Source organism: Quercus suber, unplaced genomic scaffold (assembly GCF_002906115.3).
Source record: "Quercus suber isolate HL8 unplaced genomic scaffold, Cork oak 2.0 scaffold_62, whole genome shotgun sequence".
NCBI lineage: Eukaryota > Viridiplantae > Streptophyta > Magnoliopsida > Fagales > Fagaceae > Quercus > Quercus suber.
In genome coordinates, this window is record NW_027069527.1 from 916489 (window position 1) to 981323 (window position 64835).

At 33.2% G+C, this 64835-nt stretch overlaps 8 protein-coding genes across 8 annotated transcripts in view; 6 read left to right on the forward strand and 2 right to left on the reverse strand.

Annotated features, from left to right (window-relative positions):
• LOC112022338 (zinc finger BED domain-containing protein RICESLEEPER 1) overlaps window positions 1-7003 on the forward strand; it is a 20169-nt gene extending 13166 nt beyond the window's left edge. The window contains exon 2 of the mRNA XM_065772724.1: window positions 4983-7003. Within this exon, the coding sequence (XP_065628796.1) occupies window positions 4985-6676 (1692 nt within the window). The 5' untranslated portion in view covers window positions 4983-4984 and the 3' untranslated portion in view covers window positions 6677-7003. The remainder of the gene's footprint in view (window positions 1-4982) is intronic.
• Window positions 7004-10878: 3875 nt separating this feature from the next.
• Window positions 10879-19689, forward strand: LOC112022347 (hydroxyproline O-galactosyltransferase GALT3). The gene is given in 10 exon segments (XM_024054912.2): window positions 10879-11158; window positions 12253-13180; window positions 13528-13763; window positions 13884-14162; window positions 14916-15044; window positions 15386-15562; window positions 15642-15749; window positions 19293-19313; window positions 19315-19443; window positions 19612-19689. Coding segments are annotated over 9 exon segments (1929 nt in total). The 5' UTR covers window positions 10879-11158; window positions 12253-12408.
• Window positions 19690-30760: 11071 nt separating this feature from the next.
• On the forward strand, window positions 30761-33790 carry LOC112022346 (probable protein phosphatase 2C 13). Its single transcript, XM_024054911.2, has 2 exons — window positions 30761-31199; window positions 32408-33790. The coding sequence occupies exons 1-2, from the start codon at window positions 30984-30986 to the stop codon at window positions 33422-33424; spliced, it is 1233 nt and encodes a 410-aa protein (XP_023910679.2). The 5' UTR covers window positions 30761-30983; the 3' UTR covers window positions 33425-33790.
• Window positions 33791-34525: 735 nt separating this feature from the next.
• On the forward strand, window positions 34526-37689 carry LOC112022356 (dihydrolipoyl dehydrogenase 1, mitochondrial). The gene is made up of 2 exons (XM_024054928.2): window positions 34526-34991; window positions 36174-37689. Exons 1-2 carry the CDS (start codon window positions 34713-34715, stop codon window positions 37422-37424), a joined length of 1530 nt encoding a protein of 509 aa, XP_023910696.2. The 5' UTR covers window positions 34526-34712; the 3' UTR covers window positions 37425-37689.
• A 1247-nt stretch (window positions 37690-38936) lies between these two features.
• Window positions 38937-42325, reverse strand: LOC112022348 (uncharacterized). Its single transcript, XM_024054913.2, has 5 exons — window positions 42201-42325; window positions 40594-40683; window positions 40340-40464; window positions 40059-40244; window positions 38937-39703 (listed from the first exon to the last, which is right to left on the reverse strand). Exons 1-5 carry the CDS (start codon window positions 42229-42231, stop codon window positions 39341-39343), a joined length of 795 nt encoding a protein of 264 aa, XP_023910681.2. The 5' UTR covers window positions 42232-42325; the 3' UTR covers window positions 38937-39340.
• A 3785-nt stretch (window positions 42326-46110) lies between these two features.
• LOC112022337 (pectinesterase inhibitor) lies at window positions 46111-46665 on the forward strand. Its single transcript, XM_024054900.1, has one exon. It carries the CDS (start codon window positions 46111-46113, stop codon window positions 46663-46665), a length of 555 nt encoding a protein of 184 aa, XP_023910668.1.
• Window positions 46666-48509: 1844 nt separating this feature from the next.
• Window positions 48510-49064, forward strand: LOC112022336 (pectinesterase inhibitor). The gene has a single exon (XM_024054899.1). It carries the CDS (start codon window positions 48510-48512, stop codon window positions 49062-49064), a length of 555 nt encoding a protein of 184 aa, XP_023910667.1.
• Window positions 49065-51636: 2572 nt separating this feature from the next.
• On the reverse strand, window positions 51637-54288 carry LOC112022350 (stress-response A/B barrel domain-containing protein HS1). The gene is made up of 2 exons (XM_024054915.2): window positions 54033-54288; window positions 51637-52035 (listed from the first exon to the last, which is right to left on the reverse strand). The coding sequence occupies exons 1-2, from the start codon at window positions 54170-54172 to the stop codon at window positions 51846-51848; spliced, it is 330 nt and encodes a 109-aa protein (XP_023910683.1). The 5' UTR covers window positions 54173-54288; the 3' UTR covers window positions 51637-51845.
• Between the last annotated feature and the right edge of the window lie 10547 nt (window positions 54289-64835).

A 64835-nucleotide genomic window follows, 5' to 3' on the forward strand; every position in this document is an offset into this window, starting at 1 on the left:
GTCCTGATATTCGTGTATCTCTCTCTCCATGCTACTAGACGAAGACATAACTAAAATAAAGATCAAAACGAAAACCTAAAGGAAGAGGAAGTACCTGAAAACTAAGACGAATGCTAGACGAGAGTCTCGGACGAGATAGCAGAAGGAAGTTTTTGAGATAGGTGAGGGGGCAAGAAAGAGAATATACCTATTTATAGGGCCCAGGAGTAGGGTCAGCGAAGCGACACTATCCACTAAGAAAACGACACGTGGCAATCGCGTGGAAAAGTGTAATCGATTTAATTCCTCTACGAGTTAAACCATGACACGTGGCTGTATAAAAGGGATAAAATCCCAATAATATCCCTGGACGACACCCTGGACAAGGGGGCAACTGATGGGATAGCAAAAAATGGCGCCTGTGGTTCGTCCAGAAAGGTCGTCCATGACATGCAGTTTGCCAAGCAACTAGGCCATCTCCTATTCGTCCAGACCTCTCTTCCCTGAGAGGTCGACCAATTGGGTAGACCCCGTAATCAAGTCAAAAGGGTCGTCCACGGATGAATCGCATGGACGACCAAAGAACAGCATTACAAAGGGTCGTCCATAAGCATTGCACATGGACGACCACACGATACTTAGCAAATTCTGAAGCGGTTAATCAACCCGTGTTCATCGCCGTCAATTTCTCCCAAGTATGTAACTTCCAGCAGCGGTTATGATTTCTATAGCCGTTGAAGAAGTTACGTCCGGATTCCACAAATCTGGGGGAAGTTATTGAACTAATAACCGCCCTAAAGTACCCTATATAAGGACCGGTCCGAACTATGTAAAGGGATGATATTCTGAGATTTTTACACATAATACAGTTAGAACTCCATATCAGGGAAGACACTAACTTCACCATCGGAGGATATTTGGCCGGTCCACCCCGGTCATCCTTTGATTTTTTTTCTTCTTTTACAGGCCTCTGCAAACACCGTAGCCCACCGAAGCCGAAGTGTTCAACCAAACTGATTTTATGCACCATCAAAAGATATGTTACTGTGCATTTGTGGGGAAAAAAAATTCTCTTAATTTTTTAATTTATTTATTTATGTACAAATTTTCAAATAAAGAAGTGCTACATCCACAACATTTTTCAAGATACTTTCACAACAAATCATATGAGGTAAGTTATTATTGATTCTAATTTGAATCCACAACTTAAATAACTTTTTTGTTCACTCATAACAACTAATAATAACCTGTCATTTAGGATTTTTTTTTCCTTAAAAAAATAAAAATAAAAATAAAAAAAACTCAACTTTTCCGATACAACTATGAAAAGTGAAAACTACACTCATTGCGTCTGCCAACAGCTTATTACGGCCTTATCATTATACTGATCTGGATCAGTGAGCCCATAGGGACTTAATGGTTTGCCAATGAACTATTTAATTGTTCAACGGCCCATGCAATAAAATCCAAATGTGAGCTCCATGAAATCAATTTGCAAGTTGCAACCTTGAATGACACATTTTTTTTTAAAAGTTGCAACCATGAGACATGCATCAACCAACCAAGCTAGCAACAGGTAAAATTTTCATATGTTCGTTGTTAAAATCATTTTTTTTTTTTAAGGTGGATTTTGGGGCTCATACTTAGAAGGCTTTCCACACTTTTTAAATTTTTTTCGATATCCAATTGAAATTAATGAAACTTTAAAGGAACAAAATAGAAGTTTACCAAAACCAAAAGGTTTGGACATTATTGACCAGGATGAGTCCTATTGTCTCAGACAGTGGCTCTTCATATTTAGTTGCAGAAGTTGAAGCTGTTGTAGTGGTGAAAGCTTTGGAATTTTCTTTGGAAATAGGTACTATAGAGATTCTGAGGGAGACTCAAAGCCTTTTTTTTTTTTTTTTTTTAATGTAATGTTTCATTGTTCACAATCTTGTTTTGACTCTCAACTCCAAGCACTTAAAACATTTTAAAAGTAAATTAAAATGATGTGCTCTCTCATGACTTAACCAAAATGTCAAATAAATTCACATTTTTACACTATCCTTAGGATTTTTTTTTTTCTTTTCCCGGGGGGGGGGGGGAATGGGGGGCGGCTTTTCTTAGGAGATTAAGCCATGATAGCTCATTTTTCCTTTTACACTTTGCTTTTAATTTTGGTAGGTAAAAAATGTAATATTTTTTTACTATTAGCACATTTGTTAAGCTTGATATAGGGGTTTATACATCTATCAATTTATAAAATACTTCATTGCATGTTGAACATGTTAATAATTTTTTTACAAAATTATATAACATAACATAATATATAGCATGTAAAATAAATTTGAGATTCAGACCTCTCCTTCTCATTTGTAGTCCCAGCTCAACATTAAATTTCAAACTTCTAACCACACCCCCTAGACCCAATGACCCGGTAAAGTTATATAAGGGCCCCCACAACAATTTCAACTTAAATGCGTAAATGTCGGGCTGAAAGCTACTCTCTGGGCCTGGGACCTAAAGTCAAGATTTTGATGTTTGCTTGGTATGACTTTTATCCACCTTGTTGGAAAAATTATATTATGTTTCGGGTGTATATGTCATTTCTCTCATAGCAGCTGGGTCTCACACAATTGTGGAACTCATTAATTTATAAAATACTTCTTTGCATGTTGAACATGTTAATAATTTTTTTACAAAATTATATAACATAACATAATATATAGCATGTAAAATAAATTTGAGATTCAGACCTCTCCTTCTCATTTGTAGTCCCAGCTCAACGTTAAATTTCAAACTTCTAACCACACCCCCTAGACCCAATGACCCGGTAAAGTTATACAAGGGCCCCCACAACAATTTCAACTTAAATGCGTAAATGTCGGGCTGAAAGCTACTCTCTGGGCTTGGGACCTAAAGTCAAGAATTGATGTTTGCTTGGTATGACTTTTATTCACCTTGTTGGAAAAATTATATTATGTTTCGGGTGTATATGTCATTTTTCTCATAGCAGCTGGGTCTCATATAATTGTGAAACTTAGCTGCTGTGAAAGAGTGACATATACACCCGAAACATGATATACTATCTCTGTTGGACTCAGACTTGGCATTCTAGAACAAAAAATAAATAAATACAAAAGAAGAAAGCAAAACATTGTCCTATACTCTTCAAAAAGTATCACGCTAAACCCCCAGCATTTGGGATTTATCCTCAACATTGTGATGTGGGAATCTTTGAATTTATGCCCAGGAATCTCCTGCCTTGGAACTTGGAAGTCGTATTTAAAATTGGCCGATATACATAGTCCTCCGCCAAGAAATACTAACACAAATAGATAGTTCTGCCAAAATAAATAAATAAATAAAATAACACAAATAGAAAATTATTTTTTAAGAATTATATTTGTAGGGACCCAATTTGAATTGAGTGTTGGGTTTCAGCCCAATAAGCCCAAACAATAAATTTATAGAGAGTGGGTTGACAGGCTTAGGTGCTGGCCGTCGATCACCATGCACAAACTTTTTCTTATAAAAAAAGCTAAGTGTTTCCTTACAAATAGGGGAATGCTCCTCGGCCTGTGGCCGAGGAGGCCTCAAGGTTCTCCCTCCTTTTTCCCCCTTTTCTTGGCTTTACTAGCTCTTCTTTTATAGTTTTCATCTTCCTATTGTATTTTGGTCATTTTTTGGGTTCTAGGGGTATTTTGGTCATTTTTTAGGTTCTCGGGGGTATTTTGGTCATTTTTTGGGTTTTGGGGTATTTTGGTCATTTTTTTGGGTTTCATGGGTATTTTGGTCATTTTTTAGGTTTTGAAGGATATTTTGGTAATTTTAAGGTTTTTGGGATATTTTGGTAATTTTTTAGGTTCTAGGGGGTATTTTGGTAATTTTTGGCTTTCAAGGGTATTTTGGTCATTTTTTGGGTTTTTGGGGTATTTTAGAGGTATTTTGGTCATTTTTTTTGGGTTTTGGGGGTATTTTGGTAATTTTCAGGTTTTGGGGGTATTTTGGTCATTTTTGAAGATTTTAGAGTACTTTGGTCATTTTCACTTTAGTGGCATTTTGGTAATTTTGATAATTGGGTAATTGGGTGGGTTGGGGTTTACCCATAATAATTGGGTTGGGTTGGATTTGAGTTATAAGGAATTAGTTAAATGGGTTTTAAATGGGTAAATGAGTTTTATATACCCAACCCAATTATGCCCATCCCAAACCCACCCAAACCCGCCCATTTGCCACCCCTACTAGAGACCGACCAATCACCAATGTTACATTCCCGATCAAAATATGAGTCAATATCTCTAACACAGAGAACAACTGAAATAGTCTCAGTTTGGTGATAGATAATGACAGAAAAAACATCAAAGCCTCATTTTCTATCCCTTAGTTCATAAGAAATGTCACATTCTTCTTTTAGAAAAGGGAAAAGCCCACTAATTGGGAAATGTTATTTATTTATTTTTTTCTCTCTCATGAGCAAAGACAACAGGATTTTTTTAAAGAACATTTGTGTTTACTTTTCAGGACATGTTAAGTGTATGTTTGGTATAACTTATTTGAGTCTGGTTAAGCCATCCATTTTCGAAAACATTTTTTTGAAAATTGAAAAAATTGTTTTTCCAAAAATGAAAATTATTGTGTGTCTTTAGGACACACATTAACAAAATCCAACTTATTTTGACGAGCTGAAAATAAATTGAGATTTGAATGAAGGTTAGATTTTAAAAAGCTGTACTTCAGATAATAAACGGGCTTAATTTCATTTTTAAGCCATATTAATAGACAATAAGAAGTGTATGTTACTAGAGTATCATAATTACAGCCTTGGCTAAAAATACATATTTTGTCCCTAAAATTTGTTCGAGTTCAGTTTATGTCACTCAAATTTAAATGGTTGTAATTTAGTTTCTGAAAATTTGAAAGGGATTGATCTTATTTTTCTTTCCATCTGCCATTATTTTAATTTATTTGAGCTCTTTATCTACATGATAAAATTCAATTGGTAGCGATATATTTTTCAGAAATGTCTGGGGAGCATGCAAAAAAGAACGCTTTGGATGCTGAAGTGAGAGCCCATTCTTTGGACAATGAAAGTTTTGGTGGTACGAATGAAAATGTGGGTGAGAATCTGGTTTTTGATGAGACAAAAAGAGCCCGAGCTTTTGCGTTATGGGTCTGTGCTGAAGATGTGCCACTTCGGGCCATTGAAGTTCCCAGCTTTCTTGATCTTGTTCATACACTGAACCCACTTGCCAATCCTCTCAATGTCAAAATGGTTAAAGCTGAGTGCTTGAAAATCTTCAAGGAAGAGAAAGTGAAAATTAAACAAGTTTTAGCTGATTTCAATGGTCAAATCAGCCTCTCAGTTGATGTGTTGAATACTCCAGTGTGTGATGAGTATATGTGCTTAACAGCACATTTTGTTGAGGATGGTTGGGAAGTGAAAAAGTGGGTTCTTAGTTTTTTCCGTGTTTGGGGGGAGGAAGATTATGCTTCCAAGGTGCTTTTGAAGTGTCTTTCGGACTGGAAAATTGAGAATAAGATATTCACGATCACTATGAAAAATGGTAATGATTATGATGCTACAGTCAAGATACTCAAAGATCGTGTTCAAAAAAAGAAAAAGCTCCGGCTCAATGGTCGGCTATTTCATGTGTATTGTTGTGCTGGCATGTTACGTGTGATTGTTCGGGATGCATTGGCTGAGATAGCAGACATCATTGATGAAGTGCTTCATTTTGCGGTTTGTGCAAAACCAAGCCCATTTTGGCATCTAACATATGTGGGGCTAAAAGAGGCTTCAGAGTTATATTCCATGGGAGAGTTTTTTGGAGATGAGTATCATGGGATACAACTACCACTTGCTGATGTATGGCATAAAGCTGAGGCTTTTGTTAAACTTCTAGGAAGCATTTATAATGTGGCAAAAAAATTGTTTGAAGCAAAATATCCTACGGCTAACAATTATCTTCATAATCTTCAAGAGCTTCGAGCAAGTTTAATTCATGAATCGATGAGCACAGATAGGTTCATCAAACCTATAGCTGAGAAAATGTTTCAGAAGTTTGATAAGTACTGGAATAATATGTTTTTGCTATTGGCACTTACTACGCTGTTGGATCCTCGTTTTAAGAAGAAATATTTTGAATTTTCTTCTTTAAAATATGAGGACAGTGATGGCAAATTTCAGGTCGCTGCTGTTTTGGATGCCTTGCAGACCCTTTACGATGAATATGCAAACACTATTGATGAAAATGAGAAGCCTATGAGTAAATCTTCAGCTTCTTTTGAGTGTGAAGGTAGTGATGGTCCTTGTCCTAAAATCAGACGTGTTGAGGAAGGCTGTGGGAGTTCTAAAGATGGTTTTGATTGGGCGCAGGAATACAAACAATTCATTCAACCTAAAGGTCAGCACCCAAAGTCAGAACTGGATTTTTATTTGGAAGAACCTGTCCTACCATGGATTGAGGATTTTGACATTATTAGTTGGTGGAGAGCCTCGAGCTCAAAATATCCAATCCTCTCTAGGGTGGCTCGTGACCTATTGGCAATCCCCATTTCAATTGTCACTTCGTATGATGCGTATCATACAACAGCAAGGCAGATTGATTGGACTCTTATGTCCTCAGGACGTGATATTATGGGAGCTTTGATGTGTACTCGGAGTTGGAATCAAAGCAACTCATATGAAGATGAAGATGAAGATGAAGATTAAAAAGGTATGAAAAGCATAAATCTTTCAGTTCTTTTTGTTCTATTTAACCTGAGAAGGCAATGCCACAGAACTATTGGAAAAGGCAGCAACTGTCTAGATTTTGCATTTTAGCATTACCAGAGATCTTGAACAGATGCTTTATTTTCTTCACTTGTTGGCTAGGTTGCATGAATCAAATCAGCTATGATGTCTGTGACTTTTGATTGCTTTGCCATTATACCATATTGCTTTTGAATGTCTTCTGGATAGTTATTTTGAAACATGGTTTATGATTGTGGTCTATTATAATGGTTGTGTAATGACCCTAGTCAAATCCCTTTATGTATATTTGGTAAAGCTAAAATTACATTATGTCAAGCATCATTTTGTATTCCAAGGTCATGCATATATTTTGAGATTCTGAGCATGTTATTATGATTTGCACCCACATGCACGATTTAGTGCAAGTCAAGTCATGCTTGACGCGTAGTGCTTTTGTGGAGTTGAGCATGTCAAAGAAATGTACAGTGCCATCTCTGCACACAAGTGAGGGCCTCCCATTTAATAAACGCCCAATGAGTAATCTCTCTTGTGAATCTTATTAGATTAGAATCCCCTTAGTCTCTTTATAGTATTCAGATACACTTATACATGAGTACAGCACAGGTGAAGGTTATGACTAGTCTCATTAGATGTGGATCAGACTACTAGATCTCTCCAGCATCAAGGGAAATCGATTCAAGTTTTTCTTTCAGACTAGATGGTTATGATTTGCTGCTATTGCACTTTATTTACATTTAGCATCGTGAATCATGATCCATTATCCCATTTCTATGGTCTACACAGGGACGGCACCATTGAGGTGGCCTGGCTGATTTTGCCCTTTGTATTATAAACTCCCAATAATATTATGTAAAAACAATCTTGTTATACTAGAGTTCATAGCTCCTCCACTTAATATACTGAAATCTTCAATTTATATGGTTCTTTACTGATAAGTTATGCCTATACTTGTAAGTAATTCCAGTCTATTTAATTTTAGGCAATCATTAAGTACCACCAAGGCTATGATCATGCTTACCTAGTAAACAAAGTGCTGGTCATGGGCACTGTGTTTATTGCCATTACCTTAAGTACAAGAGGGCTCAAATGTGAATATAATATCTTCTCTCACATAGAAGCGAGTCCCATGCTTGTAGGATTCATGTGAATATGAGATAGATATTGTATGTCATTGAAAACTAAATAATAAAATTTTGAAAACAATTTGATACATGGGACTAATTCGATGAGGTAACAGATTTTAACATACCTCAGATTTTAGTAATTGTTGAAGTAACATGTATTGAGAATACAATAAAAGTAGTGTTTGTAATGGTTCTATGTGAAAGTAATGTTGCATCAATCATAACTTGTCATAGTAATAAGTTGCACAAAAAAATAGTTGATTAGCACACGTGTCCTAAATGAACACGTGATGTCTAGTATTAACCATTCATTTTTCATAAATAATAAGCTTTGGAACAAAACATTTTTCCTAAATTTTTTCACAATTGTTTATTTATTTATTTTTTTTTGAGAATCCAGACCTAGAGGCCCAACTATATTAAGACAAAAAAGAGAAATTACAATGAATCCCTCGTTACAAGAGAAGCTGTATCCTCAAGAATGGCCTCAAGCCAGACCTGCAGCTCATTGCCTGACTTACAACATCTAGCAAGAAAATGGGCAAATGAGTTACCTACACGTTTGACATGAACAAAATTACAAACTCTAAAATCATTTGCTAAAACAAGAGAGTCTTGCAACATGTGACCATACTCTGGATGAATTGCCTCCTTAGATAGCAAAGCTCTAATGATAACTTCTGCATCACCTTCACAAACTACCTCAAAATTTCAAAAATACTTAATTCTTTAGCAAAATTTAGAGCTCTGCGACATGCTAGAGCTTCGACAGTTGCAGCAGACTTGGGGATTGGGATGCGTTCTACCAAGGCTCCCACAACATGCCCACTCGAATCACGCATCATCACTCCTAAGCTAGCAGCACCGAGGTCACTAAATAGAGCCCCGTCAAAGTTCATTTTGTAAAGAGGAGAAATGGGGGGCATTCACCTAACACGTTGCTCATGTACCTGAACACGTTGACATGGTCTATTGTGATTGGCATGTGGACCCAAATGAAAGTGATATGCTCCATTTCAATCAAAATAGCTCAAGTGAACCGTTGAGATAAAAACTGTGTTCTAATCGTTACTCCTTCACAAAAATTAAAATCCACCATTTACTGGCAGGCCTCTTCCATTTGATATTAATAGGTTCCAAGCTGCAGCTTCAGCTTTCATTGGTTCATAAAACTTTCCATAACACAAACGTCGTGTCACAGAATTTTCCACAGTAGAGTGAACCTACGGGTTGGAGTGTGGTTGATCCAAGTCAATTGCGTTACAAATGGGCCGTGGCCTGTTTCGAGGGCCCAAATGGACAACGTACGCCGATGCCGAGTTCCGGGACAAGGAATGATATGATCTTCTGCTTCTTTTTTTATTTTTTAGTTTTTTAGTTGCTTAAGCCTTAAAGGAATGACCTGTCTTCGTAATAATTATTAAGAGTGACGAAGATTGGGAAGAAAATCAAGCACGGTGAACCACACCATACTCCAAAAATTGAGTACACGTTTTATTAAGGGTGCAATCATATTCTAATGCTCTGTTTGGCTGAGTGGATTTTAGGGGATGGAAAAAATAGGAGAGAAAATAAGAGGGAAAAGAAATTTATTGGATTGTTTGGTTGAGTGGATTGGTGGAAAGAAAACTAATGAAGTCTGAGAGTTGGGGCCCATCTAAACATTTTTTTCCCAAATTGGAGAGAAAATTAAAGGGAAAAAAGGCAAATAAACAAAAGAACGAAAAAAATCATGACCTGACTTGACCCATTAGTTACTTTTTTCTTTTCTTTTTTGTTGGTCCTGTGCTTTGTGCTTTTAAATATATATATATATATATATTGAAATATCCATACACAATTTTTTTTTGAAGTGTTCTTTTTGTTTTATTTAATAGGGATATAATTGTAAATTTATACCAACTTCATTTTCCATTCTCTCATAATTTTTTTTCTCAACCAAACAAATGAGAATTTCATTTCTCAACTTTTCCATTTTTCCAACCAAACATATATGAGAGGAAACTAACTATTTATTATATTCTCTCACTTTTCTATCAATTTTCCATTTTTTTATTCTCTAACTTTTTCATCCCTCCAACCAAACAAACCCTAAAGTCTAAACTTATATAACTTGCAAAACTTCATTCTCGATTCTACAAGAATTTTTGTGAAAGCCTTACACTTGATTCTCTTTGATAGAAATCTTATTTTCTTCCGTAATTTATTTTGATAATTTATCATCATTTAAAAAATAATAATAATAAATTTTACACATTACATACCATCCTTACACCAAGTAACTCAATATATGTATGCATTTCGATAATTTAATCTATATTTTATTTTATATATAAATTTTAATTAAATATGTCTATGGCTGGGACATACTATTTGTATATCTTTTTTCTTTTTTGAGAAAATACTACTAGTATATCTAATAAAGCACACACAACTACAATAAATTTATGTGTGTAAGGATGTAAGCTAAAATCATTAATACTCCAATTGGAAGGAGAGAATGGAATGAAAACAAAAAAATCATTTTGAGAATATTTATTCAATTCCCTTGTTTGAGAGTTTTATGGAAGGAATGAAAAAATAATTTTTTTTCATTTGATAGTTTAAATGGACGGGAATAAAGGAATAGAATGAATAAGAAGGAATCGAAGGAATACTAATGCCTCCATGTTTTTCTTATAAAGTTATAATCTCAAACATCCATTCATTTCTCGCAAAACATCTCTAAACATTTGGCATTTAATTTTAAAATAAGGGTATAATGGTAATGTAACTACAAAATTATTACAGTTCATTAATTTTAAAACATTCGGACAAGTTTTCTTGTTTCAATTTCATTATTTTATGAATTTCCAAACAAAGTATGCATTACTTCTCATAATTAAACATTTATTAACCTTAAAATTGTGTTTTTAATGGCACTCGTCAACACTTAATCGTACCCATCAAACAGGCCCTCAAAATCCCTGTCACTGTTTTCAACCCCCATGTACCGACAAAGCATTAATCAAGACTATTAATCAACTGCTAAAGACTAGGATTTGACAAGCCACCATCCGAAAACGACCTCGTTTCATTCCCACCTGAACAAACACAACTCAAAAAACTCCTCCCCTCAAGGTTTCAGATAAACTTGAAGCTTAAAAAATTTATTTTTAGACAAAGAAAAAAAAAAAAAAAAAAAAGGGTCAGTTTAGTTGGTTGAGTTCTAAAACGAACTGAAACAAAAACAAAGAAGTTTTTGTTGCTTCACTTTCAGATTTGAGATCTTCAAGTTCTTTGTTCTTTCCCACTGAAGAACGAAAACCCATGTAAGGTATGCATGATTCTATATTTCTGTGAAGGTTTTAAAGCTTTTTAGTTGTATATTTAAGTACATTGCTTTGGCAATTATAGCTAAGATTAGAAACTCATCAAGATGATTCTTAAGTACCAAACATGGACTCGGATGATTTATTTTTGATCTGGGTCATTCAAATGGTTAATTAAAAGTTAATATTGTTGACAATGCTATGTTAATGTTAGTGGACTTGCTTGCTTACATACATGGAGAGTAGGTGAATTTTGATCCGTGGGGTTAAGAGTATCTTTCCTCTTTTACTTATTTAAATATATATATATATATATATAAGAAGATAGTATAGGAGGGAGTGGTGCATTTGAACCAGCAGCACAAAAGATGCCATTACCATTGGACTATTAATCGGCCTAACATGTGGGATTTTTAACTTATTAAATGGGAGGTAGTGAGGACTGAGGAGACATTGTTCAAATTAAGGACCACCTGCTTTGATAACACGATAAATTTTCATTAGTCATAAAAGCTTAAGTTATTTAGAAAGGATGAATTTGATTAATTAATCATTAGTTTAACAGAAGCTAGGAAGTTTTTAGTTTGATTTCGTTTGGTAGCTTCTGAAATTGTTATTACTTTGTGGTTGTGTTTCATTGGCCATGCCATGCAGTTTCCAATTCCCGATCAATTGGTCCTTGAGAACACAAAAGGAAAAGAAAAGTGAAGCGTAGCTGCTTAGGTTCTTTACTCTTTTTGTGAGTGTTTTTAAGTCCAAAACTGTGATTCATCTTAAATAACTCAAATGGATTTATTAAGCTTGGTTGAGGATTTTTTGTGTCTTGGGTCATGAATAATAAATGTTAAGAATTTTATGATATCTTTCATTTTTCTATACTTCCTCTGCAAATCACGGGGCTTTTCAATTAATGTAGATTTTACCCTCTCTTTTTTTCAAAATTTTTTATCTTTTTTTTGGTCGTTTTAATTTGTAAGATTTGATCCTAAGACATAACCTAGTCCCACCCACACCTTCAATTACCTGAGCCATGGCCCAAAATGCTTTGTTTTTGTATGTTACCAATTGTTTTGTTTTGACATTTGAAACTGTTTTACAGCTTCCTTTTGATCCGAACTATTTGACAATGACAGAAGATGACAATCCATGAACAGGGCTACATATTTAGTCACAATTATTCCTTATGGAATGGATAAAATAAGAGTCCTATGGTTTTACAGCCCTCTTACTTTAATTTAGCTTAAATTTGTTGAAAATGAAGAAGTGGTCTGGAGGCATGTGTATCGTGGCTCTTGCGGTGATCTTGGTTCTCCGTTACAGCCTTATAGGAATCCAGCCACAGAAGCAGTCAGCATATGATTTCTTTAGAAACCATCCAACCAGTGATCCTCAAATGAAGGACAGTGGCACCATTAAGTCTTCTAAAATGGAAGTGAAAAAAGTATCAAAGCTGTTAAAAAAGCCCCCTCTTAAAGATATTGAAGGACTCAGTGATCTGTATGCTTCTAAAAATATTTCTGAGGAAGAATCAAAGGCCCTGCTTGTATGGGCTCACATGCGTATGCTACTTTCCAGGAGTGACACTTTTCCTGAAACAGTTGATGGAGTCAAAGAGGCTTCCATAGCATGGAAAGGTTTACTCTCCACAATTGAGAAGGAAAAAGCCTCCAAGTTTAGCTACAGTAACAACTCCGACGATAAAAATTGTCCTTACTCTGTTAGTACACTTGATAAGACAGCAATGAGTGATGGAGTCATTCTTGAGCTCCCTTGTGGTCTAGTTGGGGATTCTTCAATTACTTTAGTTGGCATTCCCAATGGACAAAATGGAAGCTTTCAAATTGAACTCGTAGGATCGCAGCTTTCTGGGGAGCCAACACCTCCTATTAACTTGCATTTCAATGTTAGTCTTCCTGGAGATAATATGACAGAGGAGCCATTTATAGTTCAGAATACATGGACTAGTGAAGCTGGTTGGGGCAAAGAGGAAAGATGTCCTGCTCATGGTTCTGCTAACATCATCAAAGGTACGTTCCATTACAATTTTCTTATTAGCCAGATTTGCATCATGTCAGAGTACTGCTAGTGTGACTAGTGCAAACCAATTATATTGCAGCCTTGCATGCATTCAAAACTTTACTTCAGATTTATTGGTGACTGAGCCTTACTCTCAAGTCTCATCCTTTGTATTGGCAGAGAACAAACACAGAAGTCACATAGGAAGAATCATTCATATCATGTGTTTCCTGTACCTAAGTGTAAAATTTAGACACATTCAATACTAATTATCTTCTTTTTTTCTTTTGTGTTCTTTAACAGATTCAAAAGAATGATTCTTGCCATTAATATCTAACATATGTTGACAAATTTGCAGTTGATGGACTTGTTCTTTGCAATGAACAAATTGCCAGGAGCACTATGGAAGATAATCTGAATGTGAGTCATCCTACAAGTGACATGTTTACAAATGTTTCCAGGGAAAGTGCCCATGGAAGTGTGAGTTTCCCATTTGTTGAAGGGAATCCCTTCACTGCCACATTGTGGGTTGGTCTGGAGGGCTTTCATATGACCATAAATGGAAGGCATGAAACGTCTTTTGCATATAGGGAGGTAAGGTGTGAGATTACATATATGATACATATTAAAGTGAGAATCTGGGTAATACTTTGAAATTATGCATTTTGATAGGAGTGATCACTCCCACCCTGGATGCAATTTCTACCAATGCAGAAACTTGAACCGTGGTCAGTTAACAGAGTCAAAGTGGCGGGTGGTTTGGATCTCTTATCTGCCTTGGCTAAAGGCTTACCTGTTTCTGAAGATAATGATTTGGTTGTTGAATTAGAGCACCTCAAAGCTCCGTCAGTTTCAAGAAAACGACTTATATTGTTGATTGGGATTTTCTCTTCGGGAAATAATTTTGAGCGTCGTATGGCACTGAGGAGGTCTTGGATGCAATATGAGGCTGTTCGCTCTGGGGATGTAGCTGTCCGATTTTTCATTGGCCTTGTAAGTGATAAAATGTAGACTGTGCGGAGTAACTTTGTTCATATCAAGATATTCTTCATAGCATTCCATTTGCTCTGGCCTTTCTCTAAAGGAAATCTAAAGCTGTAATCTTGTTTTCCTGGTTCTGCTGGTTTCTGTTAAGAGTGTTTAGGCGTACTAATTGATAGATTACCACTGGTTCTAAAAGCTTAAGCCATTAGGAATGGTGAATTTAATCATTTAAACATTGTTCTAACAACCTCTCTCACTTGTGGGTCCAGAATCCCCAGTAATAAGTGGGGTCCAACACTGACATTTTTAACTTTTTAAACGGAAGGTAGAATGAAGACAGGATTCAAACTCAAGACCATATGTGCTGACACCATGATAAATTACTTGGCCCAAAGGCTTAACTCACTATAAAAGGGTGAATTTAACCATTCAACAACTATTCTAACAATAATCATAAGTTATTGTTTATTGTTGTTGAGATAAGTTTTGTTGAACTTTTTGTGTAAAGTATCACTGTTTGCTAACTTGCTATTGCCTAAGATCTTGAGTTCTGTATGCAGTTGCTAAGCAAACTGCATATCTGAAAAAGAATGAAACAACTGTTCCCTACATTCTTAATATTCTTAATCTGAAAAAGATTTTTTTTTTTTTAAACTGCTATAATATTACACTGTTGATAGATAGGGCATGGTAGTCCTATCTATCGATATTTACTCTTGATCAGGAAGTGTTATTGTGACTTTAATATTTTTGAACCTGCAGCACAAGAACAACCAAGTCAATTATGAGCTATGGAGAGAAGCTCAAGCATATGGGGATATCCAGTTGATGCCCTTTGTTGATTATTACAGCTTGATCGCTTTGAAAACAGTTGCAATTTGCATCTTTGGGGTAAGTTAAGTAGATTCAAATATTAGAAAGAGAAAATCATGGGATTGCTGCCATCTCTTTATGGTTCACCTTATTGACAGTTCTACTTGCTAGTTGCTACTTTAAGGCTGTTAGCAATGTTATTCCTTGACTCATCTTATATTATGTGTATATATTAATAACATTCTTGTTCTCTGTCCTCAAATCTTTTTCTGGTTACAGTACTGAATAGAACTAAACATGGCACTTTGTTGCTTTATTAATATATGCTCTTTATGGTTATTGTTAGATGTGGCAGTCCATGATTGAAAACTCAAATTCTGTATTTGCTTATAGAAACATCTTGTTTTCTTACTATGCAGACCAAAATCCTCCCTGCCAAATTTATCATGAAAACAGATGATGATGCTTTTGTTAGGATTGATGAAGTTCTCTCTAGCCTCAAGGGAAAGGCACCTAATGGACTCTTGTATGGTCTTATTTCTTTTGAATCAGCACCCCATAGGGATAAAGACAGCAAATGGTATATAAGCACTGAGGTATCCATCTTGTCAGATTTCACTTAACAAGAATGATATTTTGCTCTTTGACCTGACTTCGATAACTTTTTGTTTTAAGGAATGGCCACCTGCTTCATATCCACCATGGGCCCATGGTCCAGGATACATTATCTCTCGGGACATTGCAAAATTCATTGTTCGTGGTCACCATGAAAGAGAGCTTAAGGTAAAATTTACTTTTTTACAAATTGTAAAAGCAAATTTGATATATCATTACAAAATCCATTGTCTATGGCCATCAGGAAGGAGATCTCAGGGTAAAATTTTCTGACTTACAAATCTCAAAAACAATGCTAACATAATAATTTTTCTAAGCTTCTGTTTGAGTTGTTTAGAACACGTATCATTTGCTTGATAAATAGTTGAAATTGCTCTTTAACAAAAAAGTAGTAGAAATACATGTATCATCTACTTAATAATTGATTAAAACTTCTTTTACACAAAAAGAAGTACAATAAAAGGGGGGGGGGGGGGGGGGGGGTTGTCTGGTTCTCAAATTATTTGTTAATTTGTGCTGCTCTTTTTGATTTTGTTCAGAGGTCAATGTTTTGTACATGAAAGCGTGTCATTGATTACAAAAACAGTGAAAGAGTTGTTTGTTTTTCTACCAAAAAAAAAAGAGTTTGTTGTTTGACCTCTTTTGGTTCTATTTTTGTAGAATAATAGTAGCCTTTTGGTCTGTCTTTTCTTCTGAAAAGTACAAGGTAGTGGATTTATTATTAATAGTGTGCTTTATATATATATATATATATTAGAGGTAGTGGATTTATATTCCAAATTCAATTCTAATAATCATAGAAATTGAAGGCTTACAAATCATAGAACATTGAAGGCTTACAAATCATAGAACATTTAAGCCAAGCGAAAACCATTTGAGCGATTGGTCCGAGCCGTGTAATGTGCACCATCCAGTTTGTGTAATGATTAATATGCCTCTCTCTCTCTCTCTTCATATATTGATGAAGAACATGTGTGAACATATTCCATTGACAAATGTGAAAAAAAAGATTGAAGGTAGATCACATGTATAATTTTTTAAATTTTTTATCACTTTTTAGCTGATGGGATTGATCCAATACATCATACTGTTGACTGTTGTGTTGTTTCATAAATATTGGTGGCAGACTGGCAGTTGACCCAACCAGCCCACGTGGCATACGTTAGCAATTTGGGATAATTTCCGGAACAGCCAGCTAAGCTCCTAAATTTGCAAGTGACAAAAATTATTGGAAGATGGACGNGGGGGGGGGGGGTGGTGTAGTATTTTGGTTTTGTTGGAACAATCAATAGAAAGATTAGAAAGTCTCATTTTTGTTGACAAGTCTTGAACGTCATTGCAAGCAACTTTGATATATCATTACAAAATCCATTGTCCATGGCTGTCAGGAAGGAGATCTCAGGGTAAAATTTTCTGACTCACAAACCTCAAAAACAATGCTAACATAATAATTTTTTTAAGCGTCTGTTTGAGTTGTTTAGAACACGTATCATTTGCTTGATAAATACTTGAAATTGCTCTTTAACATAAAGTAGTAGAAACACATGTCATCTGCTTAATAAATGGTTAAAACTTCTCTTACACAAAGAAGTACAGTAAAAAGGCGGGGGGGGGGGGGGGGAAGTAATTTGGTTTTGTTGGAACAATCAATGGAAAGATTAGAAAGTCTCATTTTTGTTTGCAAGTCGTGAATGTCATTCCAAGGATTACTCGAGTCTGTCGCTTCATTTAAGCTATACATATTTGCTCCTGAGTGTTGAGAGCAAAATTTGGAGGCAGGACAGGGTGAAGAATGCATCATGGGTGAGGAGAAATATTGAAAATACGAAAATGTAATAAAAAAGGATGTTGTTACTTAGTGGGAATAGAGAGGATATACCGATATAGATGCATGGAAGGAAACTTGGGTTCCTTGGTTGCCAGATTTCAAGCCAAGGCCTAGATGTGCTGAGCTAGGAGCTATGCCTCTTTAAGTCAGCAGCTTATTAAGGAAAACTGGTGTGAATGAGATACTCTGAAGTTGTATTATTATTTTGACAGGGAATCAGCCGGTTCTATTTTTCAAATTTCCATTCCTCTAGTGCCCAAAGCTGATCAGAATGTAGCAGATTCTCTGTTAAGTCTATTTACTGTCTACGGAACCTTTACAGATTAAACAACACAAATTCTGAGCTTTGGTGAAAGTTGTGGAAGTTAAGGGTTCATGAAAGGCTAATGTTCTTTCTTTAGAGGTAGCAGCTGACGTGATCAGCAAGCATTGTCATTTGAAGATGTGGAGTGCTGCTTATGTGGGGTATGAAATATCACTGCATTTGTTTCAGAAATGTGAGTTTGCAGAGCAGTTTGGTTTGGAAACCATTGGAAGTTCAGGGTGATAGTCTGGAAGTTAATGGCGTAGAGGAGTTTGTTAAGATAACTGTTGAATGCATCAGCATTAGGAGGACTGCAAGCAAAAATGAAGCAGGAATGGGATGTAATAGCTGCTGTTACTCTTGAAGCCATCCGGAAGGCAAGGAACAATGTTGTCTTTAGAAAGTGTTCATTTGGCCAGAAGAGGTTGTAAGGAGAGTGCAGAGGATGGTCAACATCCACCTTGGCAAGGATAAAGTTTTGCAGTGTGAATCCACTAGGTCCTCCCCTCCCAAAAACAGGGTTAAGTTAAACGCTGATGCTGCTGCAAGGAACCTTTTGTGGCAGCTATTCTTAGAAATGAAGAGGGTGAAATTTTAGAAGCCTGGTCCATGAAAATCCATACAACTAATCTGCTTACAGGAGAGGCCCTGGCATTCAGATTTACAATTATTTAATTATAGACCATGGCCTCAACAATGTAATATTGTGGAGACTCAAGTAGTGGTGCAAGCTATTACAAGGTTAGGACATGAGGTTCTCTTGTGGTTATGGGGGTAAAGCTGTTTTGTTCAAATGGGTTAGAAGGAATGAAAATATGCTAGTCCACTTGTGTTGTAAATGAATGTTGTTGGATGCCTTTTCTCAGTCTATCCCGCTGGTTTTTTGGTCTGAGCTTGCCCGAATAAAAAGGTTCCACAACTTTAAATAACTCTTCCATAGGAAACTAATCCAAATTTTTCTTACAATTCGCCATACCAAGGTGAAAGGATTCGAACCTAAACCGATGTGCTGACCAGACTGCGCTACACCTTGTCTTACCCACTCACTAGCTCTTTGTCATTCACCTTTACACTGCTGGCAAATTCAACCATTTTCACACACAGCTTGAATCCCGTTCAATCCATAAACACGTTGAGCCAGGGTCTCCTACCAATCCATGTTGCTCACACCAACATGTCTCAATCTGACATAACTACCCATCTGCTTTAAAAAAGCTCACTTCTATGTCTCCACCAAGGTAACATCTAATTAGATGTTTGTAATCTAGTTTTGTTGGCTGTTCTGTTGAAATGAAATTTCCATTTAGGACCACCCCACTATTCAAAAAGAAAAAAAAGAAACCGAAGTAGCAAGCCATTAAGGTGCACTTACAATAGGGAAGCTATACTAGTTAATTTCCAAGGTATATCAAGATAGCATGTTTGGAATTCTATGTCAAAGAATCATTTGAGCCTTCAGTGTCACCCGACATGCTGCATCAGGAATAACTAAATCACCACAGAACTAATTTTAGTGATAGTTGCTAAGTTGGTCTTTCACTCATGGTAATTTTTCCTTGTCAACTTGTACAATTTTCAGCTTTTTAAACTAGAAGATGTTTGCAATGGGCATATGGATTGAACAATTCAAGAAAAGTGGCCAAGAAGTGCATTACATCAATGATGATAGGTTTCACAATGCTGGATGTGAACCAAATTATGTTCTCGCCCATTATCAAGGCCCGAGGAAGGTGCTAAATGTGCACCATCCAGTTTGTGTAATGATTAATATGCCTCTCTCTCTCTCTCTTCATATATTGATGAAGAACATGTGTGAACATATTCCATTGACAAATGTGAAAAAAAAGATTGAAGGTAGATCACATGTATAATTTTTTAAATTTTTTATCACTTTTTAGCTGATGGGATTGATCCAATACATCATACTGTTGACTGTTGTGTTGTTTCATAAATATTGGTGGCAGACTGGCAGTTGACCCAACCAGCCCACGTGGCATACGTTAGCAATTTGGGATAATTTCCGGAACAGCCAGCTAAGCTCTTAAATTTGCAAGTGACAAAAATTATTGGAAGATGGAGGGATCCAGGTCCAAATGGCTGATCTATAAAATGAGAAATTTGCTATTTTATTTCTTCCTCTTTTTTTTTTTTTAAATATAAATAATATTAAGTAATCTATTTTATTTTCTTCTTCTTTATTTTCCTTAACATAAAAAATGTTTAGTTTTAATTAATTACCGTGTTCTTGTCATCTCGTGTCTTAATTTGTTAAGAATTGCTATGTACTCATAATGTTCCATGTTGCATTGTGTCCATATTTCTTAGGGATGTGTGCAATTTTGTGGTTTCATGGTGGCTTTTATAGTGAATAAAATTTATGAGGTGTGGTAGATTTTGGGTGGTATATCTAAGTAAAAATGATTTTCTCAAAAAAAAAAAAATCTAAGTAAAAATGAAAGATAAATACTCATGGTACTAAAATTATTATTAAAAAAAAAATGTGGTCTTAAAACAACTCGAATTCATAGTGAGTTAGTGAGACCTATGTCGTTCGGGAGTGGTGCATGTCGGGTTTGAGCTTCCCTAATGATGATTAGACAACACGTGAAGGTTTTCATGATGGCATTAGTTTTGTTGGGTTATTTTGGAGGGATCTACTGATATTGCGTTTTGTGTGAGTGGTCTCTCTCCATGGTTTCAGCTAATTATCAATGTACCAATGGGCGGGTGTGATAATGATTTTGGACGATGGTCTTTTTTTTTTTTTTTTTTTTTGGGCCGAGGGTGAGTCGTGTGACTATTTTGAAAAAGTGGATCATGGTTAGCGAAATTTTGTGATTTGGTGGTGAGTTACTTGGCTTTTAGTTTGGCGGTGATGTGAACATAAAGTCAGTTGTATTTAAAAATCAGTTGCTAATATGTGGAATGCAATGCATAGAAAAATTTGATGAAAGTATTTATATATGATATATATTTAATTAATATTTATTAATAAATAAAAGTCACTTTTTTATTAAAAAATTTATGTCGATCTTGTCTTTACAAATTAAAAACATGATATTTTCTCTAGTTTTATTCTAGGATAAATTTTTATAATTATGTTAGTTATTAATATGAATATATTATGATTATATTTATTTATGGAATTATTTTTCTATCATTTAAAGAAATTATAATATTATTACAAGATTTTAATGAAACGTGTAAGTATCAAAAGTCAAATGCCTTATGCTACAGACACAAACTATTTTACAACATTTTACAAACTACTAAGGTAACTTTAGTATTTTCTAAATAGTTATTGCAAGTAAAAATGTGATGTTAATGATGAACCCATATTAAAACTAGTAAGAAATTTTCACATCAGCAATTTGTAAAAATGTTGTAAAATAATTTATGTCTGTAGCATTACTCAAATTTTGTATACACTAGTATGTAATCTATGCAAACGCATGGATACATTTAAAATTAAACATAATTTTTATTATAAAAATATAAATATTAGTCAAATTATAAAAAAAAAATAGCATGTAACACATGTATATGTATAGAATATAGATGCATTTAAAGTTAAACATAATTTTTATCATAAAAATATAAATAATTAGTCAAATTATTTTATAAAAAAAAGTAAACGTAATTAGTCACATATTAAAATCCTTACCTAATTTTAATACTACTTATGATAATTTTTTTTTCTAATTTTTAATAAAATAGAATGTGTGGTGATTTTATTGAGTATATGTGATTGGTTTTTTAATTAAAAAAATTTAATTATATAGTTCATTAATATTAGATTCTTAGTATTTTGCACTCATTAACTCACTTGACACAAAGATTTAAAAAACTTAAGTGGATAATTATGATGTGGTCCCCACATAAATATAGACACATGGTGTAAAATTGGATTCTAATTTCAAATTCTAATTGAAGTTTCTTTGAACTTTACCTATTAATATATACTAACTTTTAACCCCATGTATATGCATAGATACATTTCAGATATATAATAAAATGTATAGTATAATTCCTATATATATAATTTAAATACTATTGATAGTCATTCTTATATTTTGTTAACTCTTTAAAAAGTTTTGTAAGAATATTATTAGGTATAAATTGAAAATTTTTCATGTTTATTTATTTATTAATTCTTAATTTTTGTTATTGTGAAGCACACCTTTTTTTTTTTTTTTTTTTTACGATTCATTTATTCTAGATTCATTAGTTTTTGTACTCAATAACTCATTTTGATGAATATTTATGATGTAGTCTCACATTTGATTCTAAAATTTGGTAACAAAACTCTCTCTAAAAATAAATAATTTAGGACACATGGCGCAAAATTGGACTCTAATTTGAAATTTTAATTGGACTTTCTCTGAGCTTTACCTATTAATATACATATAGATATAGACTAGTCGGTAACCTGAACAATAAATGTGAAGGTTTAATGAAATGAATAATGTTATAGACATAAACTATTTTACAACATTTTTACAAACTGTTGATGTGGCTTTAGTAATATTCAAATAATCATTAATAAATATAAATGTGACGTTAGTGGTGGACCCATATTAGAACTAATAAGAATTTGTCACAACAATAGTTTGTCAAAATGTTGTAAAATAGTTTGTGACTGTGACATTACTTTTAACAAAATATAAATTTTCTTTCTTTTATTTTTTTTGCCTTAAATATAAAATCAATAATTATATTAGTTATTAATAAAAATTGATTATGATTGTATTTGTATATGGAACTATCAATTCTACTATTTAAAGAAAATATGATGTGACAATATTTTAATGGGGTTTAAATATAGAATGAAATCCAAATTCAATTAAAAATATATATATTAGAAAAATGAAATGTAAAATTGTGAGGTCTTCAAAACTTAGGTGGCAAAATATTATGAAGTCAACCAACAATTAAATGTCTTGAATTTAATATTGAATATAAATATAGGTATAGATTATAGATATGTACTTTGTGTTTGGGCTCTAGAGGCTTATGAGCATAAGTGTGTTTGACATTTTTACCAAGTAATGTGCATTTGTTTCAATTTTCAAGAATCAACATGTTTGAGTTAAGAGCCTAATAGTTTAATTGACATCTTTTGATGTTTGCAACAGAAATGTCCAAGGTTCAAATTATTCTCTCCCATTGTTATAAGTTATGACTATCGAATTATCAACACACACACACATCTATACTATATATAAGAGGATTTACCTCTTTCAATTGGACTTTTATATGATTCAAAAATATCCTAATTAATGAAGGGTAACTTCATTTAGAAATAGGGTCATAAATGTCCAATAACAAATTCCATTTTGTATTCAAAAAAGAATTCCTAAAATTTAGGATATTTTTCCCTTCACATTTAAAAAAAGAATTATAGTTACTATTTATCTCTAAATTTTAGCATTTTTATTTGTTTGAAATTTTTTTTATAAATTATAAATTACAATAGATGCAAATTATATTCACCTTTACCAAAAAAATAAAAATAAATAATAATAATAATTGGACTTCTTGATGTCCTGAATTAGCTTATAATTGTATTTTAGGTAAATTACGAATTTGATCCATAACGTTAATACTGTGTTAATTTGGTCTCAAATATTTTAAATGTGCCAACTTAGTTCCTAATTTTTTGGTATTGTTTCAAAGTAGTTTTTGTTTAAGTAATAGATGGAAATTACTAATGTGACTAACAATGAACTAAACTAAATTGCCATGTTGGCTGCCATGTGTTTTTATTTTTATTTTTTTATATATATAAAAAAAAAAAAAAAAAAAAAAAAAAAAAAAACCTGAACCATGCATAATGTTAATGAATTGGATCTAAAAATTCTATTGGTTAATGAATTGTGTTGATTTTCCTTTGCAGTAATTGGACAGATAAAACTGTTATTCGATCCACAAGATTCCTGATTTGAATTAGCGTGAAGTATTATTATTTGCATCCTGAGATTAAGTTTGGTAGATTCAAGTATTAGAACAAAAAAGTCATGGGATCGCTTCCAACTCATTATGATTTAACAAACTGACAGATCTAATCGCTGCTTCTAAGATTTTTAGCTCTATTATGCCATGCCTTATCTCATATAAACTTATTTATTGTTTATCTCAATGAACCATTCTAGCTCTCAATCCTCAGATATTTTTCTGGTTACAGTACCAAATAGAAGAGCTGAAGAACTTTTTGTTTGTGGAGAGGTCAATGTCTAGGTTCAATCGTTTCATTGACTACAAACCCAAGTTGAAAAGCTGTTTTTATTTGACCTCTTTTGGTTCAACGTAGTGGTTTTATATTCCAATTCTAATAATAATCATACAACATTGAAGGCTCACAAATTTTCCAATATGTTACACTTTATAGACTTTAATTTGTTCGATTCTCAAAAAAAAAAAAAAAAAAAAAAAAAAAAAAAGAAGACTTTAATTTGGTTAATCGATTGGTTGGTCTGAGCACAGCAATATGTCACCTTTCCCATCATGTATTGATAAACATATATTAACTTTTCGTTGATGGATTGATCCAAAACATCCTATGTTTTTTCATAAATCAACAATATTATAATTATAAATTTTACAATCATATCAAACAATCACTAATATTATGTTTAATATACACTAATTACAATTTATCACCTCAAGAATTATTTAAAAAAAAAAAAAAGAGTTTGTAAAATTTCTCTTGTATCTAAACCTATTGTCCATAAATAAGACATACACATATATGAATATGACTCTACTACTAGATTTCATAAAAAAAATGACTCTACTGCTAGATGCCTGGGCCCTGGGACAACAGCTTTACTGAAAATAGAGAAATTAACCCACCAAAAATCAGTCAGTTCAGACAAAGCAGGGAAGAGACACGAGCTTCTTTTGTTTTTTTCTTCTTTGTTCAATGTGTGAAGCTTAAACTTCCAGGCGTGTTTTAGACTTTTAGTTTAGAAGCATCCTCAAGATACCCTTCACCTAGCCCAAACACCCTAAAGATCTCATCAATATAGCGTGTGCTATTTAAAAATTGAGTTCGTTCAATGTGTGCCCTTAGGGCACACATTAAACTTTTTATTTTTAAAAATATTTTTTTAAAAATTGAAAAAGTTGTCACTACTTTTTTAATTCTCGAGAAAATTTTTTCCAAAAATAGAAATTAATGTGTGCCCTAAGGGCACACATTAGTAAAATCCTTAAAAATTTTAGCATTTATATGCCTACTACCTACCCCTCTGTCTCAAGTAACCAAGTTCTTTGACCCAAAAAATAAATAAGTAACCAAGTTAATAATCCAACCCATTTCATGTATAAAACGTGATCAACCAAAAAAACTGCTTCTCAACAATAAAATCTTCCTGTTGCATTAAAATCACTTTATAAGTATAAATGTTTGTGGGGTGTGGAGAAAGTAAGAGTCGAGGTTTAAGTTTTTAAGAGGAAATTTCATACATATATATATACTTAGATTAAAATAAAGTAAAATTTCTATCTTGTATAAAAAAAAAAAAAAAAAATTATGATTAGCAATAATTTTTAAAATGGGAATGGATTGAAAGATAAGCTTGACAACAAAAATGAATTTTAGGGGCGAAATTGTTTAAAAATTAAATTTTAGCAACAAAAATGACAATTCACCCGAACTTAAAATGTGTAATTCAAATTTTAGCCTATCAGTGTTTTTTATGAAAAAAAAAAAAAAAGCGTTTATAAATGCTAAATCACGCAATGATTTTTTTGGTAACACATCCTTGATTAACAAGTTTAGGCTAGATCCTCTAATAATATTTCTAACCAGAGTAGAGTCGGTAGACCCTACAAAAGTAGCCTGCAATTACTTTCTCATTTGCAATGTGGCATGTACTATTTGCACCATTTACATGCCCACTAACTATCAAGCACCATCTTTTTCACTATGTGTATGTAAAAAAAGTATCATGCAAAGTCAACATCCTGATAGAGAGATTAACGTGCTGCATAAGCTCTCTCTAAACTTTTCATTTTTGTTTCTTTGAAAATGTTTGTTATTTATTAGACAAGTAAAATGGGCAATGGACATAGAACTTCCATTCGAGCTATTGTGATAAGGAAAAAATTTAGCATAAAATAAAAAATTGGGATAAGTACAAAATTTGGTTAAAACGTGGTTATAGTCTAGGCTATAACTCTCATTTAAAAAAATTAATGACATATATTTTAAAAATTTAACTGTTGAATTACAAGTTCTTTATATTTTTAACACATATGTTAAACTTTATAATAATCAGATGTTATTTATTATATTATTTATAAACTTATTTTTAAATATAATTTTAAATTTTAAATTATAAATATTTAATTAATGACATAATTATTGATTTTTAACCTTTTAGAAAATTTGATTGATGCGAATCCGATGCTTTACATAACGTGGATATGCGATTAGGATTGGCTTTAAACAATGAATTGGAGTGTGATTTCACCTTTACAAGTAGTGGCTGAGACCTCATTTGGATCTGACGGCAAGCACTAATTATAAAATCCCACTATTGAGAGCCCACGTACGCAACCCCATTCTGACTAAAGAAAGCACTAGGAAAGGTGCTTAATTATTGATTTCTTCAATGAAAAGTACCCTATTACTTTAAAAAATGGATGACTTCATGACCTAATATAGAAAAAACAAAACAATAATATAAAGAAATATTTTAAGTGAATTCACATTCAACTTCCATTGAGAATCATGTGGGCAATAAGGGGAGCAATTACGTCTACGTTTTTTTCTCGTACCATTATTGAGAGAACAGAACACTATTTCTTTTATGAGATTGCTTGGTGGTGATTTTACATTCAAATTATTATGTGGACAAAAATGTAGCATATTTCTAAAGCATATCCAATGGTCCACCCAGCTGCTTTTGAACAAGTTAGTGGGAAGGATATAATTTTGAAAGGCATAATTTAGTTTCAAAGTACCTAATTTATGTCCCTTTTAAAATGAGTTGTGATTATCAAAGTATTTGATGAACTTCAAGATCTCCCCCAGCATGGGTTTATTAGTTATAGAATAATAATAATAATAATAATAATAATAATAATAATAATAAAGCTTTAGATTATCCAAAATAATACTAATAATAAAGCTTTAAGCCTTTAACCATTATTAAGAGTGTTTGACAAACTATACTGTCAAAGTGTTTTGAAGTTGTTAGTATCATTTTTTTTTTATACTAAATAGATAAAGAGTTTTTATATGTGAAAAATGACAAAAGAACAAATAATAAAAGCGCTTAGTACTTACATACTTTTTTTTTTTTTTTTTGAGAAACTAGTACTTACATACTTGATCTCTATTAATTCAATCAATAGTTATTAGCTCTCTATTTAGATATGGCAATGAAATTAGGTCGAGCCAGATCATGGGTGCCTCACACTAAGTTGTTTGATAAAACAATAATACAAAGTCTAAATGTATTCAACATTGCATTGAAATAAAGTAAAAATACAAAGTTCATAATGGTCATAATTGCAGTTTTATAATTTTAGAAAATGGTAAATTACAAAAACCTCCATTAAGGTTTGAAGCAATGACACTTTGTCCAAAATTTTAAAAGAAATGACACTCCCCTTTCTTGAGATTTGAAGAAAATTAAAATATTGATCTAGTATGTATGGGACTGAGGGATTGCACATGCTAGAGAGAATAGTCAAATATTCGAAAAAGTTTAGATATCATTGCTTATATAAAAAAAAATCAGCAAAAAAATCATTCTATTAATAACAATAACAAAACCGATAATTTAAAAAGATTCTCTTGACCAAGCCCTAACCATGATTAGTAAAAAATTAAATACTATATATCCTTCCTTATCATCAAACTTACAAAAAAAAAAAGAAAAAAAAAGCCACTTTATGAGCAAATTTTTTGCATAACCCTAACAACAAGAAACTCTAAGCACATACAGTCATCCGATGAAATTTGAAAATTTTGAAAAATTACCCAAGTTGATTGGATAAGTGTGTGGGCAAAAAAAATAAATAAATAAATAAATAAATAAAGCACCACCCTAATTGCTAATGGAAAAAAGCCAAAAAATTGCACAGGTACATCTAAACTTTAAACCTAAAGAAATTGTTCACCAATCTATTTGGAGTTGCTTGCTATTTGGGTTGTGCATAAATTTGCTGATGAAAGTGTTCTTTATTTTATTTTATTTTATTTTTTTAGGACCTTTGGTGATGAGAAATGATAATGTTTAGCCCTAAAAGATTTCAGGGGCTATGAATAGAGTTTGGTCAAGAGAATCCTTTCAAAATTTAGAATATCTATTACTGCAATTAACAGAATGACTAATATATTAATCTCTTTCAAATATCATGGGAGGGAAGTGTCATTTTTTTTAAGGTTTTAGATGGAGTGTTATTCCTCCAAACCTCAAGAAAAGTTTTCGTAATTCACAAATTTTTAAAATTAAAAAAGAACCATTATGGCAATTAGGAACTTTGTATTTTTACATTATTTTGATGCAAAAAATATTGAATATATTTGGACTTTGAATTATCGTTTTGTTAAACAAATTAGTTTTTGGACTTTGAATTATTGTTTTGTTAAAAAAATTAGTGTGAAATTAGTGGTTTGTATTATTGTTAAATATTTGTTTTTGTGTTATCATTGTGCGTTGTTACTTGGTAAAATACTTTGGTTTTAGTTAATATGTTGGTACATTGAGATTTTTGTGTTATGGTCTTGTTGAATAATTTTAGATGAAAATTGTTTATTTATATTACCGTTAAGATTTGTTTTATATCTAGTATTATTGTTTGATAAATATTTTGTTTATATTATCTTAAACTGCTATTTGTATATTTTATTTTATTTTTGGGTAAAATTTGTATATAATATTGAATTTAGTTTGTTTAATAGTTTAGCTTAAACTTATATTTGAGAGAAATGCTATGACCACAATATTTTCACAACATTTTTATAATAAATCTTATGTGACAGGTTGTTATGGGTTGTAATTGTTACGGTAGAAAATAATTTTAGTGGTAGGTTTAAATTACAACCAATAACAACTAATCACATATGATTTGTTGTAAAAATCTTATGGACATAGCATCTCTCGTATTTGAACTTAACTTAAAATAATTATAAATATCTTTACCTTTCATGCACATCCTAAACAATTCGTTTCATTTAAGGGCCTAAATGCATCTTAATTGGAACAATTTTCATGCACATCCTAAACAATTCGGTTCATTTAAGGGCCTAAATACATCTTAATTGGAACAATATAAGGGACACAGTTTTTTTTTTTAATTATTATTATTATTATATACATATACATATACATATATTTTTTGTTGAGAAACAAAATAAGGAAACTTCGAATTAATTTCTTTTTAGAAGAAGGAAACTTCGAATAACTTAATTAGAACAAAAACAAAAAAAAGGAACCTTCATATTTATCATATTTTTAAAATACATATTGTCAATTTTGACAGCAGCTTTCCTTGCAAGCATCACATGAATTTTTCAGTACAGTACATGAAGATTAAACGTATAACAACAACAACCAATAAAGTGACATATTCTAGTAGTCTTTATCTCACGTGTAATTTTCACGTACGCTATATTTTAATGTCCTCATGCTATGCTAGTGCTATCTAACACACCAATTGGTGCATACGTACAATGCAATTGATGAATGATTATATTATATTATATATATACAAATAAATGTATATATATAATAAATTAGAGTCATTTCCGTGACCAAAGAAAACAAAAACACTCATAAATATTTTACTATTAGAATATAGTATTTAATAATTATTTTGTGGGTGATGCAAAGTCTTCAATACTTGTCAAAAAAAAAAAAAAGTCTTCAATAACATGATTCCTTTCCAGCCAGTAAACATGGCTTCATGTTGAAGGAAAAATAGAGCCCACCGTGAAAAAGGATAGGCAATTCCAGTTTCCAAGTCCCATATCAAGACGCCGCAAAGTTAAAAAGAGTGCAATAACGTTCAGCGTAGATTACCCAATAACGTAAGCTACTTTTTGTCCGCGGAAGTTAAAAAGAAGTGGGACTGTGGGGTATAGAATTAGAGAAACCGGATAAAATCCACGAGGCTTTTGAAAAAAGAAAAAAGAAATAAAAAAAAGAAAAGAAGTTGAACTATTATTTTTTTCTCCATTTTTTTTTATAATAGTAAAATCATGTACAATTTAATACAAATATTTTTTACTATTTTTTGTTCTATTTCATATTTTACTAATCACAACTTACTATATATTTTTTTGATTTTTCTTATAAAATAACCAAAATTTAAAATAAAAAAAAAGTTAAATATATGACAAATTATAATTAATGGAATATAAAGTAGAACTCAAAGAAGATTTGTATTGGTTTTAAATGACGTGAATAAGTCAAATGATTATCTTTTTTAATACAATAATTACATTCTCATTATTATTAAAACAATTATTTTAAATTAAATTCTAATACCAAATTATCATGCAACTTATTAATGAACTTGAATGTTTTAAACGTGGCACTTTAGTCACTAATTTTTTAATATTGGGTCACAAAAATTTAATAGCACATGAAAAAAATTCAAATGTGCCAAACAATGAGATTAAAATAATAATTGTAATACTGATTAGATTTAGATGCCACTTAAAATGCCAAGTGGGCCTTTAATATATATACATACACATACCCATGTAAAACAACTGTAGTTGAAGCCTACTGTCGGCAGTTATTGGTAGATCGAGAAAATTTTAATCCGTCAATTTTTAAAAAAATAAAATTAGAAAAAGTACACCCATTAAAAAAAGTATATTATATAATATATTTTTGTTTTTATATATTAATTAAAAAAAAACAAAAGAGCTCACATGCCACGCGTTCACGTGTCGAGCACACCCCTTAAAAATCCCCGTCAGAGTTAAAGAGAACTCAAAATACACACGTGTCAGTTAGCATGTCGGTATTACTCTCCAACCAGGTCTCTGCCTTCTCTAATAGTATTTATAAATAAACCCCGTTACGTTACGCACCTTTTCAATTCATTCATTCTCATTCATTCAAATCTACAACAACAGCAACAACACTCACAAACACCTATTTTCCACAGACTCTCTCTCAGTTCTTAATTCAACAAATCCCCAAATTTTTCTTTGTTTTTCTGAGAATCAAAGAAAAAAACCCTAGCTTCAAACAACAACAAGAAGAAGACTACGAAAACGAAAACGACGCCGTTGTTGGGTATGATAGTGAGCCAAAAGATGGTGGCGGACGCCGATATGAATTACCAGCCACCGACCCAGAAGATAGTGCTGGACGTGAATTACCACCATATATGCGTTGCTTCTTCTGCTGACGTGGCGCAACCCTCCTCTTCTCCTTCTTCTTCCTCTCCGAGCTTTCGCGATGTACATCGCGTCTCGGATTCTATGTCCGCCGATATCTCTCGCTTCGAACCGGTACGTTCTTTAAAATAATTAATTTTTTTTTTTTGGGGATTTCTAGAATGTTCTTTGTTTTTGGTGTTCTGGGTCTATATGGTTTTCTTGATTTTGTGGGTCTTATAATTGATTAATGTCTTTTTTTTTTTAAAAAAAAAAAAATTGAAACCCAAATTGGAGATTCAATTTATTGTTGAGAGTATTGAATTTTCTTTTTGATTTTTTGTGTTAGCTTATGATTTTCTTTCTTTTTAATTTTGGTGGGTTGGCTTTGGTTTGTTGTAATTGGACAGCTAAAAGTATGTTTGATCTGTAAGATTCTTGATTTGAATCATGGTTGATGGGGGTTTTTCTGGTTCTTGAATTGTCTGTTTTTTAGTTTGGGGTTTGTGTGACAATCTGAGTTATTATGTGTGTTGTCAATTTTCTGTGTGTGTGTGTGTGTGTGTGTGTGTGAGATTGTATTTTTGTTGAATTATGTGAAAGAGCTTGTAGTATGAAGAATGGGTTTATTGGGATTAGGGTTATAATGATTTAAAAAAAAAAAAATCATATTTCTTGTAGAAGACTGTTTGGCTTATCAGTATTTCTTAACTTCAATATTTCTTGTAGAAGACTCTTTGGCCTTTCAGAATTTCTCACCTTTTTACAAGGTTTAAGTAGGAAAATTTTAGGAGGATTTGCCGATTTGGTGTTATTTTAAGTATTCTTGGGATGACAGAATGGTCAATCGCGCAGATTAATCGGCAGTTTCTTGATGTTATTGTGAATGGAAGCAATGGATGCTTTATTGTAATTAGGTTTGAATTTAAGGGTTTTTTTTTTTTTTTGGTTTTTGTGTTGTGTCTTATTATAATTGGATAATTGAGGTTTCGTGATTTTGTAAGATATGTCTGGTAGCTTTCATATCTGTGATATAAGAGTGCAATTAGGGGGTTGTGGAATTTATGGTTATAAAGAAAAGATAAGTTTGTTGACAGTAGAGTTGGAAAGAACAAGGAATTTTCCTGATTTGATTGAAAGAGGATTGTTACAAACTGTGAAATCAGATTGATTTATGTATTCTATTGCATAATTGATATAGTACTGGGTTCCATTATTCTCATTTATGCTTCCTTGTTAATGGTTTTGTCCTTTTCTCTTCTTCTTTTTTGGCAATTGTCTTGCAATGTATCATGTATTTATTCCTATGGATACTGACAAAACTTTATACATGTTTTAACCAGGTTATGAGTTGCTCAGACACCGTTAATGATGCTGCCATAGAGTCTACTACTTCAATGTTTGTCCCAAATATTCGTTCTGGTAGCTATGCAGACATTGGGCCACGTGTTTCAATGGATGATGAACACATTAGAATAGATGATCTATCTGCCCAAATGGGTTCCTTCTTCAAGTTCCCTGTGCCAAGTGCTTTTTATGCTGTATTCGATGGTCATGGAGGGCCTGAAGCTGCTGCATATATCAAGAGAAACGCAATGAGATTATTCTTTGAAGATGCTGATTTGCCCCAAACATCTGAGATTAATGCTGTCTTCTTAAAAGAGCTGGAGAATTCTCATCGGAACGCATTTTTACTAGCTGACCGTGCCTTGGCTGATGAACGCAGCAGCGTTAGCAGTTCCTGTGGAACAACAGCACTGACTGCCCTTATACTTGGAAGGCATTTACTGGTTGCGAATGCTGGTGACTGTCGAGCAGTACTCTGCAGGAAAGGAGAAGCAGTTGCGATGTCTCAAGATCATAAGCCTACTTATTTACCGGAACGAAAGAGAGTTGAGGGGTTAGGTGGTTACGTTGAAATTATTGATGGAGTTCCCTATCTCAATGGTGATCTCAGTGTCACTCGAGCCCTTGGAGATTGGGACTTCAAATCCCCATTTGGCTCTGCATCGCCTCTCATTGCTGAGCCGGATGTTCAACAGGTTGCGTTGTCAGAGGATGATGAATTTTTGATCATTGGCTGTGATGGTCTCTGGGATGTGGTAAAAAGCCAGCCTGCAGTCAGTCTTGTCCGCCGAGCTCTGAGGAAGCATGGTGATCCACAGCTGTGTGCCAAAGAACTAGTCCTGGAAGCATTACGCCTAAAGTCATCTGATAATATCACCGTGATTGTTATCTGCTTATCTGCCCAAAAATTTGATCGTGCTGTTGAGACGTGTCCACGGCCACGAAGGTGGAGGGCCTCTTGTCTGTCTGAGGAGGACCGGAATAGATTGAGGAGCTTGCTAGAAGGCAATTGAGTGTTGAAAAAAAGGAAAATGAAAAGAAAAAAAAAAGAAGCAGAAACAGTTAAGTTACTGAGAAAGGATTATTGGCTGTTATCAGATAAGTTTTGATTAGCGGCCAGCAGTTTTGTAGTGCTTAGAAGAGACTTTAGGTTATTAATCAACCTTTCCAATTGGAAGGTGTGTTTCTTATTGAATATGTAACTGTAACATGAACCTGAGCTTAATTGTGTTGAATGAATGTACTGGGTTCACTGAGTTAGCCCAACCATATTTGTTAAAATGATTTGTATTGGGCCCACCATATTTGTACCATGCTTCTTGTGATGCTCAGCAACAACTTAAATCATATTCGTTTCATACAGTTCGTTAATTGTATCATATATATTGGTTACTTTCACTTTCTAATTATGCTTTGCTTACAAATGATTCTTTGAGGATTAGTAGTGCGATCAATATGCGTGAAGCTTATCAAACCGTAGCCAAATTAAATTTGCTTTTCTGAAACTTGAGGTTTTTTGTTTTTGGTTCAATTTTAAAATGGGGAGATAATGCTACAAATCTATCGATATTCCATGCCATACAATCAGTGAAGTATGTACTACATAGAGTAATGTTTAAGAGATAAAATGAATGTGCTGGATTTGGACCTTGAAACTTGGGCAGCCCACAATAACCTCATCAACAAGAGTTAAGAGACAAAAGGCCCTCCTCCTCCTTCACCTCCACCAAACATCCAAATGTTGATGATGGTAAGGTGTGTGAGGACACCATTTTCTGTGAGTCATATTCAAGAAGTAGTTGGGATTTATTATCATACTTCGTGCTCACAATCTCTTCAATACCTACCAATTAGTATTATATCAAACACCTTGTTTGGTTCTCTATTCAGTTCAGGCCGTCACAGTTTTATAAATTATAAATGAACGGCTCCAGATTCATATATTTGTTTTTTTTCATCAGACGCCCCAGATTGAATGGCGTATTTGTACGTCTCTGATTCACCAAAAGTCAAAAATGGTAAGCAGCACACCACGGAAGTAATTCATGAACCGTAGCTACACCAGATCACCCTAAGAAATAAAGTAGTAGTATTTTTTCTTTTTCTTTTTCTTTTTTCTAGTCCTCTCTACTCGTCTTCAAAGACAAGCCGCCAATAAAATAATCTGAATACCCAAAAAGACCAAAACCAAGCCACACCCCTACCCACACTACCAGCAGGGTTTTTCTTTTTCATCAAAAAGCCTCTATCTCTCTCTCTCTCTGTCAGAAAGAGAGAACCAAAAAACAAAAGAAAGAGGAAATGGCTATGGCAAGTTTGGCGAGACGGAAGGCGTACCTGTTGACGCGAAATCTATCGAATTCGAGTTCCGATGTATTGAAGTACTCTCCTACGGTGACTTCCTTCTCCAGAGGATTCGCCTCGGGATCTGAGGAAAACGACGTCGTCGTCATCGGAGGTGGCCCCGGTGGCTACGTGGCCGCCATCAAAGCCGCTCAGTTGGGTCTCAAGACCACTTGTATTGAGAAGCGTGGTGCCCTCGGTGGCACCTGCCTCAACGTCGGTTGCATCCCCTCCAAGGTTCGATTTAATTTTACATAATTTCTTTTCCGTTTAGTGCTTCTGAGATCTAATTGCTTAATTTGTTGTAGTATTGTAATTTTTAATTTTATTTTTTATTGGTATTGGATTTTGAGGTCAGTGGAAATATTGTTGGAATTGTATTCAATTGCAATTGAATTTTATTGCGTTCCAGAATTTTGGTTTTTTTTTTTTTTTTTTTTCAATGGCATATGAGGAAACAAGTATGCAATTGAATTTTATTGCGTTCCAGAATTTTGGTTTTTTTTTTTTTTTTTTTTCAATGGCATATGAGGAAACAAGTCTGATTAGGCCTGTTTGGTATAGCTTAGTTTCCAGCTTTTTGAAAATATGTTGCTTGAAAATTTTGCACCCATGAAAAGGGTGAGCTTCTAAAAAAGCTGTATGTTGAAAGAGTGCAGTTTCTAATTGCTGAAAGTTTGGATTTGATGATAAACTACTTATGTTTGTTCTATCCAATGATTAATGTCTTCGGAGAGTGATGCATATGGTCTGTATTATGATGTACTAATGCAATTAAGACCGTGTATGCAATTAGTTTTTTTTTTTTTTTTTGGGTTTTCACTTTGCATAAGTGAGTGTTAAGCTGAGTTTGCCAACCACAGTTTTGTTAGTGTCTTTTACTGTGAGTTTTGGTGCGAGAGCTTTGCTAAGGTAATGAGTTTCTGCAACAATCATGGTTGTGTATGAGCGCTCATAATGTTGTCTGAATAGTGTTTACGGTATGATTTGACTGAACTGTTTTAAGTATTCTGTAATTGCACTACATATTTTCCAGTAGGCAGGTCTTCATTCATCAGTTTCATAAAAGTTTTGGGTCTAAGACAGATTTTTCACATCCTTAGATGCTAGAAGGATGTGAAAACTTTCCATAAAAGTTTTGAAGGATGTAAGAATCTGTCTTAGGACTAAACATTTTATTCCTCAAATCATTATTTGAGTGGAATCAGTGGATTAATGTTTCAGGTCTCTTCTACTTTGCAAATTTACTTGAGATGTTTGACTGCTGTAATTTAGAGTTTAGTGTCAGTTGGTGAATTAGGTATATCCTGGTGGAGCTGTTTCAGTTTATGACTAAATGCATTTCTCATCACTGGCATTTTAGATGGTACTGGTAACATTTGAAGTTTTGTGGTCTTAGTTTTATGTTCTTGTGTTCAGGCCCTTCTACATTCCTCCCACATGTACCATGAAGCTCAGCATTCATTTGCCAACCATGGAGTGAAGTTTTCTTCTGTTGAGATTGATTTACCTGCCATGATGGCGCAAAAAGATAAAGCTGTGTCTAATCTGACTCGAGGTATTGAAGGTCTGTTCAAGAAGAACAAAGTGAGCTATGTAAAAGGCTATGGCAAACTCATTTCTCCCTTTGAAGTTTCTGTGGAAACTCCTGATGGGGGTAACACTGTTGTGAAAGGCAAGCATATTATAATTGCCACTGGTTCTGATGTCAAATCTTTACCTGGGATCACCATTGATGAGAAGAGAATTGTTTCTTCAACGGGTGCATTAGCTTTGACGGAAATCCCAAAGAAACTTGTGGTCATTGGAGCAGGCTACATTGGCCTAGAGATGGGCTCAGTCTGGGGCCGACTTGGCTCTGAGATAACTGTGGTTGAGTTTGCCGCAGATATCGTCCCAACCATGGATGGGGAAATCCGTAAGCAATTTCAGCGTTCTCTTGAGAAACAAGGGATGAAATTCATGCTCAAGACTAAGGTGGTAGGAGTTGATTCTTCTGCAGATGGTGTTAAGCTGACCCTTGAACCAGCAGCTGGTGGTGACCAGACCATACTTGAAGCTGATGTAGTTCTTGTTTCTGCTGGTAGATCTCCATACACAGGTGGACTTGGGCTGGACAAAATAGGAGTGGAGACTGACAAGATTGGACGGATTTTAGTCAATGAAAGGTTTTCTACAAATGTGCCAGGTGTTTATGCAATTGGGGATGTAATACCGGGTCCTATGTTAGCCCACAAGGCAGAAGAAGATGGGGTTGCTTGTGTAGAGTTTATAGCTGGTAAGACAGGCCATGTGGACTATGACAAGGTCCCTGGGGTTGTCTACACACACCCTGAGGTTGCCTCTGTTGGCAAGACTGAGGAGCAGGTGAAGGCACTTGGTGTTGAGTATCGTGTTGGAAAGTTCCCTTTCATAGCAAACAGCAGGGCCAAGGCGATTGATAATGCGGAAGGATTGGTCAAGATACTGGCTGAGAAGGAGACAGACAAGATATTGGGAGTCCACATTATGGCACCCAATGCTGGAGAGCTCATTCACGAGGCAGTGATAGCCTTACAGTACGATGCAGCGAGTGAGGATATAGCACGTGTTTGCCATGCGCATCCAACAATGAGTGAGGCAGTGAAGGAAGCTGCCATGGCCACTTATGACAAGCCCATTCACATCTAGAAAGCTGGTTATTATTTTGTAATCCTTGTTTTCATTTTATTTTTTGCTTCTAAGAGTTTTGGAATGACTTGTGAAGACTTTCCTTTTTCTTATTCATCCACCCATGGGAGCAGATGAAGTTTCTGAATAGAAATGTGCTGTTATAGTATCCCTTTGTTTACAATGACAAAAATAACTTTGTATGTTTTCCTCATTTGTGCTTTAATAACAACATAAGAGGGGGAATGTGGAGCCAATGGGAAATTAAAGTCTATGATTTGTTTTCTGCAGGCCTGTTGGCTGTAACTGTTTAACATGCATTTGTAACTATATAAATACATTTATCAACATTTCAGTCTATCATCCACTTTTTCCTCCTTATGTAACACCCATCCACGCATGCTTCACTTGCGTAGGCATTCCTCTTTTCTTACTCATTCTCTTCCATTAATCAGGCAAATATTAAAATGTAGTGTTCACCTTCATTTGCCTTTTTGTTCGAGTCTTTTTAGACTTGGTTGTGGAACCAGGGCATTTGCACTCAAGTCGTCTGCATCTTTGTCAATACAATGGCTTGGGTTTTTATTATAATACATTATTACTTCAGTTAAGTCCTGGGACAAGAACTTTCATTATTATTTTTTCATAATTGCTGAGTTGATATCTTGTGACTAGCGTTAAGATGTGATATCAGTGGTTGATCCATATAAAATAACGATGTTCCAATTTTAAAGAGTTGTGAATATATATATATATATATAAAAGAATTTGTCATATCAAAAGTTTCATCCAATGACTTGGGTTTTCATTATGTTCATTATTTTTTTCATAATTGCTGAGTTGACATCTTGTGACTAGTGTTAAGATGTGATATCAATAGTTAACTCATATAAAATAATGATGTTCCAATTTTAAAGAGTTGTGAATATATAAAAGAATTTGTCACATCAAGAATTTCATCTACTTTGTTGCAAATTGGTTTTCTACTTGCTTGGTTTGTTTTATTTGAGATGTAAGCCACCTTGTATTATGAAAGACACCACAAAATGAGGTCTTGTTTGGGGTTTGGGCGTGGGTGTGTATTTTCCTTATGTATGAGGTTGGGTCTAGGAGCATTGGCAAGTGCCTTTTACTAAAAATGATAGTTCATAGACTTGAGTCTAGGGATCACTCTTACTCGGGGGTAAAAAATGTGAAGGGGTATAAGACTACCTACCAATCATCTCCTCTTAAACCCACAAAAGTTGATGCTGAGAGTTGTGTATTGGGTCCGACTACAGAGTGTTTCTTCATGCTTGGATTCTTTAATGCTCCTATAATGCTCGAAGTAGTTTATTTACCTCTGGAAGGTGTTGTGCTAATTGAAAACCAACGTGCCTTCCCAATCTATTTGTTACTAAACGAAATTGACAGGTAAGTCAGTAACCTGATTGTTGTATCCCTTCGCAATTGTCCATATTTATGATGCAAAATGAGCCTTAGAGACCAGATCAGTAAGTTTTAAGAAAAATCAAAGGAAAAGAAACGGAAAAGGAAAATGGTAAAGTCATAGCTAGATCATTTGTATTTTATGGGAAAAATCTAAAAGAGCGAGATATGATAATTCATCGGTTCTGTTTCCTCGAGTGGCACTGCATGCTCCAGGCTCTAAAAATCAAGAGGCCTACAATCCCACCAAATAAAAATTGAATAAGAGGACAAATAATCGGTTTGCAATAAATTCTGTCCTCAGAAATTTCCTATTACATGAAATCCCCATAACTTAGGGGAAATCTAAAACCTAAACACCTCATGCAAAAGCATTATATCCCCATCAGCGATATTGAAGGTTTCTTTTCGTCGGAATCAGAGACCATAAAAATTTTGAGCAACTTCCCATCATCTGTCTATTTGCAATTGCTTACAAGGCCATACTGAAACTTGGCAGCATGATGCAATCATGGTTCCTCTCGCATATCTGTCCTCCTCTTGGCCTGCTGAGCAAGCCGTGCATCTCTCTCCCGCTCAAACTCACGGTAATCTGTCCGTTGCAAGAAGGAAACCTTTTCCAAATACTGGTTTGAGCTCTTCTTGTAAGCATCCAACTCCTCTTCCAACCCCTTTTCTTCCTTGAATTCCCCCCAATCCTTCTTCGACTTGTCTAGCACACTGAGCTTTTGTTTCTTCTTTATTTGTTCAAGGACAGCATCAACAGCGGAGGGTGCAGCACCTTTGGCTTTTTCAGAAGCCTCCTTTGAATCAGCATCAACAAGCTTCTTAACTTCAATTTCTTGACCAGCAAAGTCCCGAACTTCAGTAATCTGTAGAAGGAAAGAAATGTGTACTGTTATCAAGTTATTCATAAACGAACTGAGGTTTGCCATCTAGCCATCTACCACAGCATTTGAAAGAACGTCAGATTTAGTATGCAGCAATATACACAGATAAAAATTGATGTCAATGCTTGTACGAAATAACTTTCAGGGATTCCAGCTAATTAGCAAGAGTAACCTGTTAAAGTTTGCCAGCTAATTAGCAAAGTCCACTTTCATATTATCAATATAAACCATTGACTTTTTTCACCAGACTAATTTCATGACTACCAAGCCCATAAAAGGCACCATTACATGAACCACAAAGGAGGTCAATAAGAAGGGTATTACTAAAAGTGCTTACTTCAACTTTCCCCCTGCCAGCTGCAGCAGCTGCAGCATCCTTAACTGCTGAAAGAGCAGCAGCAGCAGCAAGCCTCTTGGCCTCCTCACTAGTGCTGTCCTGCATAACACTAGGTTCCTTCTGCAGTGAATCTAATTCAAAGGATCCTGTCTTTTTTGGTGCGAGACCCAGATACGCCATATAATTCTATGAAATAAAATCAAGAAAAAATAAATGTATAATTCTAGCAAGCTATTGTATAATAGTTCCATTAGAAACAGAATGGATAATAATTTCCTCACCGTGGATGAATTTTTTGATTTTTTATTCACAGTTGAGCGAGGCTTGTTTAAAAAAAAATTAGGCGTCTTATTAGGTGTGCCTTTATTCATTTGCTCCCACATAGCATCTACCCGGGCTTTAATTTCTAGCAGGATGAAAGAACACATTAGCCACTTTGTTTCAAACAAAAGCCCAATATAAGTATAGTCATCACAACAAAACAAGAATAGAAACGAGAAGCAACGTTCAAAAATAAAGAATCCTAAACCCTCACCAGTTTCTTCATGTTTTGCCTCAGAGTTTGGAATTGGAGCAGTTTCATTTTTAGGCTCATTTGATATTCCATCCTTTTCGTTTAAAATACCTGAACATCAAAGTGCTTATAAAAAAAAAAAGTAACCGAACATCTACGTACAACTAGTTACAGACATAGGAAAACAAAAAATGCAACCCTAATGCGAATGATTGGAAGATTCAATTAAATATTCTGATCATAAAAGTCTTTGCAAGGAAGAGTTTGGATGAGAATCCATTTCTTTATGAACATCAACAAAGATAATGGGAAGTCTAGCAAGGACATTAACCTCATTAGTGATTATTACCAAAAATTGATTTAGATAATTGGATCATACATCCATTCTTGATCTACACAAAGGAGGAGGTATAGGGTTAATCGCATTGTTGGTGCAGGATTATGTTTGGAGGGGTGTAAAACAAAGGTTAGATAGTTCAATTAGCTGTGTCTCCAGACAATTACAGATGTTCCAAGTTCCAATTAATGTGTCACCAAATACTTTGTGACCCAACTAGTGTTACTTGATCAGAACCTACGAAAAGGTGAACTGATCAGTCTAGGATATGCCTACACTAATTGCAAAACAATTAAGATTTGTTTCTCTCTCAAAACACCCTCGAGTAATTTTCAGATCAGCTCTTAAGAGAAAACAAATCATCTTTCACAATCCCATGAAAACATGAAAAATTACCAACATATAATAAGCTGCAGACACGAGAGCATATAACCAGCATCAAGGACTCACAAGATGTTGTAAAACATGAATCTTCTCACAAAGTTAAATCCTCCGAGGTTTTTTTTTTAAAAAAATTCTAATTAATTTTTTTTATTTTTAATTATATTAAAAAAAAAAAAAAAAAAAACATTTTAAGTCTGGGAGCCGGGGAGGTGAGGATTTGAACACTGGAAGTCTCTGTTGGCAAATGAAATCCTCCAATTTACTGATGCAAAGTAAAATAAGAATGTTCCAATTATAATGGACCACTTTAGCTAAAAAATAAAAAATCCAGTTTTATTGGATATCCGAAAAGAGGAATTCCCAACTCCCGGTCCATTATAATTAATTCTCTCGAAATGTTTCAGATTCAATTATAGCAACTATATAAATAAGCTACAGAAAAACCCAATAATATCATAAACAATGTGAAGATAGATATTACAGCACTGAGCAACAAATGCCAACAACTAAACAAGTCCCAATAACCACAGTACCTCACACCCCCAAAAAAACAAAAAGCCCAAGACCAAAACAATGTGCTTAAACCCACAATAAGCAGCAAACACATAGATAGAGGATCAAAAGGCACAAAAATTATGCCTAGCCAAACAGAGTTAAGCAAAACCAGCTACACCCTTTAAAATTGCCAAGTCAAAGAGAGCGCCAAGTCACTGAAAAGATTAACTCTTTACCTTAATCTTTAAGAACCCACTAATATAATTACTTAAAAAAGCTTCAGTTCTTTTCCTCGGCAAAATAGAAAGAACAAAAGAAATTCCAAACAATTTCCAGGGAAACAAACAGATCCTAAAGTAAAATCAAAGAAACCTTAAATCTCAGAAAAGAGATAGAAAAATTAAAAGGGTACCTGAGGAGTCGGGACCGTTGGTTGTAGCCATTGAAGAGGTTGTTGTTGTGTTTTGGGTTCGCTTGGGTTCGCGGGGCTCGAAGTTGTTAAGAATTTAGATACCAAGTTTATTTGTTTATTTGTTTTTGTTTTTGTTTTATTTAAGAGACTTTTCGACTTTCCGTACTCATCGTCGGTTAGGTCGCTTTCTGGGTTGGATCGCAAGTCTTTGATGGGCCTTATGGGTTTGTCTACAAGCCCGAAGATGACCCAAGAAAGATACCTGATGAGAGAGAGAGAGAGAGAGATTATATAATATAAACTATATATTTAGGAGAAATGATATGTTTACAATATTTTTAGTCCATATTTTTTACACCATGTTTCATTTTGATGCATAACCTTTCAATTGTGTCAATTTGATCCTTAACTTTTTAATATCGTGAAAATTTAATCCTGCCGTTATTTCTTAGATGGAAATTTACGAAATAAAAAATTAGTTTATTGTCACATTAATGGAAACTAATTTTTTTATTTTGGCTGTTTACCACATTAACAAATTTGATCCAATAGATAATGATAGAAATTAAATGGTGCGGCTTATGTCCAGTGCTCCAGTGCACTAGAGCGGCACCGATTGTGACAAGTGTCCATTTTTGGAGAGAGAGAGAGAGAGAGAGAGAGAGAGAGAGAGAGATATTATATAATATAAACTATATATTTAGGAGAAATGATATGTTTACAATATTTTTAGTCCATATTTTTTACACCATATTTCAATTTGATGCATAACCTTTCAATTGTGTCAATTTGATTCTTAACCTTTTAATGTCGCGAAAATTTAATCACTGCTGTTATTTCTTGGATAGAAATTTTCAAAATAAAAAATTAGTTTATTGCCACATTAATGGAAACTAATTTTTTATTTTGGCTATTTACCACTTTAACAAATTTAATCCAATAGATAATGATAGAAGCTAAATGGTGCCACTTATGTCTAGTGCTCCAGTGCACTGGAGCAGCACCGATTGTGACACATATCCGTTTTTGAGAGAGAGAGAGAGAGAGAGAGAGAGAGAGAGAGAGAGAGAGAGAGAGAGAGAGAGAGAGAGAGAGAGAGAGAGAGAGAGAGATTATATAATATAAATTATATATTTAGGAGAAATGATATGTTTACAATATTTTTAGTCCATATTTTTTACACCATATTTCAATTTGATGTATAACCTTTCAATTGTGTCAATTTGATCCTTAACCTTTTAATGTCGCGAAAATTTAATCCTTGCCATTATTTCTTGGATGGAAATTTTGAAATAAAAAATTAGTTTATTGCCACATTAATGGAAACTAATTTTTTATTTTGGCTGTTTACCACTTTAACAAATTTGATCCAATAGATAATGATAGAAACTAAATGGTGTGGCTTATGTCCAGTGCTCCAATGCACTGGAGTGGCACTGATTGTGACATGTGTCCATTTTTGGACACGTGTCACAATCGCAACACGTCCAGTGCACTGGAGCACTGGATGTAAGTTGTGCCCAAACTAAATTGACACGACATTGAAAGATTAGAGACCAAATTGACACAATTGAAAGATTAGAGATCAAATTGAAATATTGTATAAAAGATAGAAACTAAATACGTACTTTACTCTAATATTAATAAATAAGACATAAAAAAGTGACAAATTGTTATTGGTAAATAAGAAAGTAATGTTAGTAATGAGTAATATGAGTTCATAAGAAAACTAATAAAAATTTATGAACTCAAATAGTTATGGAAACTATTGTATTGTATGTATAATGTAACATTGCTCCATAGAGTTAGGATTGTTTCTCCCCCAACACCACCCCCCCAAAAAAAAAAAAAAAAAAAACTCTATAGAGGTAGGATAGACAATGACTTTTGTCTAGCATGTGTTCGGTTCCAGTTTTGCGTCAAAATGATTTAGTGGATTTAAAAAAAAAATTGATTACCTGATAATTTAAATAACATTTTACACTTATTTTTAATCCCTTGGGCCCCTGGCATATTTACTAGGTTGTGCAGGAAAAGTATGCCTGTATGAATCATCAATAAACAATAATAAATTATTTCAAATTAATTTAAAGGAAAATTTTGTTCAAATCTTAGTTAAGTTCTAGCAGTTTGCCGAAATAAAATGGGCTTTAAAAAGGCATAATGGGTTGCTACCCCTTTTGTGTACAAGCTAGTTCACAATTTTCTCCCACCTTTTCACCTAAACTATAAAAACGTTCTCCCTCTCTCTCTCTCTCTCTCTCTCTCTCTCTCTCTCTTCTTTTTTGTTTTTTGTTTTTTTTGTTTTTAACACATAATGGAATATTCATATAAAATTTACTCAAATTTATAAAATACCTTGAGAGAGGAATTGCAAATGATCAAATAATTAAGAAAGGAAAAGGTGCAAATGACCTGATAATTAAATGGGAGAAAGTGTACTTTAACCTATTTTTGATATGTTTAAATACTATAAGGATTTTATAAAACTTCTTATATTTATACCCTCCATTAGAATCTGGTCACATTGTATTTTCTTTAAATGCTACAATAAATGACTTTATAAATAAACCCAATCATAATAAATATCCATTTATAAGTATCATAATTATCAACTTTTATGGGGAAAAAAACATAGAAGATATTTTTGTTTAACTTTCCTGTATGAGTCTAAATTTGGTAAGGATATGGTATAAAACTAAAGTTTTACAACATTCAATAAGAAATTTCCACGTCAATCATTTACTTAAAACTAAAAATATCCTCATTCTCAAAAAATAAAAAATAAAAACTAAAAATATCCTGCCACACATAATTACACCATATCAGTTTTTTACTTAAAACCTAAAATATGGTGTTAGTTTAACCAGTAAAGTCTCTTATTTACACTCAAAACCAATTGGTGTTTTAATCTAAGTGTTGATAATAAGAAAATCATCATGGAGTGGAACCATAACAACATTCTTATATGGTTTTGAATGTTGGGTTAGTAACATTATTGTTATCTAATTAGTAATTCAAGCAATATACTAGAATGTCCAACAAAAATATAATATGGCCAATGTTTGACTCCAAACATATTTTGAGTCTTAGGTTCCAACTACTAATAGGAAGATAACTCACTTAACTCAATCAACTAAGAGAGTTTTATGCATTACACATGATGAAACACGTCATCTACCAACAAGAAGATAACATTAGTACTCATCATATGCAATAAACATGACTCACTTAACCCAATCAAGCCCAATACTCTAAACATATTTGGAGTCAAATTTTTTCCCTATATAGTTTGTTTGGCCTTCAGCTTTAGCTTTTAGTTTTTATGTACAGTTTTTTAAAATCTCACTTTTTTTTTTTTTTTTTTTTTTGCATTTTCTCATTTTTTTTTCAAAATTTCTTAAGGTACAAGTATACTTTAATACACTTTTAGCAAAAAGTTTTCAGCAAAAAGTTAGATAAGTTGTTCCCAAACAAACACATAATATTCTCTATGATTTTTTTTCCCCTAAATATAATGGTTGATAATTAAGATACTCATAAATAGGTATTTATTATAATTGTGTTTATTTATGAAATCATACTTGGAAATTTGTGGAATCTGAAATACTAGTTAAATACAGAAAACTTGAATTTCTTGCAATAATAGCAAATAAATAGACAATCTCCAAAGTTTTTCAAATTTATTAGTATTCATCAATAATTTTTTTAATATATTTTTTGTTTCTCAAAAAAAAAAATCAATAATTTTATTTTTGAGTCAAAAAAGTATTCATCAATAAATGAGTCCCAAGTGCACTTTCTAAGAACAAACCATACACTTTGCTATGGTAATTAGTGACTATATAATGATCTCCTTCTGTGCAATATCACAAAATTAAAAAAGGGGGCTCAAAGTATTCAGAGAATAATGGCTTTTACTCTTGGTAACTCCTTTCTGGCTTCACTTCTACTAATACTTTCCTTAGTTACTTTTTCATATGGGAATGGAATAATGCCAAGTACAAAGGTAACTGATGATATGGTGAAAAATATTTGCTCAAGAACCCCAAATTCTTCTCTCTGTTTGGATGTTTTAGAATCTGATCTTCGTGTGCTCGAATCTCTTCTAGGCCTTGCCCAATTCACCATCGACTTGGCACAAACAAATGCTACGGAAACTATCAAGCTAATCCAATCACTTATCAAGCAGACAAATAACCCTCAATTAAAACAGTGTTACACATCATGTTCCCAAAATTATGATATAGCCATTGGTGACCTTGACCAAGCCAAAACAGACTTGAGCTCTAGGGACTATGGTGGTGTAAACGTTGAAACGACTGGTGTCTTGAATGAAATTCATGATTGCGAGGAAAGGTTCAAAGGGGCACCAGCTGATCCTTCAAGACTTCCAAAGAGAAATAAAGATTTAGAAAACATTTGTTCTATCATCCTAGTCATTTCTAATATAATGTCCCAATGAACTTTTGCTTCATTTGAATGCATTGAGGCCAAAATGGTTAATGGCTATGCTCACCCTTTATCGAGATGAATAAGATCTATTTAATTTAGACAGTTGATAAAGTATATTTTTCTAACAATATTAATTCTATTTTTTTTTATATAAATTATATACATCATTTTTAATTTTTTAACACCCTTATGATATGAATGAGAGTGTTTCTAATTCGATATTCTACTTGTGTGGTACAACAAGGTGGATGGTCTAGTAACAAAGCTTTATTTGTGCATGGTTTGTTAATTTTCACCAATTGATGTTACCAGATTACATTGTTTTAGTAAGTTCCAGTTAACTCAACAGGTAAAGTCTCTTGGTATCGAATAAGAAATTTGGGATTCAATTTCCGCCTATACCAAAAACCGATTGGTATCTTGATATGATGATAAAGAGTAATTATCATGAACGGATATTGTGGGGGTAAAAGCCCAGAGTTATGTAATGGGCCTAAGGCCCTAATCGAAGACTAGGGCGTGTCCGAAGAGGAGAAAGTGATTGAGAAAGAACCTAGGTGGGAAAAATATACCTGAAAATGAGCGAAGAGTACAGTCCGAAGAGAGCGTCAGTGGTCCGAAGAGTATGATCTCCTCGGATACGGAGATTCTCGGTCAAGCAAGTACCTGGGTGGTTCAAGTGGCCTTCCTGACGATTCCAATAATAAGGATAAACTTCAAGCATGTGTGGAAATGATAAGAACGGATAAATATCTGGAGAAAAAGCTGCTACTACCACATTAAATGTACTATAGCAACTTTTTTGGCTGCATTAATGTGGAGAAGACCTCTGAACAGTGCACTCTCAACCACCACTAATCACAGAGAACCAAAGAAAATGCCTGATGGGATATATACTCAAGTAGATACTCAGATAACGAACAAATGTATGATCAAGATGATCCAAAAGACACTATATAATGTAAAAGATCCCCCATAAGAAGGTGGGGGGGGGAATAGAGAGTGGAGAAATGAGAGAAACTGTAGTATAAAAGATTTTTAGAGTTCAAAAACAAGATTCTAATTGATAAACTATCTCCTCAGATGTTTATTCAGGGAGGCTTTATGAGTGTTTTTATGTTTATTTATCTTTGAATCTCATGCTAGCCGTTGTTTAATTCCTATCCAGCCCAGCTCTTTCACTCACCTTCTACAAATTCATTGTCTTCAGTTCATTGGGCTTAGACTCTAGATCTTTTGGGCTTGGGCCACAAATCTTGACCCTATAGATGCCATATGTTAAAATTATCTTAAATTAAAAAAAAAAAACACTGTTTTAGAACTGGTTCTCTTGCCTATACTTTAATTTTTTTTTTTTTTTTTAATGTTAAGAATCCAAAATTCTGCACTTTAATGCCCCTACTTAAGTTACAAGTTCAGGTTACTGAACTCGGTTTGGCTAAACTTCTTTAGGAAATAAATAAAATCATCATGCTTATCTTGGAAAAAAAAAATGGTGTCGTTTAAACCTCTAGCAAACTAGCACTATAAAATACCATACGTATATATAAGTCATGTCCTAAGGTTTTTACAACTGAGTCGTTTGATTCACGCAAGAGGAAGATGATGAAAGGTTACTAGATTTCTTGCCAACGAAGGCAATTAGAAAGGCCATAAATAATGGAGTATCCAAACTACCATAAATAAAAAGGAAACTTCAAATGCATGCATGATAATAATTAATAAATCTTAAATGCTTCACAGTTCACACGCTTAAACTTCCACTTCACTGACTATATAATGTTCTTCTTGCAATCAAATAAAACAATTCTACAACTTCAGAATAGAGTGGAAGCTATCAAAAAAGAGATACAAATGGCTATTCCATTACCTAGCTCATCCTCTATACTCTCTCTTTTGCTAATGATCATATTCATAAGTACTCCCTCATCAGCAAATCTAGTTTTGAAAGTGAGCGAGTCTACGATTAATGCTATTTGCACTAAGACCCTAAACCCCTCTTTCTGTTTGGGGATTCTAAAACCATATGCTGATCATCCCCACAAAAGAGACATTACAGGCCTTGCTCGAATAACCATTTACTTAGCAAAATCCAATGCTACATCCACAAGTGATCAAATCCACTCACTAATACAAAACACTGATAATCCTCAACTAAAGGAAAGGTACACTTCTTGTTCCAAAAACTATGATAATGCTATTGGTGACTTTAAGCAAGCCAAAAAGAGATTGATAGAAGGTAACAAGAATGGTCTAAAGGATGCAGCGGCTACTGCTATGGGAGAGTTTAATGCTTGTGGAGAAAACTTTAGGCAACCACCAGCTGATCCATCTACACTACAAAAAAGCAACAAGAATTTGTTAGATTTTTGTAGTATCATTCTGGTTATGACCAAATTTCTGCCTTGACCAGGCATAGTCTTTATATACGTGTATTTGGCTGGATGATCAAGTTGTAACGTCAATATAATCTATCAAATAATCTTACATGTTTTCTTGTAAATATGATTTTATTTATTGATTGATAGATACGATAGGATTTGAAATTTATGACATTTGCGCTAGTGATTTGTCTTTTATCATCAAGCCAAAATACTAACTTTTTTTATTTATATAATTTTTGAGGAGTGAGTTGAGCTAATTGGATTTGGATTAGTTATTTATTTAATAATGTTTTAAGCCTAGCTAATTAAGTGTTGGCTTTTGAGGAGTGGTACTATTATATTAGGTCCATTGTTACTGTCAAGTTATAGCATTGGTAAAAACTTAAATTAGGTCCTTAAACGTAGGCTTTTTGGTTCTCCAATTAAATTCAAATAATTTATTGCATTAATTAATAATACACAAACAATATTTTCCTTTCCAAAGTCAATTAATTATAGGAAAAATTTAACGAATGCTCTAAGAGTATTGATTTAAGAAATATTTTTAAAAACTTTTTATGAAAAAGAAAAAGAAAATTAATTTTTTTAATGACTTTTCATATTTCTCATGAAGGTGGTGTCAAGACTTTCCTAAAATGGTTTATTAATTGTTTCTCTAAGGGCACCCCGTTAACTAGACCCTTCATGTGTTTGAATCAAATTAGGAAATTTACTAATCAATTATACTCCAATCCTACCCATTGCCTTATTTCTTTTAGTTTCCAAAAACTTGTTTTGGGGAATAAAAATAAAAAATGATTTTATTGTGTTTCCAAAATTAAAAACACATTTGGTTTTTTTTTTAGAGTTTTAACATATGACGTTTGCTCCTGGTGATAGCTCTTTATCGTCAAATTAAGATAGCAATTGATTTTTTTTCCAAAAAAAAAAGAAAAAAAAAAGATAGCAATCGATTTTTGGTATAGGCGGGAATTGAATTTCAGATCTCTTATTCAATCATAAGAGACTTTACCAATTAAGTTAATTGCAACACATTTGGTTTTTTTTAGAGTTTTAACATATGACGTTTGTTCCTGGTGATAGCTCTTTATCGTCAAATTAAGACAGCAATCGATTTTTTTCTCCAAAAAAAGAAAAGAAAAAAAAAAGATAGCAATCGATTTTTGATATAGGAAAAAAAAAAAAAAAAAAAACACGTTTGGTTAGTTTGACTATTAACTATATGATGAACCAATATATTATATATTGTTTCTTAGGTTAATCTATGAATTTTTTATTAATAATAAAAAAGAAAAAAAAAAAAAAAGATGTGTCTAAACAATCACATGCCAGCATAGCGGGTACATGCATTTGTTGCCAGACTAAAACAAGCTCACTAATGGCTTGTTTGGAAGTTTAGAGATGGAGGAGAGTAAAGGGGAGTAGAGGGGAGGGGAGTAGTGGGGAGGAGAGTAGAGGAAAATGATTCTCCTCCACCTTGTTTGGATGTTTTTAAAATTAGTAAGGGGGAATGGAGTAATTAGCCCTTCCCCTTGTGTAATTTTGTTAATATAATAAGGGTAAATTAGGTAATTTACTTAGTTAATAGTTTATGTACTCTACTCTCCCTCCAAATCTCTCCAATTTTGGGGAATTAAAAATGGGGGGCTAGAGGGAGTTGAAACCCCTCCAAACCCCTCCAAACCCCTCCCCCTCATTCCTTAAAAAACTTCCAAACAAGGTAATTAGATTACTCTCCCTCCCTCTACTCTACTCCTCCTCCTTTTTTAAACATCCAAACAGGCCATAAGTCTGAACACATAGGCATTGTTTGTATCTTTCAAAACATAAGACCGAAACCTGAACATGAAGTCTCATTTAACTCAAGGCTTGGGTCGTTTCTTCATATATCATTGGTAAATGGTAAATTGGTAATCGATGCTCGAGTTTGTCATGTTTGGTAATTCCGCGAGTCAGGCTGTGAACTAAAGAGGATTTCATGGATGACGAGAGGAAAGTGGGTTTCAGTTTGGCCGCAAGTTTAATTTGGACTTTGTTACTGTGCATTTGGTTCTGCCTTTTTGTTTCAGCTAGGACTCAAAGCCTAGATTTCATTAAGTCCATTTAGTTTCTCTGTGTTTTCATAAGTCATAACTGAAAACAGGTTATTAGCTATTCTCAATTTCCTTTGGAAATTGAGATTTGGAAACTATTTTTGTTTCCGGCCTATTTTGAGTTACCAAACAATTTTTTTGGTCTAAAAAATAGAAAATAGAAAATAGAAAATAGTTTTTGAAAAAAAAAAAAAAAAAAAGAAGAAGAGTAGTTTCCAAACACACCCTAAACAGTGATACCACTTCATTTCTTAGGCCCAATAATTAAGCCTATCACCTGTCAATGAGCACTATTAAGATGCTTTTAACTATTTATGGATAAAACTTCCACTGTGATTAACTCAACACATCTGGACAATATATTTAGTAGTAAAAAACTTGAGGGAAGATTTAACCATACTCTCCAATATCAAAACATAGAAGATGGAAATGATAGACTTTGAGTTCCTTTTTTGTGCCAGAGAAGAGAAATAAAGTAGAGCTTAAATTAGCAGCTTTTCGGAATAATTGAGAAATATGCATAGGTTTCCATAAATTTATTAATTTTTGGGAACAAGCCCTAATCTAACTTGACATATCAAAGATAAAACAAAAAGAAAGACACTTCACCACATTCAATAAGATAAGACCTGATTTTTAAACCTTATGCATAGCAAAGTTCCAATAAGAGGCAGCATAGATGGATCTAAGATGACTGCCACTGCTCTTTTGATTCAGATATCAACGGTAGTAGGTTTGAAGTCAACCACAAGGACTTTATCCAAGTTGGAAAGGAACCCGTTTGCAAATTCAACATGAACAGGATGAGCTATATACTCTGCAAGACCCTCTTTAGTCTCAAATGTAGATTCAAAGACATGAGTGAAACCATGATGCAGGTTTTCAATGCTGACATCCTTGCCCCTGTTAAAGTAGTTGTAATATTAATATACAATAAGTGAAAAACAAAGTTAAGATCTATGAAGTTAGGAAGGCAACTTAAAACAGTATTTCAGTTACCAAAATTCACTGTAGATTTTATATATCCAGTGAAGACTTGGTAAGAGAAGATTACTGATTTAATAGCTATGAGCGCAGGGGCAGATTTTTCAAAACAAATTCAATGGACATAAACAACTTGTCTAAATTTTTACAAGCTAAAAAAACCTACATAGGTTTGTATATACGTATATTTTCAGTTGATATCCGGCTATCTGATATTCATATTTCACAATGTGTGCTTGACTACGTACAATAGTTGGGATCATCCCAGATTCAAGAGACAGCCAATAATCTCAAAAACCAGTAGCATTCCACTCCACCACGGATTGCAATATTCCAATCATTATTTTTCTAATCAAACTTTGCCTACATTTGTGCTTAGTGTCATATATTTTGTTCATAGCCAGTCCTAAGCCCAGGAAAAAGAGAAGGGTTGCGGTAGATTGACAACTAGCATAAAAATTTAAATTCTCTATTAGGAATTTTGTCTAATCAATGTTTTGATTATTCAATTGTTAGAACAGGTGGGTCAGGTGGGATTCAAACCCTGGTTCTTCTTATAAATCGGACCAAACAATGCCCTAAGGGCCCAAGTAACAAGGCTATTGGCTATTTTGTCTAATCAATGTATTCATCTATCAAACAATTTAAGGCCTAGTGGTTGCCCCCTAGCATTCATAACAGTCAACGCAAGTCTCTCATTCATTCAATCAAGATGTTAGAACTGATGAGCAGGCAGCACGAGTGTGTAAGAGCTTGATATCATGGCAATTGATAACTAAAGTGGTTTTAATAAGTATTGTAGGGTGATCAATGTAGATATTTTCTCAAATGCTTTGGAGTTGAAACCCTTCCAATCATTACTAAACAAATTACAGAAGTAAAAATAAAATTCAATATCTTGCCTAAATAAACAATATGTAATGTGTCACATTCAATGTTTTGCTTTATAAAACAGTCTGTACTTCCCCTTTCTCAGCTAAATATGATACTCCTAGCATGCAATGCAACCTAAGAATTTCAAGGTGGGAAATAAACAGTCAGACCTAATGTAACAACTAACAAGTGTGAAGGTAACAGATTATTTGCTTAACGAAATTTGCTGTAAGACACAAAATCTGTCTTCCTTCTTGGGGATTCTGAAATCCAAACCCCATTAGCCATTAAAGATCTTCTAGGCTCCTACCCAATTTTCTATCAACTTTTAGTATGTGACAATGCTACAAACACTCCAAACCTAATCTGCTTTCTTATTAACAACAACTGGCCCTCAAGTCTCAACTAAAAAAATGATTTAGATTGTTACTTGATAAATTATGATGATGCCATTGGAGGCCTCATGAAACCCAGCAAAACTCGAAACTCTAGTTTCACACATTAGGTGAATCTTGCAGCATCAGGTTCCATGAACCAAGTTGACGACCGTTAAGAAGACACATTAAAAGCCACCATCTCATCACCCAAAATAGAATTTAGGATTTGGAAGATCTTTGTAATATACATCTGAGTTGAATTTTATAGGATTTCACAAAAGTCAATAACAATAACAACTAAGCAGTCCCAAAATTTTGGAGTCAGATCCCCAACAAAGTCGGCCACATTTCACTAAAATCATTTTTTTTTTTCAAAAAAAAAAAAAAAAATCATCTTTATTGGATTTTTTTTATAAAGAGTTTCAACCTGCTCTTTATTGGAATATAATTATATAACACATATTAATTCTAGCTTCCATAATCTTACAGACCCAATTGCCAATTCATCAATATCAAATGTCCCATCATATGCAAACGTTAATTTATACAAAAGATGAAAATTCAAAGACAGCAAAAGCAGAAATGGAGATCGGTCAACGTTAAAAGAGTTGAAACCAAAATCAAAAAGGAAATTGATGAGAGTTTATGGTTTTTTTTTTTTAATACCAGTGGAGAGACTTCATGGGTTCAACGATGTTGACGAGGTTGGCATAGCCCTTGATGTGTTCCTCTATCTGGTTCTCTGAGATTCCATCTTTGAACTTGGCCAGCAGTATGTGCTTCACCACTCCCTTCCCTTCCTCCATCTCTCTCTGAAGTTTGAACTTTGAAGATCAGCTTTGTTACCTTTTGTGTCTTTCCTGAGTTTCTTCTTATTAATACAACGCAGTTCACGCCTAATGCTATTTATTATGGTTAATTATGTTATGAATATTATCATGGGTTATTATTATACCACTGGTCAAAGATTTCCTAAAATTCTTGAAGATTTTACCTCTTAATATATTAAGGTTATTAAGAAGGTTCAGGAAGTTAGTTTTTTTTTTTTTTTTTGGAGAAACGAAAGTTAGTTATTTTTTATTTTTAAAAATACTCATAATTTAATTAACTTATCATTGTTTTATTTTATTTTATTTTATTTTTTTTGAGAATCACTTATCATTGTTCTTAAAACATAAAAATGAGGTTAAAATTGTAAATTGACAAAAATTAAAAACAAAAAACCTACCATAAAACTAAACCATGCTCTATAAAACTTCCCACTATCCCATCTACATAACCAAAACTACCCATGTTCTTATAATAAAAAAAAAAAAAAACTACCCCAAGTTCCTATTTAAAAAAAAATCTATCTAAAAAAAGATCCTTATTACTCGCACAAAGTGTGTTTGATGAGGCTATTATTATTATTTTATTATTATTATCTATATATATTAAGAGGATTCAGAAAGTTAGTTATTACATTTTTTATTATAAAAAGTACTCTTAATTTAATTAATCTAAACTAATCAAAATGAGGTTAAAATTGTAAATTCCCTCCTAAATAAATTTCTACCCAAATTCTCCAAAATAAATTTCTACCCATGTTGAAACACTACTTCTACTTCTACGTTGAAATACTATCCCATGTTCTTTAAAAAAAAAAAAAAAACTACCCCGGCCACCAAAAAAAAAAAAACACTCCCAGTACACCAAAACACTTCCCACGTTCATAAAAAAAAAAAAAAAAAAAAAAAAAAAAAAAACACACACACACACACACACTCCCCACTTTCAAATAATGCTCTATCAATTATCCACCCATGTAACTTCTCACAAATACAAACTCTTCCCAGTAGTTTATTTAAAAAAAAAAACTCTTCCCTGAATAACCTTTAAAAATTCAAGTAAAACAAAAAAACCTAATAAAAAAGAAACACACACTCTATCAATTACCTACCCACATTCCTATTGAAAAAAAAAGTTCAATAAAAAAAAAACACTCCCCCCCTTTGAAATAACACTCTTTACCTACTATAAAAATAAAAAAATAAAAAAAAAAAATCTCAGTAGTTGAACTTCTCACAAACACAAATGCATAATATTTATCACACCGCTAGGAATTTTTTGTAATTAGAAAATGTAGTAATCCCAAATTATAATGGATGCAAATTATTAAAATTTACCCAAAAAATAGAAGAGCCTTTGAGTATACACGTGAGCGCGTGCTTGGAGACTAGTCTATACTATTATTTAAGGGGTTTTCCCTGGTTGGATTCCTCATTTTTTTAGTTCAAAAAAGCCCCTACACCTTTATGTTTAAGTAGAGACAAAACTAAAGAACAATCCGGTTAAAATACAACTTTAACTCTCACTAAAACATTGTCTAAAAAATAAAACCACTCTCCTGTTTATTTTTAAATTGCTTTATCCACTTATAAATTAGATTTTCAAAATAAAAATTATATATATATATATATATAGAAACATTATATATAGAATAAAAAAACTCTACAAAATAGGATCACTAACCAAAGAAAAAGCCTCATAACCAAAGAAAAATTATTTTACCCCCAAAAACTCATAATATTCATCACACCTCTAAGTATTTTGTGATTAAAGAATGTAGTAATTTCAAATTATAATTTATGCAATTTATTAACATTTAAAAAAAAAAAAAAAAAAGCCTCTGAGCATGTGCCACAATTTGCCAATATGACGAATTGTGAGTGGTAAAAAGATGACTTCACATGAATTTACCATCACCTCTTTACCATTGTCTAAAAAATAAAACCACTCTCCTGTTTATTTTTAAATTGCTTTATCCACTTATAAATTAGATTTTCAAAATAAAATTATATATATATATATATATATAGAAAAATTATATATAGAATAAAAAAACTCTACAAAATAGGATCACTAACCAAAGAAAAAGCCTCATAACCAAAGAAAAAATTATTTTACCCCCAAAAACTCATAATATTCATCACACCTCTAAGTATTTTGTGATTAAAGAATGTAGTAATTTCAAATTATAATTTATGCAATTTATTAACATTTAAAAAAAAAAAAAAAGCCTCTGAGCATGTGCCACAATTTGCCAATATGACGAATTGTGAGTGGTAAAAAGATGACTTCACATGAATTTACCATCACCTCTTTACCCTTTATAACTCTCCACGTAGGTTAGGTGCGGTACAAGTACAAGTCGCGCCAATTTACATGACACAAGCATTATTCATAGAAACGTGTTATGTATACTCGGTTGTTTGTCTATTTCGTTCCCTCTCTCTGTACACAAAATCCAATGCACAATTGAGTTTCTACTTTTAGGCCATCTCTCTCCCTCTTATACACACACATACATAAAAAACTGTGGTCTGTGGACCCTCTTATTGGTGAGCATGGCAAGAAAGCTTATGCACGCGGTTTAGTACTTTGGCCCTGGTGAAGGAGCATTTGGTTTGAAGGTTATCTATACTATTATCTAAGGGGTTTTCCCTATTTGGATTCCTCATTTTTTTAGTTCAAAAAACCCCCTACACCTCTATGTTTAAGTAGAGACAAAACTAAAGGACAATCCGGTAAAAATATAACTTTAACTCTCACTAAAACATTGTCTAAAAAATAGGACCACTCTCTTGTTAATTTTTAAATTGCTTTATCCACTTATAAATTAGATTTTCAAAATAAAAATTATATATATATATAGAAAATTATATATAGAATAAAAAAACTCTACAAAATAGGATCACTAACCAAAGAAAAAATTATTTTACCCCCACAAACTCATAATATTCATCACACCTCTAAGTATTTTGTGATTGAAAAATGGAGTAATTTCAAATTATAATTTATGCAATTTATTAACTTAAAAAAAAAATGGCCTTTGAGCACGTGCCACAATTCGCCAATATGACGAATTGTGAGTGGTAAAAAGATGACCTCACATGAATTTACCATCACCTCTTTACCCCCTCATAACTCTCCACGTAGGTTAGGTGCGGTACAAGTACAAGTCGTGCCAATTTACATGCCACAAGCATTATTCATAGAAACGTGTTATGTATACTCGGTTGTTTGTCTATTTCGTTCCCTCTCTCTGTACACAAAATCCAACACACATTTGAGTTTCTACTTCTAGGCCGTCTCTCTCCCTCTCATACACACACACATAAAAAACTGTGGTCTATGGACCCTCTTATCTGTGAGCATGGCAGGAAAGCTTATGCATGCGGTTTAGTACTTTGGCTATGGTGAAGGAGCATCTGGTTTGAAGGTTATTTTCGTATTCTTTGTTCATTTTTACAATCAACATTGAATTTTGTCATCTGGGTTTATCCATATTTGTGAGAAGTTTCATGATTGCTGATTACTTGCATATATTAAGAGGATTTAGAAAGTTAGTTATACCTTCATAAAATGTCAAAAATACCCCTAAGCTAATTAGATAATTTTTATTCTTAAAAAAAATTAAAAAATAGGGTTAAAATTGTAATTTAACAAAATTATAAAAAAAAAAAAAAAAAAAAAAAAAACCTACCTTAGAAACTTTTGTCCTAGAAATTAGCACATTCTCTATGTTTTTTATTTTTTGATAGGAACACACTCTCTATTTAAATATATCTCACGAATGTTTCAAAAAAAAAAATATCTCATGCATGTTTAATACATTTTTTCCTAAAAATTAGCACACACTAAATCCAGTAGTTTACTCTATTTCAAATCCTAAATTTTAGTTTTCTAAAAATCCCTTTCAGTGTTAACTCGCTAACAATAGATAAATTTAAATTGAAAAATTACATTAAACTCAAAATAAAAAAGAGCCTTAACGCAGGTGCAGAACGCGTGTGATGGGGCTAGTTATTATTAAGATTTTGGATCCACATGCTTTTTTTTTCCTAAAAATAATTAGAAGAGGAGGCCCAAGAGAGTAGCAACCTTACGACAGGGGCAGAACCAGGAATTAATGTGGGGGGGGGGGGGGGTGGGGGGGAGGGAGATGCTATAAATACACACACAAAATTTGCCCTTTTGCTCTTTTTTTTTTTTTGGAGAAAAAAATGTTACCCTTTTGCAAAAGTATCATATAAAAAATATTTCAAAAAGATATAAAAAAAATAACTTAGCAACTTCCATTAAAGTCAACACTCAAAAACTAACCAAGTTCTTTAAGACCTTCTCCCTTTCCCTGTATCCATGTGTATGTTAAAATGGTTAGTATTTAAAAAAAGAAAAATTAATCAAGTTAAACAGTCCATGTGTATGTTAAAATGGTTAGTATTTAAAAAAAAGAAAAATTAATCAAGTTAAACAACCAATATCATCCATCAACTTAGATTCTCCAAATGTCAAATGCAAAATTAAATTTAAGTAGAAGCCAATGTGTAATTCTAGATAAAATAGTGAATAAAGCTTATCAATCGGTTAAATAAATTAAAGAGGAAAAAAACATAAAGCATAAAGTGAATAAATAGAAATGAAAAACTGAAAAAAAAAATTTGAACCTGTCAAGATTTTAAAGTCATTTTCACTTTAGATTCAAATAAGAAAATTCTTTGTTAAGGAAGAGAGAACACACTATACATATGGTCCATTATTATATAGACTATAGAGTCTTCTTATTGCTAAACAAAGATAATGTGAGAGCATTTGCTAAACAAAGTGAATTATAGATTGCCATCATTAGAGGGTATTTTAAACCAAGATGGATCAAAGGGTTAAACTTAAAAGAAAATGTGAGAGCACCAGTTCTTATGAGAGACTTGAGCAGTGTAAAACTTTTGGGGGAAAATGTGAATGAAGCCTCGGCCATGGTTACACACGGTTCTGCCCCTGCTTACGTGCTCAGGAGTCGGGACAACACGGAAGAAAGACGGGTCACCAATGCGTTCCACATGCATCTTCCCTAGCTCTCTTATACAGTGGAATCTAAATGCATTGACAGGGTCCAGGGAATAGTCATATATCTATAAATGAGACAATTGTTGGAGGAGAATGGAGACTTTGAGATTCGAACTAACAATATATGATCATGTGGCGTGGTCTCATGAATTTGTAATTTATGTTGCCACTTGGGCTTCGTAATAGTAGATGGTTATGGTTTTGATAATTTGTTCTTTTATTTTTTCAAAGATGATTGGGATTTTATTTGGATGAAAGGCATATATAATAATGGGATATTATGTTACCCTTGGGATGCTCAATGTATCTAATGTTATCGTTTTGATATTGCTAATTGGATGTTTAAATTTTTAAAAGTGATTCGGCCGGATTTCTATTTGGATGAAAAGTATATGATAAAAGTTTTTTTTTTTTTTTTTTGAGGAAATATGATAATAAGAATTTATATTTATAAGTTACACAAGTATGATGGGTCATGATTCAACGGGTCATGATTCAACTACCTAACTTTTTACCTTATTCTTACAATTAGGAAGCGTAAGTTTATAGTTTAGACTCAAGATTGTTAGGTAGAAAGTGGATTTTGCTTCAATAACAAGTATAGTGGGAGTCGCTATTTAAAATATGGACAAAATTTAATTACAAAATTGGTTGTAGCTATTGGCTACAAACTTACTTAATATCTTTTTATTAGAAGTTAATTTTGACAAATTCACTAATGGATTACATATTCTTCTTATATTCTTCATGCTTGTAAAAATTTTAGAAAATTAAAGATCAATAGTTATGTCATCAATAAATTGTTTAAATTGAAAGTTTTTGTAGTTTAAAATTATGTATAATATATAAACTTATAGATCATATAGTAAATAATATTCAATTGACAAAAAATTTAGCATGTGTATTAAGAGGGTAAAGATCATGCAATTCAACGGTTAGATTTTCAAATTATGTAGTAATGTTTATTTTAATAGTAATGTTGTAACCTTAGGCTACAATCAGTTTTGTAGCTAAACTTTATCCTAAAAATAATCATTTTAGACTAGAGTTTGTTAGTTAGAAAATGAATTTTGTTTTTGGGTAAAATACTATTTTGATATCTAAATTTTATTAAACGTTTGTTTTCCATCCCTAAACTTTAAAAAGATCATTTTTCGTTTCTAAATTATTGTTTTTTTCAATAGGTTAGAGACAAAAATAGAAATAGAAAAAGAATTATTTTTTTAATAGTTTAGGTTTTTTTTTTTTTTTTTTTTTTTTTTTTTTTTTTTTAAGTTTAACGACAGAAAAGTGAAACATTTTCAATAGTTTAAAGACAAACTACAAACTTTTCAATAGTTTAGGACTTTTTTTTTTTTTAAAGTTTAGAAATAAAAAACAAACTTTTGGTAAAATTTAAGGACTAAAATATTATTTTAACCAAACTCAAATGAGAAACTCAGCTAGATACCCTTTCAATTTCGATTGACAATGGGTCCATATTTGTGGAACCTAACCTATTTAGGTTAGTCATGGACTGGCCTCCCATTCAACTTAACTCAATAGGTAAAGTTTAGTTGAACTCAAAATTTATCATATATATATGGGTTGGGTTCAAGTTACATTTGGTGCAACTTTAAGTAATGTTACACCACCCAATAACTTGTTATTAAATTCATATTTTGAAAATCTCACTGTTGGATTACATATTCTATATGTTTTTAATATGCATGTCAATTTTTATATCAATAAGATATTATTTACTATTCGATTAATAAAATCATATTTTATGCAATATTGTAAACTACAAAAATTTGAATTTAAACAATTGATTGATGACATGACTATTAATCTTTAATTACTTTGAAACTTTGCAAACATAGAGAATATACAAAGATAATGTAATCCAACGATTGATGTTACACTTGGTGTAACTTGAACCCAACTCTATATATATATATATATATGATAAATTTTGGATACCTCTATTCTTTTTTTCTTTTTTTTGAGAATCGATACCTCTGTACTTGGTAAATGATAATTTTGGCTTTAATTTACTCAACCAAAATTAATATAAATCTTTTATTACTATATCCTAAATCCATTTATGGACCAAAAATAAAATTTTGCACGCTCCAAAGAGATTTTAATATATGCATAACAAAAATTGTACTCGTAATTCAAATCAATTAATAAAAAATAAAAAATAAAATCATCCATCACATACCATAAGATATATAGAAGAAATAACCATAACGTAAGAGAGGTTCAAAGAAGTCCTTTGGTGATCCACACGACCCATAACCTATAGTAATTGTTGTTGCGAAAATGATAAACATATGTTTGATAAGAGCTTTATAGCGCGGTTGATACTTTTTGATATTTCCAACAAAAACATCTACTAAGATTTAAATTACCCATTCCCTAACTCAAAAAAAAAAAAAAAAAAAAAAGATGTATAAAAAAAATATTAAAAAAGTGAGTAAATACTAAATACTATAAATGCTTTCTAAAAGATTTTTTTTGTTGAGAAAAAAGTAAGAAAATTTATTACTAAAAATCAAACTGGAATACATAATCCAAATCCCATGGTAGATCTTCCAACCACACATCAAAATCTGCAAATAAAACTGTTCTACGAGTGAGGGCATGAGCTAGTTTGTTACCCTCTCTCCTAACATTACTAAAATTACAACAAACAGTGGAAGATAAAATTTGAACTTTTGCAATAACATGTCCAAACATAGTCCATGATGGCCTAGCATCGTTAATGGCCTTAATAACCAACAACAAATCCTCTTGAACCCCCATTTGATGAATACATAGCTCCTTGGCAAAACTAATGGCCCTACTTGTAGCTAAAGCCTCCACCATATTAATTGACCCTGGATGTCTTACTTTCTAACTTAAAGCCCCTATAATCTGCCCCTCTGAGTCCCTAATGACCACCCCTAAGCCTGCACAAGCCTGATCCGCAAACAATGCTCCATCAAAATTGATTTTATAAAGGCCATAAATGGGTGGCCTCCACCGAATATCCTCACTACGAGCAGCCACCCAAGGAACCTTCTTATGCACATACTGAAACTCATTTAATAGCTTCGAAGCTCGAATAAAAACTGCATCAATGCCCCAAGTCTTTTGCCTCTCTCTCCCCCTGTTCCTAGGCTCCTAAATACTCCACGCAACCATGGCAAAAAGAGCAACCATTTTAGGAGAAACTTTCTCACACAAAAATTGATACACATCTTCAAATTTGGAGAAATTCTATGCATGAAGAAAAGAAAAACTATTGTCAGACATCCAGATAGGCTTCACCGATTCACAATACCACAAGGCATGAACACTATCCTCATTGCTTTCACGACATTGCTCACAAAGGCCATTGCCACCACCTGCCGCTTCTGCAAATTGAGCTTAGTAGGCAACGACTCTCTAACAACTCGCCAAAGGAAATGGCGAACTTTTTGAGGAACCCGAAGTTTCCAAATACCATTCCACAGACCCTTACCCTCCTCCACGTTCGAAGAACTAGGTTGATCCTAGCTCTGGACCTCGATCAATAAACGATATGTACTTTGAATCGAATACACCCCATCAGATGAAAGAGGCCAAATCAAAGCATCAGAGTCCACGTACTGATTGACAGGAATACTTTTAATAGCTCAGCTTCCCATGGAAAGAAATTCAAATTAATGAGCTCCTCATTCCACCTTTTAGAACCTGGCTAAAACAGATCACTAACTACCTGCAAGGAATGATTTAGCTGAGGAGATAAAGTACCACCACCCCCTTCAGAAGGAAGCCATCGACACTTCCAAATATTAATATCTTTCCCATCACCCACCCTCCACCTAGCTCCCCTCAAAACCCCTGCTCTAGCTTGCATTATACTTCACCAAGCAAAGGAGCATCTAGGAGACTCCTCAACATCAAAAATATTACCCGTATGAAAATATTTAGCTTGAAATACCTTAAATACTAGAGAATTCCTTTCATGAAATAGTCACCAGACTTGCTTACCCAACATTGCATCATTAAACAACCGTAAATCCCTAAAACCCATTCCACCAACCGATTTAGAAGAGCATAGTGTCTCCCGCCTCACCCAGTGGATCTTCCTAGAATTTTATGAACAACCCCACCAAAACTTCCTAATCATAGCTTCAACATCCTCGAGAAGTCCGATGGGGAGACGAAAGACGCTCATGGATTAAGTAGGGATGGATTGAACCACCACTCTAGTCATAATCTCCTTGCCTACCTGAGAAAGTAATTTCTCCTTCCACCCTTGCATCCTTGCCTAAATCCACTCCTTGATTTGATTTAAACAAGCTTTTTTCTAGCGCCCCATGAATGAAGGAAGCCCTAAATACTTCTTATAATTTTTTATTGCTGGCACCCCCAACATTACTTTTAATTCCTCATGAACCTTCTCAGAAGTGTTTCTACTAAAGAATGCCATGGTCTTATCAGAATTGACTTGTTGACCCGAAGCTACTTTGTACCAAGCAAGAATGTTTTGAATTTTTGCACATTTTGTTGAGTTTGCTCTACAAAATAGCAAGTAGTCATCCGCAAAGAAAATGTGAGTTATTTTCGACCCTACTCTGCAAATAGAATTACCTCTAATGTCTCCATCACTAGCTGCTTTTGTGAGAAGTGCGTTTAAACCTTCCGCATAGAATAAAAAGAGAAAAGGAGACAAAGAATCTCCTTGTCTCAAACCCCTAGAAGGATAAATAAGACCCTTTGGCTCACCATTTTCCATGATCGAATAAGAAACTGTTGTAACACATTGCATAATCATGGCCACCCAAGTATCTTTAAAGCCCATCTTCAAAAGGATTTTTTTTGAAAAAATCTCATTCCACTCTATTATAAGCCTTACTCGTATCAAGTTTAAGGCCATAAAACCTGTTTTGCCTGAACATTGTGTTTTCATGTGACGCAAAGACTCAAAGGCAATCAGAATATTATCAGTAATAACTCTATTGGCAATAAAAGCACTTTGAGCTTCCGAAATAATAGAATTCAAAATAAGTTTAAGCCTATTTGTAATGACTTTACTCATAATTTTATAAATAACGTTACAAAGACTAATATGCCTAAATTGAGCAACAGTTTCAGGATTATTTTCCTTTGGTATCAAAGTGATAAAAGTGTGATTAATTGACTTTAGAAGAGTGCCTGAATTAAGACAAGAAAGTACCGCATCAGAAACTTCCGTCTCGATATCTAATTAATTGACTTTACACACACACACACACACATGTATGTGTGTGTGTGTGACAAAATTTAGGTACAATACCTTAAGTTCCTCTTTTAAGATTCAATCATGTGGCTATTTAGTTAAAACATACACTTACATTTTATAAGAAAAAATTTACATGACAGAATTTTAAAAGAGGAATTTAAGAAACAGCACTAAGTATTGTACCTAAGTCTCTCCCTCTCCCCCCCCCCCCCCCCCCCCCCCCACACACCCCCACATATATTAGCTACCACAAAACCTTGCAGTTTAATGAAACTTAACAAATAAAATTGTATAAGGCGACCTAAAGTACTTTGGTTGTTTCTCAACCAAAAAAAAAAAAAAAAAAA

Coding starts and splice junctions, on each gene's coding strand:
- LOC112022346 (XM_024054911.2), top strand. CDS start 30,984: ATGATAGTGAGCCAAAAGATGGTGGCGGACGCCGATATGAATTACCAG. Junction 31,200..32,407: donor ATATCTCTCGCTTCGAACCG/GTACGTTCTTTA, acceptor TGTTTTAACCAG/GTTATGAGTTGCTCAGACAC.
- LOC112022356 (XM_024054928.2), top strand. CDS start 34,713: ATGGCTATGGCAAGTTTGGCGAGACGGAAGGCGTACCTGTTGACGCGA. Junction 34,992..36,173: donor TCGGTTGCATCCCCTCCAAG/GTTCGATTTAAT, acceptor TCTTGTGTTCAG/GCCCTTCTACATTCCTCCCA.
- LOC112022348 (XM_024054913.2), bottom strand. CDS start 42,231: ATGGCTACAACCAACGGTCCCGACTCCTCAG. Junction 40,684..42,200: donor CAACGGTCCCGACTCCTCAG/GTACCCTTTTAA, acceptor TTTGATGTTCAG/GTATTTTAAACGAAAAGGAT. Junction 40,245..40,339: donor AATCAAAAAATTCATCCACG/GTGAGGAAATTA, acceptor TTTATTTCATAG/AATTATATGGCGTATCTGGG.
- LOC112022337 (XM_024054900.1), top strand. CDS start 46,111: ATGGCTTTTACTCTTGGTAACTCCTTTCTGGCTTCACTTCTACTAATA.
- LOC112022336 (XM_024054899.1), top strand. CDS start 48,510: ATGGCTATTCCATTACCTAGCTCATCCTCTATACTCTCTCTTTTGCTA.
- LOC112022350 (XM_024054915.2), bottom strand. CDS start 54,172: ATGGAGGAAGGGAAGGGAGTGGTGAAGCACATACTGCTGGCCAAGTTC. Junction 52,036..54,032: donor CCCATGAAGTCTCTCCACTG/GTATTAAAAAAA, acceptor CTACTTTAACAG/GGGCAAGGATGTCAGCATTG.